This window comes from Falco cherrug, chromosome 10 (assembly GCF_023634085.1).
Source record: "Falco cherrug isolate bFalChe1 chromosome 10, bFalChe1.pri, whole genome shotgun sequence".
In the NCBI taxonomy this organism is placed as follows: Eukaryota; Metazoa; Chordata; class Aves; order Falconiformes; family Falconidae; genus Falco; species Falco cherrug.
The window spans coordinates 13,645,704-13,710,663 of NC_073706.1; the positions used below are offsets into that span (position 1 = coordinate 13,645,704).

The 64,960-nt window shown below is 48.1% G+C and overlaps 1 protein-coding gene across 2 annotated transcripts; it reads left to right on the forward strand.

Annotated features, from left to right (window-relative positions):
• The first annotated feature begins 8,999 nt into the window (after window positions 1-8,999).
• SLCO4A1 (solute carrier organic anion transporter family member 4A1) lies at window positions 9,000-37,614 on the forward strand. 2 transcript variants are annotated; one of them, XM_055722881.1, is made up of 12 exons: window positions 9,000-9,054; window positions 22,276-23,253; window positions 24,331-24,421; window positions 25,247-25,368; window positions 25,675-25,786; window positions 30,785-30,939; window positions 31,622-31,817; window positions 32,399-32,564; window positions 33,171-33,343; window positions 33,704-33,768; window positions 34,297-34,445; window positions 35,245-37,614. In XM_055722881.1, exons 2-12 carry the CDS (start codon window positions 22,428-22,430, stop codon window positions 35,392-35,394), a joined length of 2,205 nt encoding a protein of 734 aa, XP_055578856.1. In that variant the 5' UTR covers window positions 9,000-9,054; window positions 22,276-22,427; the 3' UTR covers window positions 35,395-37,614. The 2 variants fall into 2 exon arrangements, with proteins under 2 accessions (XP_055578856.1, XP_005445080.1); XM_005445023.3 differs by lacking the exon at window positions 9,000-9,054 and adding an exon at window positions 21,914-21,964.
• The last annotated feature ends 27,346 nt before the right edge of the window (window positions 37,615-64,960 follow it).

Below are 64,960 nucleotides of genomic sequence, written 5' to 3' on the forward strand. Positions count from 1 at the left end.
CTTCCCATCTCCCGAGACAATGCCCAAGGTTTTGCTGGGACTGGGTAGCTTCCTCAACCAAATCAGATCTGCCAGTTTGACTATTTTTATTATTATAAGTTTTGGGGCTTATAAAAATTAACATCTCTTCTTCCTGCCTGAGATTTCACAGGTTCTAGAAGATATCTCATAGTAGCCAAATTCTCCAACTGCCTGTGTGACTATGGCAGAATATGTATTCCCCAAAACTAGGAAATTAGCTTTTTGGGGGTTTTTTGCTGCCTGCCCAACCTTCCTAATTTGCAAGCTTTTTGGAGAAGTGACTCAAGTTATTTGTTTAATGCCTGGCACAGTTGGGCAATGAGATGAAATAATCCTAACAAATGCCTTAGCTGCAACAAATGCCCTTGTTGCCTCTGTTGGGGTCTCCTGGCTTTGCCTCCACCTGTAAGAAATATGTAACAGCTTCTTTGGAAGAGCTCGTGCACCTCACCAGGGAAGACCCAAAATCCCCTCCAAAGAAGAGACATCTTTCTTCAGTTGGTTATTACAGAAGAAAAAATGTTGCCTGGAAGCAATAAAAAAATAGACATTCCAGACTTGGCAGGTCCAGGGCATGTTTGTTTGTGCAAATGCAGCTTCCAGCTGCTGGGGACAGCCTGGGGTGACAGCAGCAAAGAGGACGGTTGTGGTGGGAGCATCTCCTGCTGCAGCAGGGGCCAGGGCTGGGGTTCACCCCACTCCATCCGTGGGCAGATCTGGGACATGTGGGGATGGAGGACAAAGCAGCCATAGGGTGCCTCTAATAGATGGTCCATGCCATGTCTGCTTCTGGCCATGGACACCTGTGGGACAAATTGCTGTCCTCAGCCAACAGCCTGCTGCTCCCTGTCCTCCTCAGATGTCAAACATTAGGTAAGCAAGTGGGAAAAAAATCCCAAATACTCAAGACCACTGCAGTAACTCTGATCTGCTTTGCTATGCTCCCTGTCTTTATATCCCTGTCTTATCTACTCTGCACCATCTTAGAAAAGCATTAAACACGAGAGAAAGCACTAACAGGGAGAGGAGCTACAAAGTGACCTGTGGCACAGTGCACCCTTGCAATGACACAGGACCAGAGGGATGAGGACATGACTTCTGGCCTCTTCTGACGGCAGGAGATGCTGCAGCTTGTCGCAGTCTTCAGCTTTCAGCACCCCAAATGCAAAGTCAGGCCTGCTTCAGCAAGGAGAAGCCGAGCTGATTGAGTTTTTCCTTATTAATAAACAAGGGGATGGCACATAAAAGTGTCACTTCAGATGAGAAACATGTGACAGTCACCAAGTTAAAGCTGTATCCTGCAAACATTTCCAGTATATGAGGCTGAGCCTTGAATTCCCGCTGCTGCAGGGCAGGGGGAAGGAGAGGCAAAAGGATCTGAGCGTGGCCCTAGCTGTGGTCCATGGGCTTGTTTAAGGAGAGCTCAGCCACCCATGAAATGTGAGTCCTGAGGAAAGGTTGGGGCAGAGTCTGGTGCAACGCGTGTGGACGCACAGCATTCGCTGCACTAGTGGGCAGCTCTGGCAGTGAGGTAGAGTGTGAAGTTTAAACTTAGGAAGCATCGATGCAGAGACCAGGACGGAGCAGCAGACTAGCAAAATGCAGCCTTGCTGGGAAACGTCTCGCTGCAGGTTGCAGCCAGAGCCCTTTGGTAGCTGGCTCACAGCATTGTTGCATCCATGCAGACCCTCGTGATGGTGATTAAAAGTAGCTCCATGAGTCTGGAAAGGGGGCAGAGGAGTCTGCCTCCTCCTCCTCCTCCTCAGGGGCATGTTGAGCTCTCAGCTGAGTGCGGAGGGGTGCATGTACTCATGAAGTACGTGGGATGTGCTCCACGGGGCTGTGACCTCTTCGGAGGGGCAAGAGGCAGTTGTGTGAGGGTAAGCACAGTGCACAAATTCAAACTATTAAAAGAGTGAACATCAGGCCTGACACACCGGGGCATCCTCGGATGGAAGGCTCTGTGCCACGGGGGATGGCTGATGCTTGCTCTGGTCCTGAACTCCACAGGCAGCTTCCAGCCAGGATGCAATCCAGCCTCACAGATGCAGAGTCCAATCTCTCCTGTAGAGTCTGACCTGCAAGAGGAACTATAGAGATGGATTTTCAAAATCAGCCAGAACAAGTGGGATTCAGGCCTTATCTGAGACAGCAACAGAGTTAGCCACATGATATTTTCTCCATGTTTACAGGGGCAATATTTTTCCAAAGTTCAAAGCCTTTCTCTGCAGGAAGCATGTGACGTGCTTCGCAGTCACACCATCATTTTGGTGCTATGAACAATTAAAAAAATCAATTTCTGGAGCAATATTTTCTATGTTTGTAATCTCTGAACTAATTACAGGACTGGAAAATCAATAGCTATCTGGAAATCTTTCCAATACCGCTAAGTATGCTACATATCATGCTGGAATATATTCTTCACAAACACGTGCTGCTTATGACCATCTCCCACATCATATGGGCAGATAATATCACTGCAAATAAGCACCTGTGCTTCATTACACTGCAATGGCAACATTCACCAAAAGCTTCAGGTGGGATTGGGCAGAGCAAGTAGCACAGTACCTGAGATCTGGAGCAACATTTGTGCCATCATCTTACGCCAACAATGAAAAGCATTGGAAGGCTCAGTTAGTTCAACAGGAATTTTCGAAAAGATTATGCAATAAAGTCATCAAAAGTTCACGCCTCAGTTGTAATGGTTTTTCATCAGGTTTTGTTAAGAAAAAAAAGTAATACCTTTGGTGAATGAAAATAACCTCTCTCTAGTCTCCTGGCCAGAGAGAAGGGGTGTTAAATGGGTGATTCAGTGGCATTTACACTTCAAAAACACACGTAAAGAGGAAGGGTGTTGCTCTGATGAATATGATCTCCTCTTGCTGTACAAACACGCTGTGTTGACCATGGCAACCCTGTTCCAGCCAAAGCCCGAACCTTTGTGCTGGTGCTACGCATCACTTCCTGCACACCACAGGCTCCACTGGGATCTAATTTGAGATGCTGCTGCTTCACTTGTGCCCTGCGAGAGCTCAGCATGCTTTTCCTTGGTATGATGGAGTCTGTGCTGCTGCTAAATCAAGAGTAAATATGCCCATCAGACACAGTGCCAAAAGCACAGCAAGCGGCTAAGAAGGAAAGACCACAGCACAGGTGATTTTCCCCATGCTCCCGTTTGCACAACCGCTTGGTAGAACACAGCGATGAACTCTGAGCTATCATGACACCACAAAAGATTTGCTCTCATCGGATATGTTTCTCTCTCATTATTTTTCATAGCTTTTTGACACCCACCCCCCCTCCCCCCAGTGAATCAAGCAGAGGAGAAGTGGGATTGGGGTACATCCCTGCCCTCGCTCCCTCCCCAAGCTGGGGGACTTCCACAGCTGCACCCACACCCACAGCTCTCCGAGGTGGTGATCCTTATCCCAGAGCAGAGCTTTGGGTCTAGCAACCATGAAGGTAAGGTGCAGTGTGCCTTGTTCTAGCCCTCATCTCAGGAGACCGGCCACGATTTATAGTTCCTCCTAAATAAAAACTTAGCAGATGAGTTATGCTCCAAGAATTTAAACTTTGGAGCTGGGCATAACCCATATAGCAATCTGGATTGTAATTATTGTTATTCCTAATTACTGTTTGCATTTCTGTAGGACTCCAGCATCCAGCTCAGGAGCTCCTGTGCCCAATACAGCACATGGCACAGAGAAAGGAGCCCCTTGTGCTGCTGAGAGCCTGCCTGGAGCAGCAGAGCCAACCCCGAGCGTGGCCAGGGGTGTGTATGGTGACACCCCTGCCTCGCCTGTACCAGAACATGCAGTCCCATGGCGTGGCTTTCCTAATCTGGGCCGCTTTCTGCCAAAAAGCAACAGTTACAAAAATACTGTGCTTCCCATTATCGCAGTCAAAATTTCCCTTTTAACTCCTAAGGCTGAAATGACCTTGATGCTAACTCTGAGTTGCCGGGTGCCACGTACTGTTTGGACTCTATGGGAACATACCTACAGCTGCTACACTGAGCTTCAGTATGTTTTCTCTTTGGACAATGCCATCTATGGACTTTCCCATCATTCTTGCCAATGTAATGTCATATTTTGTTCAAAGAAAACTCAACTAGAGTGCAAAAAATCACTTCTATCTTAGGAAAGAAAGGCTGCAGTGTCTGTGCATCACATAAGGGAAAAGACCTGAGGAAAAAGAGCTCAGACTCTTCAGAAATCTTTCAAAGAGAAGCTACATCTTTCCCTTACCTCTTTTAAAATTAACACATCATACTTTATACATGCTCAGCAGCAAAGTTCTTCACATTGGTTCCCAATACCCCCGAAGTACAGTACTGCCGTGCTGCTGCTGGCTGCTCTACGAAGACAGTGAGAGCTGGACAAGCAGCGAGGTATCACTGCCCCTCACAACTCTGTCTGCCAGCGACCAGCACCTCAGGGACATCCCAAACCAGAGGTCTGCATGGAGATTATTGGGTTTAACAGCCGCCAGAGCATGTGTCACCTGTGAACGTGTCTAATCCTTCCATGAACACAGTTACACTTCTGGCTCTGCAATGCCCTCTGGCAGCGGTTGCCACTGTTTCATCAGGAGCTGGGCATGAGTTTGCTTTAAACCTCCTGCCTCATACTTTCATTTACAGGATCCTTTGCTCTCATAATAATAAATGCAGCTCACAGTGCTGAGCAGGATGGATTCTGATGCTCCAGTTAGCAAAACCAATAGGGTCTTACAGAGGTAGGATAACACAAAGTCTGCTAAATATCCCAGGGGAGGATTTTCAGAAGTGCATTTCCCACCATAAGCCAGCACTAGCCACTGCTCTTGAAAAATCCCATCTTTATGTGTTATTTATTATGTGTTTCCTGTGAATGAATTTCTGGCTCAAATTAGAGTTATAATAAAACTCTAAAAAAAGATCTTCTTTTAGAAAAAAATCCAGCTCTGCACTTCCTTCCCGGAGATTTGTTGCTTGTTCTGCAACAGGAGTTGTGAATCATGGAAGTATTTATAACAGTGGTATCAGGAAATGATCATTCAGGCATGAGAAATCTGTATTAGACATTATGTCTTTAAATAAAATGTTTATTATTATGTTAACCTAATCTTGTAAATACATGCATACTTAACTATATTAAAAATGTGAATGTTCCCAGAACCAGACTTTACATGATGAATATACAACAATTTCCCTTCTTTACCAGTCAGCTGTGTGGATCTTGGAAAAATGAGGGTAGTTTCATTTGATGGGCACTAATAAGGTTCATGTCTGCACAGATTTAGCCCGAAGACTGTCAGATCATCTCAGGTCCCATGTGGCTCACAGGACCGAACTTGAAGAAACATCTTTCAACAGCCGCTGGTGACGGAGTGATTCCAGCTCTGTGAGCGCCTCCAGCCAACTGACTTCCCTTCTGTGGCACTAAATTTGCATTCATTAAAACCAGAGTTTTAATGATTTATGGAGATTTATAAAAAATGGCAGCCCAGAGCTCCTGACACTCCCAAAGCTTCTGACAGAGGTACAACACATCATAAATCCATCCCGGTGTGAAATACTGAATGAAAATCACTGCAGGTGTATCTGCAAGCATTAACATGACCCATAAAATCAGGGTTTCAGTCAAATTAAAATGATCAGAGCCTCCCAAACCCAAGGAGACAGTAACCCATATAATAACAATAATATAATTGCCATAATGTTAGTAATAATACTACTAATACAATTACCAGTCTCCTTGTCATTGTTTATTACCATCACTGCCCTGGTAATTCTCAGCTGTAACGATGGACAGGGGCAGAGATGGCCCCATCCTTTCAGAAGCAGCTTTTGTGCCCATCACCAAGCCCCAGCCAAGCAAAAAACTTGTCCCCTTCAATTTGAAAACAAAAGCCACCACCAGCAGCTGCCACTAGTAGAGCTCCATATCCAGTCCGGCTGAGCTTGACAGGCAAGGGAGCGAAAGGAGATGGTCCTGAGACAAGAGACTAGTGGAGGTGAGGAAGATTTAGGCCAGATGCTGCCAAGGAAAGCTGATGTGCTTCCCCAGCAGTGCAGGGGACAGGGCTGTGCCTCCCCATCGCCCTTCCCACCTCCCTTGCTGGAGGCGTCTGTGGCTTGCAGCAGGATGAGGACTACCCTCTGGTGAGTACTTTTCTAATTATTTTGCAAACCACCTTACCCTTTGCTCCCGTTGCACCCTCTCCCTTTGCAGATTTGCAGAGCCAGGAGAGAGGCACGCCCGAGTTCATGCCAAGCCCCCAGCACCCTCGCACGTGGGTCCCTGCCACGCTGCCTGTGCTCCACTCTGTGCTCATCTAGGCTCTGCAAACCTTGCCCATCCTTTCCACGCCCTGCTTCCTCCAGTTTTCATTGCATCACACACATTTCATGCTTTTCTATAGCTTTGAAAAGTGAATTCCAGCTTCTCCTATCCCTTAAAGCAGCCTCAAAGATCCTTAGGATAAGCCCAATCCTGGGAAGACTCCGGGCTGTGGAGGGGCCTTCTGCCACTCACATAGCAGATTGTACATACATTAGCTCATGCTGAGCCCTGGGGGCGTTAAAACTGGAGTTTAAAACAAAGTTGCCCCTGAGTCAGACTCATTTTCATTCACAAGCAAATCAGCAGAGATGGCAAGACTGATTTGCCATGCCACTGCCCAGCATCTTTTAAAGATTTTTGCAAGAGACAGATTTTTTCCAGGTGACCTCTGTCCTTGCCACATCTTCTCCCTTGGACACGTTATCATAGTTACTATTAGCTCATGCAAATCCGTAGAACAAGCTCCCTCTCTTTACCTCTCCCTCACCCAAGAGGTAATGTATTTTGACATGCTGTGCAGAAAATCATCAAAAATTAAAAGAATTACTCTGCACCTCTGAGGACAAGCTCACCAAAGGCAGGATGGACCAAAAGGTACATGGAAAAGTGAGCAGAGCTGAGGAACAGGGATGCATCACCCTGAAGCTGGAGCCAGCAATGAATGCAGCTTGGCATGGTTGAACAGGAAATGTTGGGGGTTTCCCCAGCTCGGATGCCTTTGACGCATTGCTTCACCTTTGCACATCTGTTGTCCTTTCCACCCTATTTATTTAAAATACAAACTGATTGAAACAGGGCCTTACTCATCAGCGATTGGATAGGATCAGCCAAAACAATGTTGTAGCTTCAGTGTGCAGGAAACGATTCATATATAATAAAGCAACAGTGTGCGGCCACGGAGCTAATGCTTCCTGGTTTTCTTGACCACAGCATGTCACAAACAGCAGGCTCACCCACATTCAATTTTGCTTTAAAAGCTTGCTTGGCAGCTCCCAATTTAGCCTAGGAATTGAAAGGAATATCTGCAAGAAGCCCATCCACTTCTAACAGCAAGGATGGGACAAAAAGCAGCACCTTCCAGCTCCATCCCAGAGCTGCTGCTTCAGAGGAGGAGGAGGCAGCGATGGTTGCCACAGCCCAGGATAAGCCTTGGCGAGCTGCAGGGGCTGCTTCTGCCTCGGCTCCTGCCCCAGCTCTCCGTTACCTGTGGGCGCTGAGCTCCGGCAGCAGCCGCAGGAAGGATACAGCACCGCTGCCCCTGCACCCAGCAGAGGTGGGTACCGCAGGGCTCAGTGTTGGGGCTGCATGTTGCACCTCTGGCCGTGTCTTTGGCCTCCTCGCTGCCTTGCACAGCGTTAGCTGGGGTTTTCCATTACCCAGGTTATCCGGTGCACTCTGGATAATGGAGAACTGATTGCACTTTATGGAGCTAAACATACTGTGCCTGAATTATTTATCTTGGAACATGCAGAAACAGGCCAAATTCCCAAGTGATGTGAGACAGCTCTTATAAGAAATGCAAGGGGGGCTGCAGAAGCTGCACTGGCAGGCACGCAAGAGCCGCACGGTTAGACCCTCACACATGCACACATGTCACACGTGCTGAGATTCCTCCTGCCCAGGTGATTTATGTCCTGGAGGGTGTGGAGTGCTCAGGTGTGGGTGCTGGTCTGGAGCCTCATTTGTGTAACTGCACGAGGGCCCCTTCTGTGCCTATAAACCAAACCACTGTGACAGCACGTCCCCGAACGGCAGAGAAGGCAGCCCAAACTGACGGGTTAATGCAAATCAGGGGGTTCAGTGGGTTCCCACAGTTTTTCTCCTTCAGCTCTGGCCTCTGCAACCATCAACCCAGCTGTGCCCAGCCTGACAGCACCAGGCCTATATTGCACCAATAAAGCTGTGTCTATGCCCCAGATCAAATACACCCATGCATCTATCTGCTCTTGTACTTTTATTTTACGTGCAGCCACTTCGTTGCAATGGCTGGAGGTAAAGATTAAATTCCTGCCATTGCTTTCTTCCACCACAGCCACAGATGCAGCTCCTTCCAGCGCCGTTTCCCCCTCGGTCTGGTGCATGGATGTATCCCAGAATTTCTCCCTGAGCATTCCGGGGGTGCAGGGAGGCTGGGACACCCCGGGGATGATGGTGGTATTGGGGGGGGGGGGGGGGGGGGATAGCCCCAACCCTGACTGGGGGCCGCCAGGCCCCAGGTGCGCAGTGGGGGGGGAAATTGGGCGTTTTTCATAAGATGCACCTGCCGCTGCCCCTGCCCCTCCTTACCCCGTTGCTTCTCACTCCCCCATCCCTCTCCCCATCCCTCTCCCCATCCCTCTCCCCATCCCTCTCCCCATCCCTCTCCCCATCCTCCCCTTGCCGCCCCTCTCTCCGTTTTCTTACCACCCCCCCACCCCCCCCCAAAACGGGATGCGTTCCCTGCCCTTCCACTCCCACCTTCCCCCCCCCATCTCCCATCTCCCCCGTCCCTCGCCCCCCGCCCCCGGCCGTCCCTCGCCCCCCGCACCGCCTGCCTTACCCGCACTTTCGCTTTGCCCTCCGTTTCCCCGCCATTGGCCGGTTGCCCGCCGGCGTCCGCTGCCGATTGGAGGAAGCGCCCGTCCGTCAGGACAGGGTGCCCGCCCCGCGGCGCGGCGCGGGGAGCGCGGGGGCGGCGGCGAGCGGGCGGCGGCGGCGCGGGGCGCAGGTACCGCTACGGTGCGGGATGCGGGGGGCGCGGAGCGGGCACGCCGGGGGGAAGGGGGGGCTGCTCGGCCGAGCCCCCCCTCCCGCACACCCCCACGGCGGGACCTACCGGGCGGTGCCGCACGTGTCTGCGGGAGCGACGCGGGGAGCTCCGGGGAGGCGGGGATGGGCGCGGGGGGTGTTAAAGCCCCGGGATGGGGCTGGCGGCGAGGGTCGCGGCCGGGGTGAGCGGTGCGGGGCCCGGCGGCAGGCAGCGCTCCGGCCCCGGCGTGCGGGCTGTGGGGTGGGCTCGGGGGGCTGGTGGCAGGAGCGGGGGGTCCGTGCCGGGAAGAGCCCGTCTGGTGCCAAGTGGGGGAGGCGGGGAGAGGCACCAAAACAGTCACACTCCTTCAGATTTTCCATTTGCAAGACATCGCTGGTGATGCTTCACGACCGGTATTACTGTCTTGTAACTGAAATTGGTTAGGGCTGAATCACCGTGGTTTGGTTTTTTTTCCGTTTTTTTTTTTTTTTTTCCTTTTATCAAGACCTTGCCTTTCTATGGGGAATTAAAAAGATGCAGGGAAAAGGTGGGAAATAAGAAAAGCTAGTAAAGTGGCAGGGCAAAGTGATCCTTACAACAATTAGAAAGGATGCTGATGGTAAAATGGTCCCTGACTTGAGAGGGTGGGTAGGAACTGAAGTTGGAGAAGGAAGAGCTGGGATCACAGCACTTTCAGCACCTGACCTATATTCCTTTTACTAACCTATTTGTTCAGATGATACAAATCAAAACCAACGTTCTAATAAAAACGTGGTTTTTTGATTCTGAGAGCTCAAAAGGCACAAGCGGGCATTAATGACATGAGTTTCTTGTGTGAACATTTTATAGGCTGGTCGGTTTTACCAGGCAACACACTGCAAACATGAAGTTATCCCATTCTGGCACCTTTTTTTTTTTTTTTTTTTTTTGACTTCTGGGCTCCCACTTTCTGTCGTGCCACTTAGCTGTAAAAACACATATTAAATTAATATTTGAGGGGGGATGAACACAGAGGAGATCTTTAGAGAGGTATGCCGTGAGCGGTTGTAAACGTGAGAAAAAGAATGAAGAAATGATGAGACGGGGGGAGAGGGTTAGTCAAATAATGACAGGAAAAAAAATATTGTAGCTATTTATATGCAAAGAGGTCTAGTTTGCAGGCTACCGAAAATGATCGGAAGTGAAGCAGCAGCCCTGTGTAGCGGGCGAGTTGGGGGGACAGACCACAGCCACCTGCCCTGCTGTGACGTGCCAGAGCCACAATGGGCCACACCAGCCGGCCACAAGCCTGTCCAGGCGTGACAGTGTCCCCTGAAGCTCTGTGAAATAGCCACACCACTAATTCACCTTAACTTGCTCTACACGTGGGGAAAACCCACCAAGTGACAGTGGCGAAAAAGTTAAGCCTGACCCTGGGATGGTAAATGAGGTGGGAAGCAGCGATTCCTGCGAGGGCTAAATATCTTGGCCAGCAAAACCGGGAACTACCTGAGCAAGTGCTTACTAGGAATCCTTACGGAGATTAGAGATTTGCAGGCAAGTGGGAAGATGGGATCAGCCACTAACAAAAGAAATATCCACCGGCTTAGGGAGATCAGCATCCAGCTGCTCAGTGCCTCATGATTTCCAACCGTGAACTCCTCGAGGCAGCTTGAAGCTGGTTTTGAGTCTGTCTTTTGCAGCACGGACTGTGCTGGGGAGGATCCTGCTCTCCAGTTCGGGGCTTTATACCCCGCAGTAGCACAAAAAGGGAATCATGGCTCCGCTTTACTCTGCTTGTTTTGCTCAGTCCACCCCAAAAAGCATCACTGAGCACTTGTTTTGCTTTCCTTTATTTTAACTGAGCGTATCAAGCCCCACAACCTGCCTTTGCCTACGGGCTTGCTCCCAACCCACAGGAGAAGGTGCTCACGTGCCAAATTGCCAAATGTTCTGCTTTGCCATTTGGGTAAACCTCCCCTGGCCCCTTGAGCTGCTGCCTGTAAGTTGGTGACTCGGAGCCTGGGATATTCGCGTCTTGCAGAATCCCATTAATGCAACAGTGGACGGTGGAAAAGCTTTGCAAGACCCTGCAACTTCTTAGCAGAGCTGACAGCCTGTTGCTGGTGGGTTAGTGAGATGCTGAGCGGGATTTCAAGGGAAAGGCTGCCCCTTTGGATTTTATGCTTAATAACCCAAGGTCACTGTGTTAAAGCAGCGTGCAGGAGTTGTTCAGCGTGCGCAGGCTGTCTCGGCTGTGGGCTGCCCTGAAATGGGTCAGCGTTCTGGTCTTGGTTTCAATGGCTACCCTGAACTGTGTTGTGCTTCCCTTGCACGTTTGAAAAACATGTTATCTTGGCTGAGTGAGGGGCTGATCCTTGTGCAGAGAAGCAGAATCTGGGGGCGGTGACAGCCCAGAGCACGCTGGCAGGATCCGGGGCTGTGCCCGAAGGGTCGGTGGCAGCACGGCTCTCCCTGCCCCCAGGTTTCGGCAGGTTCCCCAGCTACCCCAACCCTCTCGAGATGCAAGAGCTGCTCCTACCCTGGAGCCACTCTCCTTTCCCTTTTCAAAACTGATTTATTGCTAGACCTCCCTACAATATAATTAGTTTTGTTCCGTCTTGGCCTTGAGTGACCTCCTGGTGCACGAGTGGTGATGCTGAACTGGAGGATTTGAGAACAAAGAGTTTCTGCAAACACTTTCTGGGAAAAATTCTCTGGGAGAGGTCAAGGACTTCATCTGGTTTATGAATCCCAGACAAAAGCATCCACCCTACTTTGGTAGCTGTGATGAGTGATTGTAGACAAGTGGGCCACTAACTTGAATAGATTTTGCATCAGACCCCTCATTGGTGCAGCAGAAAGCATGAGATGAGGCAGTGGAGTGTTTAATATTAATAGAGTAATGTTATTCTAACCTTAAATCTCTCTTCAGGCAGAAGTGCCCCTAAATCTAGGGTACTACTTACTGTGTTGCTGCTGTCAAAAATAATGTCATTCCACTTCTTAGACTGTAAATGAGCTTGAGCAATGGGAATATGTTAGTGGTGGGAAATACGCTATTGTTCGCCTCGTTTGGCAAAGTGCTGAGCCTTTCCAGAAGTTTTAGAAATTCTTGGAGCAGTGAAGGCACTAGTCCCATTTCTTCTCTTGTGCTGTTGCACTGACACGTGTATAGTTCCACTAAAACTGAATTTGATTGCTGTTGTTAATGGATAAAGTGTATTGCTGTATGGCATCAAAAATCTCTAGTCATTTGAATTCTCACAGCTTGGCTTGGTTGCTTCAAGAAGAAAATGCAATGCTGACAAGCTTTGTTTAACTGTCGTCCAGGGGTTTGAAGGAGTTAGGGACTCATTTTCATATTGAGAAAGCAAGACCAACCACTTTTCTCCATCCCCCCCCTCCCCCACCCCCCAAAAATACCTTGACTTTGCAATGTTCCTGGCTGGAAAAAATCCAAGAAAAAGTACTTTTTGGCACTTTTATAGCTATGGTTTCATATTTGTGAATTCAAGTGCCTTGGGTATGCTATGAGATAGGAGTTTGTTTTTCTAGATGGCATTAAGATATTAAAAAACAAAAAAGATTCTAGAGTTCCTAATAAATGATACCAACCCACAACACAAATAAAAAGTCCCCAAAACATCTGAAGGACATGGACTCTTTCAGATTTTCTGTTCTTTCATATCCTCTCCTTGGAAAACTGCATCAATCTTTGTAGCTTGTCATATAAATCAGATTTGAAAATGTAATTCAAGATTTGTTTTGCTTTAAAAGCCCCGTAGAAAACAGAAGCTCAGCCCTTGTCCTGGCTGCAAGCTGGAGCAGCTGCAAGGCTGCTCTGCTTTGCCTTAGCTGGAAGGGCTTGCTAACGCCTTCCCCCATGACTGATCTGATCCTGCGCCACTTCAGCATAATCCAGGATGGGGAAGATGCCATGGAGCTTTATGTTAGCATAAGAATTCCCCCAGAAAAGGGATTTCCTCACAGTGCTTTCAAAGCAACTTTATGGTTGTCTTTGTATTGCTGGGTGGATTCAGTCTCGTGGAGGATTTAGATCCTTCGAGCCAGATGTGGGTCTTGTTTACAACTGAATTAGCCTTTTCTGGAGTCCGCCATAACCTTGCTTGACCTGTGATCCCTTTGGTGTTGCGTATTTTCCTCTTATTTGGCAGCAAACCTTTGAAAGAGTTTTTTAAGATGCTGAAGAAACTGGATTAGAAGTGAAAAGTGGGCATCCAGCCTGTGGTCTACACTGACTACGTCTCCCATCTTCTTGTTTTAAAATAATTTAAAATTTAAAATATTGCCTTTTTTCAATTAAAAAAAAAAAAAAAGATTTCTTCGCCTACCACCACAAGCCAGCTGATTTTTATTGCCTTGAATTACCTTTTACTTTCTGTGAGCAACCTCAAGAACCCCGCTTGAATGCCTTGTGTGAGCAAACCCTGCTCACGAGTAAGCTGCAGTGGGTGGGATCAGGCCCATCATTTCTTAGAGTACCTTGATCACAAATCCACCCTCAGTGACCACGTTCAAGCTGATAACCAAGAGGGAGGTTATCCTGCCGTGCCCGTTTCTCCTGGCACCTTGCTGGGGGCTGTGGGATGCAGGCAAGTCCTCACCAAGGACAATTAAAAAGTTTCTGAGGCAGAAATGGAAACCCCGCTGTGCTGGTGGGTGGAAGCAGGGATCCCTTGAAGGCAGTTTGCAGATTTTTCAGGTGAATCTATCCTCTAGTGGCAGCTGTCTAAGGCCATGATTCCTTGCATGCGGGAAAAGGGGAGGTGGGGGTGGGTACAGAGTAGAAGCCATCACCCCATCGCACATGGACAGCGATCCCCTCTGAGTCGCAGCAGATGTTCTGCGTTGGCAACGGGCACGTTATCAGCCTGTTTATTCGTTTATCTCAGGAAGAAACACCATTTGGCAGCAATTTGCTGCCTGGCAGTAAGAACGAATGGCTGGTGAGAGGCGTGCGCGGCTTGCAAACCATGCGGTGCCTGTGCGTGCCCCTTCTCCATGCGTTAGCCTGTGCGTTGATGTGTGCGTATGGGGCTGCTGTTTCACACCGAGCTGGGTTTCTTACAGGGGCCTGTTAATGCAGAACGGTATTGCTCTAGCGTGCCAGCATCTCTCAAAGGAGTCGGTGAGGTCTCACCTCTTTCGGTCAGGGGGGATTTTTATTTACTTGGGTGCAGCCAGCCCTGGAAGGAGCGGGCAGCCGAGGACAGCACAGCCGAGGTATACCTGCCCATTGGCAGCCGGTTGTGCCTTGAGATTTTCAGTCCTTTCTAGACGAGCTGTTTGCTGTAACCGCTGGAGGAACCTGCAGCACAAGGGCTCGCTGCTGAAATATATCTGAGGTTTCTAAGGAAGGTGTTGTTTCAGCTTGGCTTCTCCTGCCCATCCTTGGTGGCAGTGGTCAGCAGCCCTGCATACTGCCAGCGTGCTGATCTCATCCCTTCTGGGTTTGGGTTCCTACCCTTGCTGTCACTGTAGCTTGTGGTTATGGTACTGGTTTGGGATTTTTGTGTTCAACAGTGAAGTCACCCCTTTGAAAGTGCCCATCGTTTCCCCTTGATTACACAATAGGGACATGCCTTCTTCAAAGAAATCCCAAAATATACGATGATGTTTCAAGATCTAGGGTGTTGCATGATCACATGCAAATTAACGGCAAGCTGATGTGTTTTTTCTAAGTGGATGAAATGCGATGAAGGATGGGGCTTTTGTTTAGCTCCTCTTTGCAGGGCAGGTGGGGGAGTACTTGGTGTTGGGAAACTTAGAGGCTGCAAGTACCATCAGACATCCTACAGCTGCATGAGCCGGGGCACTGATCTTGTCCGAACTCCCTTGTACCACGTCAGGTTTGTGCTGAAAGGGTTAATTTTTGCACCATCTGGCTTTGTGCTAGATCAAATAGTGTTTGTGTTGTGGTAGCCAATGTGAGGCCAGAATAAGCTCGGGGTAATATGCTTGGCTAATCCAACAGAAATATGATTATGTGCCTGTTCTTGCTACAGATCATATCTGCAGTAATGTGTGATTTAGTGACACACCAAATAGTGATTGTGGAGACATGGGAGAGGGCTTGAGGGCTGCAACACCTCCCCTGTGCAGACAGGCGGAGAGAGCTGGTGGGGCTCAGCCTGGAGAAGGCTCTGGGGAGACCTTACAGCACCTGCCAGTACCTAAAGGGGCTGACAAGAAGCTGGAGAGGGGCATCTACGAGGGCCTGTAGCGACAGGACAAGGGGGAACGGCATTAAACTGAAAGGGTAGGTTTGGATTAGATATAAGGAAGAAATTCTTCCCTGTGAGGGCGGCGAGGCACTGGCACAGGCTGCCCAGAGCAGCTGGGGGTGCCCCGTCCCTGGCAGGGTTCAGGGCCGGGCTGGACGGGGCTGGGGGCAACCTGGGCTGGTGGGAGGGGTCCCTGCTCAGGGCAGAGGGGTGGGACTGGATGGTCTTTACAATTCTTTCCGACCCAAACCATTCTAGGATTCTATGGCTTGAGGGCTGTAGATAACCTGAATGTGATGATCTCCTTGCAGCGGGCAACAGAGACACAATAGGAATGTCTAACTCAAATTAGGTACTTAACTTTAAACAAGTAATTAAGAGAGAGAAATCCCAGTCTTAATGCAGGATGACTTCCTAGGGAGTCACCTGTGACGTAGAAATCAGGGTCATTTAACTTTGCATTTTGCATGCTGTAGTGACTTCCTAGGTGCTAATCTGAGGTTAAGTGAAAATGAACAGCTGGAGTTGTACCGTATTTTGCAAAATGTCCTGTTTCAAGCAGCAAGTTCATTGAAGTGCTGTCTGGGAGGCTGCGCTGTTCCTGTGCTTGGCAGGAATCTCAAGACTAATACCTAAGAGGATTAGAGGGCATCGCTGAACGTTAAACAAGATCCAGGCTAAGCGGTCTGCACCATTGAGTTTGTGCTCCAGGGGCTGTGCAGGGAAGCTGTTACTTGCTGATCTGGAAAAAGAGTGGGCTTGTGTGGGAAACGCTCTTCCCTCAGCTGAATCCTTCCTGTAGTTTCTGTGTCCCTCAGGCCTGACGCAGTGTTTCCACCCTCTGCCCATCTCACGGGCTCATGTGCCCTTGTGCTCGCTGAGGATGCCAACTGTTGCAGGGGATGCTGATGATCAGCAAGTTTCTTCTTCTGTGATGCATTTAGCTCTTCTCATGTGCTCCCTTCAGCTCTGTGTTGTCTGGTTGGAGAGGGAAAGGGGTGGGCATCCAGCCCACCAACGTAGGGTTGAGCTGGAGAATTTGTCATAGAAACCTCAAGCTAAAGGCTGTTGTTGGCTGCTGGAGCAGTATGACCTTGTGGTACGTGATTTCCCCCTGAAAATCCACTTACTGTGCAGAAGAGGGGTTGGAAGGCAACCTTGTCTCAGGAAAAAGTGAAGTACTAGGTAATTTGGATGTTGATCTCCAACCCCCTTTGTGGAAAGGATACATGGAGGCTGTGCCCCCTGCAACATCCCTCCCTTTGCAGCATGGCAGCGTGCCCCAGGGTTTCGTATAGATTTCTTCCCATGCTATGGCAGGAATCAGGGTTTTAAGGTTTGTATTTCATCTCCAAATATTGATCTATTTGATTGATTTGAAAGGAAAAAGGCATTAAGACCCCCTGAGGGAATGGTGCCTCGCAGTCTGCACTAGCACAGGCATGGCAGGTGTTCTAAGGAAAAAGAATGAGTGTGGAAATGTGCGCGTTTCTTTAGGTGTGTGGAATGGTTGACAGTAGAAAGGAGGGTAGTGGTCCGAGTTAGGGTATAAATAGTCCTGACTCCAAGCACAATTGTGTTTCTGCTTTTGCTCTTATGATCAAGCCAAAAATGGATTCCTGATACCCTGCAAGAGGAGTGCAGCTTGGTGTACTGCATGAATCGGTCATTCAGTGGAAGTTAAAAAAAAAAAAAAAAAAAAAAAAGCCAGATGAAGGAGGTATCTCAATGAAAAGGCTGTTATCCAGCAGTGATGCAAGAGAAAAGCCTGTGAAAAGGCTTTGCTGCTCCAGCAATGACTGTTGCCCTCTGTTTAGGAGAAGGATGCAGAAATTTTATCAGCACACCACCTACAGTGGAAGGGCCTCATGTTATTTGTGCCAAATCCATCTTTTTGTGGTAAGGCTTCCACAGAGTTTCATGGTATCATTTCCTCTGGATTTCCCTTTTTTGTTTTTGCCTTCATAGTGATGAAACCAGGGGTATGAAAAAGACTAAGTTCTCTTTTGAGAAGAAATGATGAAGAGATAGAAAAAGTGAACCATGGTAGATGACAGCATTATTCTGTTATATTTACCCTGTAGTCAGCATCCTTGCATTGTGTAACACAGGATGTTGCATTTTTTGGCATTTTTATTGCTTCTATCTTTAGAAGCAGCAAAGAATTGTGTCTTGTATTCTTCATTTGGGTTTTGCTCACTTTGTTTTATATATCATAGAGGTTTTGCCTGAATCTGTATCTTCTGCATGGCAACAAAGAAGGGATAGCTATAGGAACTAACTGGTAATTGGGAAAAGCTGACTAATGGCTCATGCAGAAACGTTATCCTGAATATTGAATGCCCTTAAACAGGTTGTAAGAATCTAAATGATGGAAAATAACGCCATGCTGTGGGCAAGACTAGATGTTGGGAAAGTGCTGGTGGTGTGTCCGTGTTGGAAGAGGCACAGAGACACCAGCTCTGTGGGCAGTAACAGTGGCTGGAGAGCACGGTGCTGTGCCAGCGCGAAAGCCTTCTCACTGTTCATCAAACTTATGGGTAGGAAAAAGATGTTAAAGCAAGAGTGACATGAGGGAGAGGGAGCTGGGTATTATAGCATAAAAGAACCTTTTGTCTTGTTAATCTTTTGCTATGACAAAATATAGCAGTCCAGTTAAATCTGCTTTGTGCGTTGGAGCTGCAGGTTTTTAAAGATGGTCTAAGGCAGCTGCAGCCAATTGTATTTGCACAGATAAGCTGGAACAAATAAGTAAGCACAGAAAATCTGGGTAGATTTATCTTCAAAGCATTTTCAAACAGCTAATTGAAAATTATCCAAGCCACCTTCCTGATTTCTCGCATATTATTGCATTAATTTGCTGGCGAATGGGAAGTGCTTGGAAAACACAGAAAGGATTTGTGAGTGCTAAGCTTTACTACTTGGAATTTATTTAATTATAAATGTGTACTTGCTCATGTGATAATTTAAAGCCAATTTCTACTGCTGCCTTCCATGCTTCAGACTCCAGTGGGACTAAGCACACAAACCCACGTCTCCAACATGAGGGGTGGGCCAGGGCATTGCCGCTGCCCCCTGCACTTCAGCTGGCCCTGCAGCACTGCTGGCGAGCACAGGAGCACAGTGTTGGGTGCATGGCCAGCTGCCTGCTCCTTAGGTGTGTTTCTCATTCCTGAAACGTTTCCATGTGTGCAGGACAATGGCGTTCCTGTAGGAATTGCTTACAAAAGGCTCCAGGCTGGTCCCGAGGCTGCTCCTGGCAACAGCAGCATCCTCTGTATTGCTGAACCAAAGGGATGCTTTTTAAAAGCATGCTAAAAAATGCAAGGTTCACACTTTGTGTGAGATGGCTAAAGTTCCTCAGCTGCCAGGAAAACAACTCAATGTTGCACATGAACAACCTGATCACCCCATGCTTTATCTCCCTTTAACTGAACCAGCACCCTGAGGACAAGCCCTGTTCACAGGACTGGGACGTGGGTTTATCTCACTTCTGGGAGACTTCCTCACTCCTAAACCAGCAAGTGGATTACACTTGATCCATAGGGTGTTTATCAGCCATGACAGAAGTAATACTGATAATCCACTGATGCCAAACTACCCAAGAAAAATTTAGAATGAGAAATTAAATGTACAAACCTAGATGAATTTGTCCCTTTCTGGAGTAACATGATCTTGCTACTGGGATGTGGACTTTCCCAAATTCAACATTATTTGTTTGGCGAGGTTGGGCTGACTCACGTGTCAAGGAGAATAACTGAGGCTGCCCCGCGCAGCCACCAAGCATTGCCGGGGGCTGCTCCTCCCTGGTTTGCAGTACACTTTCTCATCATTTTTAATCCCTCATTCCTTTTCCTTAGCAAATATCTCCATGTGTGCCATAGAATTGAAAAAATGATTAAGTCTGCTCATAAACCGTAAACCGTGCTCAGCTATGGAAAGCAGAAGTTATGAATAGATGTTATTTGCCACAATAATGCCCTATAAAAGTCAAGAACCATAGAATAAAAGGGAAGATTAACTATTATTGGGCATGCTTCAGCAAATAGGATTATTTTGCATGTCAGTTATGAGTTAATTTGTAACATTAATCTAATCACAGTCCTTGGCGGAGACACTGTGACTGGTCCTGTGACTTTTTAAATGATCACCTGATGAAAAGCTTGTAAGTTTTACTATTGATTTAATGCTAAGTATTGGGGAGGGGGGTAGTCTACAGATTTCATCACGAAATACAAATCATACACTTCCATTGCCTTGCTACTTTTGTTGTGTTGACGTGGTGATGTTGGCAGTCTGGAAGCAGCTGCACAGTGAGAAAAAAAAAAGAGTTAAAATCTTGCAGCAAAATGAGTAAATCTATAGCTGTGAGATAATAGCATTGGGACTGATTCAATGTAAGCAAGAAATCACCAGCTGAGTCATTAAAAAGAGAGATGAATGGGAAGCAATAAATGGATGGCTTAGATGAATAAGAATGATTAGGAAATGCGTGAAGTTGGTTGGGTTTTTTTCCCTAAAGATTGTATTTTGTCCTCTGAAGTGCCATATGGCTCCTCTGAAAGTGAACATTCCCAGTGGATGTGTCACTGCCAGTTTATAAATACTTTGGGGTGAGAAGAGCCTGGTGGACAGCAGCGAGCAGGGGTAGGCTTCCAGCCCACAGCACATGGGCACAAGTCGTTAGCCCAGGGCCATCGGGGAGGTGGCCAGGACGTGGGCTCTGGGGGCAGAGAAGGCTTCTGTGTGTGGGGAAACATCTGCTGCTTGGGGGAGAGGCTGGCTGATTTCTTGGAAATGTTTCACCCTGTGTTTGCTGTTAAGTAGAGCTTGGAGGTGACCAAAGCTGAAGGGGAGGATGGTGTGACCACCTGGTTTTCAAGGAGTTTTCTTCTGCTTCAAGGAGAAAAAAACTTTAATGAAAAGATGTAGTCTCTTTCCTGACCCATGAAATAGCAAAATATCAATATATGTTCATGAAGTGTCAAGGGAGATATCCCAGTGCTGGTAAAGAGGCAGTAGGATTGTTTCCTCCAGGGTCAAGGTGTGCCACTTTGGGAGCCTTTGGCTCCTGCTCTCAGCAGCTAACTCACAGAGGTGGGCTTTTTCGGTCTGCAGAAATCCGTGATAGCAAACTCAGTCCCCAGCCAAGCAACCTTCTTTACAGGCTCAGTCAAATGTAATGTCAGGCTTATGTTTGATAAGGAAAGCGTGCAGCTGAAGTCACCCAGCTGCTGTGCAGGAGGCACGGTTGATTTACACGAACGTGAACATTTCCACCCCTTAGAGCCTGATCCAGTACTTGATAATCACTTCTGACCTTAATAAAGTTGGAGTGCTAAACCAGTCTTATTTATTGTTTCCAATATTGCATCCAAAGACAAGGAAACAGATTTAAAGCTCTAAGAGTCATAAGAACATTGGAGGGACAAAAAAGTGGAAAAAATACAGCCTTGCTTCCAAGGCATTAACTTTTTTGTGCCAACACATTGCAACAGTCTGTCTCTGCAGCAAAATTTCAATCCCTGCAGTTAGTGTTTTGCATTTACACATCAAAGTTACCCTGTGCTGCATTCGGCCAGCTAAAGTAGAAGTTACCTGAAGGAGTCTAGGGTGGACCTGGCAAGCAGTGCCCCTCTGGCTGCCAGCTCCCCCTGCCCCTGCGCTGTCATCAAATTCCTACTAAAATCTGGACCCTGGAATATTCTGCACACTCCGTTCCCCAGACAGGGTAATTGAGATGGAATTATTTGCCAACAAAAGGTGGGTCCTATTTGTTTAACTTGCCTTAAGGACCAGACCTGGCTGTTTAAAATTTGCTTACGTGTGTGGTCAGCCCTCTGCCCTTCTGGGGTGGGAGCAGGACCTTAGTGCTGCTCTGAGCATCACGTTCTGCCAAGTCCTCCTGCCCTGGCACCAGCAAGAGCTGCCAGTACAGGGCAGCGCGCTGGTGCTCGTGCACGTGATTACCTACCAGCCAAATGTCAGTAAGTTTTTCCAGAAACACACAGGTGAGTATTCACTTCTTCACCAAAGGCTGCAATATTCCCCGGTTACAACCATCTGAACACAGTTCACTTTATTGGGGAAACAAATGCCCTTTTGTCCTGTTCCCTGCTGATGAGGCTGATCGATCTCTCAAAAGTTTTTATAGGAACGTCTTGAACTGATAGTGGCAAAAAAATACTGGGAAATACAGGATGCTTTGAGGCTGCTCTCTAAGAAAACAGTGCTTGCCGCGCATTTGTTGTGAATTGAAGACCTCTGTTCAAGGGAGAACCTTACTGTTTTCATCATTTGTATTTCAGCCAAGGCATTTGAGAAAACATACCCTCGGTTGCTGGCACGATCAGGTGCTGCAGTACACCGGAGCCGGTTGGGAGAAGGCAGTCTGCATCAGTAATCAGGTTAGAGTCAGCTGCCTCTGCCCTCCAGCTCGCTCTGAAATGGCACGTAGTCTAATTAGTTGTAGAAAGGATTTTACTGAATAGCTGTAAACAGATCCGAGGGCTTGGAATAAAATCAATCTGACTGTGGAAACTTTTCAGGATAATTATAAACTATTATTGGCAGAGTGTGAAAGAGAGACCAAAGGACTTTTAGCAGTGGGAAACTTGTAGCTGTGCACGGTGTTCTCTGCGGGGGGAAGGAGAGGGACGGAGGTGAGGGTCTTGCTGTCGAACCAGGGGCTTCTTGAGAGGAGGGCTAAGGGGCTTCAGATGGCAGGGAGACTGCCTTTAGAGGTGGTTGTTTGGGGTTTTTTTTAGTGCTCTGGAATGTTTTGTTCTTTTCTATAATGTTCATGTTGCCCCGATAACCGAGGTACCAAGGTACCCCATGGTGGAGGGTATGCAGCCAGCTGAACTGCACAGCGGCGTGCTAATACTTCATGAAAAAAGCAAACAGAAAAAGAAAGGAGCAGGTTTTGAGCATGGTTCTATAAAAGGCACATGTGAAAATTCTCTCTTTACAGATCAGAGCGGTCCTGGCTCAGACCTTCACCATCTCCCTACGGATGTGAGCGCCGAAAATTGCATCTCCCGGATCAGCAGGTCCTCACCGCCCCACAAAGCCATCCTGGCCACCAGCCCCACCTCGACCTGCCAAGGCTCCGTGTTCCCCTTCATGGCAATGCCACAGAATTCAACTGCAGAGAATGGCTTTTGTTTTGCTCAGACACTCGACTTCTCCTGCCCATCCCCTCCTCCCTGCAAGCCCGGCCGGACCTTCGATGCCTCAAGCGGGCGGGAGCCCCGCGGCACTGCACTGAGCAACGGCACCGCATCCTCCGGCGCACGCAGCCCTGCCGACTCGTGCGCCGAGCCCCTCTGCTCCGCCACCCCAGGGGACGAGGAGACCCAGTTCAACGAAGGGATTAAATATGTGTCGGCCGAAGGGGAGGAACTGGCGTGTGGCTGGGGGGGGTTCACCCCCAGATGCTTGCAGCTCTGTAACACCTCTAAGGGCGTCTTGTTCTTCCTCTGTGTGGCCTCCTTCCTGCAAGGCATGACAGTGAACGGCTTCATCAACACGGTCATCACTTCCATCGAGCGACGCTTCGACCTCCGTAGCTACCAGAGCGGGCTGATCGCCAGCTCCTACGACATCGCGGCATGCGTCTGCTTGACCTTCGTCAGCTATTTTGGAGGAAACGGCCACAAACCGCGATGGCTGGGCTGGGGCGTGCTGGTCATGGGCTTGGGCTCCCTACTCTTCGCCTTGCCCCACTTCACCACGGGACAGTACGAGGCACATTCGGCGGCGGAGGTGGGCGTCTGTGGGGGAAACCAGAGCCTGCCCTGTGCCCAGGCTGCCTCCAGCCTCTCCAGCTACAGGTTCGTCTTCATGCTGGGGCAGTTCCTGCACGGGATGGGAGCCACGCCACTCTACACACTCGGCGTCACCTATTTAGATGAAAACGTCAAGACTAACTACTCCCCTGTGTACATTGGTGAGTTGAGCTGGAGGGGCAGCTGGAGCCCGTGAGCCGGGCGATGGGCAGGAGAGCTGCTCCGTCTGCCTCGGCACCGGACAGGGCACACTGAGCAGCTGTAGGAGAGGTGCTCCCAGTCTTTTGTTCCTGATAATGGACAAGGTGGTAATCAGAGGGAAGAGGCAGCTGTTGGGGAGGTTTTGATTATTTACAGGCAGGAGCTGTTAAGTGCAGCTGGGTGTTTTCCCCCCCCACAAGCCATGCCTCGCAGATCAGGGGGTGCCTCCGGCTCCCAGCACGGGGCCAGCTGGAGAGAGCCCCACAGCCTGCCCCAGTGCATGGCATTAGCATCTCTGGCAAACAGCCATGAGGCCATACTCAGTCCATGCAAGGGGGCATCACCCCTTAGTGCCACAGCACAGCAGGGACAGTCGCTGGGCTGCTCAGGTGCTGCTGGTGCAAAGCACAGCTAAGAGGCTGGGCTCGCTCCTCTGCTCTCTGTCGCTGATCGCTTAGCAATTGCCAAATGCTTGCAGTCCTATTTGGTGAAAATACTAAAAGGGACAACCTTTTAGCAATTCCAAAATTTAGCAGTCTGCCCATGCTGTTGGATCAGAAGGCTGGGCAAGGAGAGGAGGAGATCAGCAAGCGGATGATCTCTCCACAGCAGCAAACCAGAATAAGTGCCAGTGGTGCCATGATTAGCACAGACCCCTCTGCTGTCTATAATCCATTGCATATTGTCAGCGGGTCATGCCGGCGGTCAGGATGTGGCAGCGGGGCCAGCTACAACCCCGCTAAATATGGTTTTCCACTGAATCAATTTTGCCTGCCCTATGCTATAAAAGTTCCCAGGATGGATGCAGAAGTTTCCCTGGGACATAAATGGGAGATGAAACTTGTTAAAACTGTCTGGCTTTGTTTCTCAGTGGCTTAGGGAGAGGGGGACGGGGCGACAGGAGGCTGAGCATCCTGGATCCGGGAGGGAACTGGGCTGCTGCGGTGGGGCGGAGGATGCTGGGCACCAGCAGCTCTCCACAGCATCCCTGGCTGAAGCGCTGCTATTTGTCTCACACTGCTTGTTTTCCCTTTCAGCTGTTTTCTACACTGCTGCAATCCTTGGGCCTGCAGCGGGTTATCTGGTAGGAGGAATGTTTCTAAATATTTATACTGAAATTGGCAGAGAGTAAGTTGCTAAAAAATAATCTTGTTCCTTTTCCTTTATGCTATATGTTTCCTTTGGGCTAAAAAAAAAACAATCTGGAGAAATGACCCGGTGGCTGGGTGGAAACGTGCCCATGGCATTGAGCGGTGTTTCTGCGGGGGGGCTGAGGCTGGAAGGGTGGCTTGCATTAGCGCTGTTTCTAGAAGAAAATTGCTGACGAACCTGTCAGCTTAAATCCTTCCTCACGCTGCACTGCCTGTGCTAATGAGGCTATGAGCAGCAGGTGAATTGTTTGAATGAGTTCCCTGATGAGGCAACGCTACCAGCAGTGCTGCTCATCCTCCCGGTCATCCAGCCAGGATGCTTAGTCCCTCCTTCCCTTTTAGTTTTTGTAATTTATCCTGAACTCCTTACAGGCTCTTTGGCAGATGGATGGGTTGAAAAGGGGGAGTGGGTTTCCAGGGGAAGGAGTGGGTTATGTCCACCAGTTTTCTGGCAAAGGGTGGCTCTGGGGTGAAACAAGGATTGTAGCAACCCCCAAAGCACAAATGAAATGGGGAGAAGCAAATATGCAAGATGGAGATTAAAGGGGAATTAAAGGATGTAATTTCCCAGGCTCGTTGAGTGCGGTGCTCTCTGGTAAGGCAGGCAGTGCTGCGGTGTGGCGGGGGTGGTGGTGGATGTGGCATCCCCAGCAGATCACCATGGGAGAGGCCAGAGCTCAGTTTCCTTCGCTGACGTCCCCCCCCATGTCCCCCGCCAGCTCAGTGAGAGGCATGCCGAGCTGTCCCGCTCCGTTCCAAACCGCCACCTCTCTCCCTTGTGTCCTTTGGCTGTTTCTTACAGGATCGACATCACCCCGGAGAACACGCTGTGGGTGGGAGCATGGTGGATCGGCTTCCTCGGGGCCGGAGCAGCCTCCCTCCTCATCTCCATCCCCATCCTGGGGTACCCCCACCGCCTCCCAGGTACACGCTGCGGGAATCGGGGCTGGGACTGCACGGTGCTGACACACACCTTGGGGCTGGCATCCTTGCGCGTGTGTGTGGCTGGGGACGCAGGGTAGAGAAAGAGCTTCCAGGGCTTATATTTTAATTCCTACATGGATTTCACCCCTGCAGCTTTCCAGCTGCCTCCTTCCCTGCTCCTGCCTTGCAGCCATTGGCAGAGGGAGGATGTTGCGTTGCATTTTCACGCTGCAAATCCACCACTTGGGTGGCATCCGTATCTCATGTCTCACATGCTCCTCGTTCCCATTTGCCTCTCATTTTCAGGATCCCAGCGGTATATCGTTATGAGGGTGTCAGAGGCTCATCAGCTAAAGGATGGGAGCCACAAAAAAGCATCGGATCCAGACTTTGGGAAAACAGTTAAAGATCTGCCTCGGTGAGAAAACTGCCCCATGCCTGAGGTTCAGGGAGCCCTCCCCAGGGGCGGGAGCAGTGGGCCCAAACTGAGCTTGCTTTCTGTGATGCTAGCTAAAAGATTTTGCCCATCTTCAAAGATAGCAATGATGCTTCCTTGCAGGGGAAGTTGCAAAGTGCCTGGTCCTGTCAGTGGCTGGGAGCTCTCAGCAAATGGGCTGAACAAGAAATTGTGCTGGGGACCGTGTGGGAGAGCAGGGGACAAGTGGCTGGTCCTGTCCGTGTTTTTCAGAAGCTCACGTCCACGTGTGAAGATCCACCTGCAGTCATATGCAGCGTGTGGAGTTTCACAGAGTGGCTTGGTGCCAGCCTTCCAGTGGCAGGAGATGCACAGGCAATGCCCCCCATGCCCTCTCCCCAGCAGCATTAGTTCCTCCAGTCTGCTTGTGTCTGGCTTCACCTGGCCCAGTCAGGTGTTGTCCAGGGTCCTCTCCTCTCCTCCTCCATCTCCATCCCCATCCCTTCAGGGCTTTGCTTCCTTTATTTTTCCTTTTGTTAGATCCCTGTTTTCTCCTTTTAATGAGAAGAGAGGAAACAAAACTCACAGCTCTTACAGCTCCATTCCAAATCCAGGGAACAAGATATCCTGCACTGTAGCTTTCAGTTCCCTTTGTCTTTTATTCTTAGTTTCCTTTTTTTTTTTAATGTTGCCTTTGCATCTTCCAGCCACCTTTTATGCGTAACTATTTCTTATCTCTCCTGCAAAGCAGTGACAGAGCAGTGTGCTTCATCTCAGGGCTGCTGCTTGGCTGGGCTGTGGGCGAGCGTGCTGGCACCAGGGGCGGGTTGGTAGGAAATGGTTTAAAGGGATCCTGGGTAGGAACATGCGAGTGGCCAAAATAAAATGCGGTCTTTTAACCTGGAAATATTTGCTGTGGATCTTTGAAATCTTTTGTGGTTTGGGTTTTGGGGTTTTTTTTGTGTGTGTGTGTTGAGTTTATATTTAAATGGAGGGCAGGGGGTGAGGTGCCACTTTATTTGCAGCTTGTGTTTAGCTGGTGTGCAAGCTTTGGATGTTGCAGAGATACCTGGGTACCAATCCCTTTTGGAGCTCATAGTCAATAAGGGGATTTTTCTTTTTTGTATTTCTCCCAGGATCTTTTTGAGGAAGGAGTTTGCATCCATGTGTGATGGCTGCCCCATGCAAAGGCAAACATTCGGTGTTGCCAAACCCCGTGCTGCTGCCAGCAGTTACGTCTGAACTTGGGTTGGGGTATTTGCCTTTGTGCTGGCAGAGGGGGATTGAAGCAGGTGCTCGTTACGGGGCTTTTCAGCAGCAGTCAGCCTGTGTTGGGTCAATGCAACTACTCACACTGGTTTGAAATTCTTGGAGACTTTGTAGGAAGTTTACCAGGGGTTAAGGCAGCTTTACGAAGAATATTACGTTGAACAGATTTCAGTACTGTTATTAAATGGCATTCTTGACTGGGTGCCATCTTCCGAGGTCATGGCTTATTCTCCACACGGAAATTAAATTCAAAACCTGCATTTAAATAATGATAAGGTTATGACTAAAACCAACACAAACAGGGTAGCAGAGAGGGATGAAATCCAGTGGTTGATGCTGTTCTTGCCTATCTGGAGCAAAGCTCCCACTGTTTCTCAGTGAGGACTGGCTGACTGCAGGTACGGAGGCAGTCCTCCTCCGGGAGCATCTTCTTTCACCCCTCATTCCTGAAGAACAAATACCTAAAGGTGGGCAACTCACATCAAACAGTTCAGATCAGTCCAGTCCTTAGTGTGCTTTTCGTTTGAAAGCAAAAACCTAACAGACTTTTGTGTTCCCTGGTTTTGATTATTAAAAGGGAAGTGCCTTAAAGGCTTGCTATTCTGGAAGCCTGCATTAAAAAGGAGATCACATCTGCGCGTGCAGCTCTTGGGGACACGTGGACCAGGCTGGGGAGCAAGGCCAGAGGACACTGTTGCTTTTGTTTTGGTAACAGCTGAGATGCTACACGTTTTCTCACAGTATGGACAGTAAGAATCTCCCAAAGATAAGCAGAAATACTGATGAAATAAAATACTGTTCTATGCCATCAGGTCCTTCCTAAGTGAGCTTGGTGAATAGCTGTATTCACAGTGCTGTCTAAGAGCAGGAGCTTACAGGAATGCAGCCTGCACAGCCTAATCCTCTGCCCTGAAGAGACTTCTGTCTTAATTCTTAGGTTGAAAAGGCCTGATAAAATAGCATTTGCCTTTCTCTGCTTCCATATGATAGTTCTCGTGAAATAGCCCCTCCTGGCAGTACAGAGGGATTCAAACAGAAGGCACACAGAGCTGTGCCAGGAGAGGAGGCTCGGTCCTAGCGAGCTACAAGATGGAGTTGGTGAACATCACTCACTGGTGTGTCAAGCCCTGATCCTCCTCATGAGAGGCTACGGTCAGGAATTCACTCATCCCCCTCGGGTTAGGTGGCAGGCTGGGGCTTTGGTTTATCTCATGCCTTTACTACAGCTTTCGTGCATTGTAAAGGGAGGTTGGTTTACATTCCTGTGGGACGTAGGTGCTGCCCTCTGTTCCCTTGGTGGTGGTGACAGTAGGTGTCATTTTGTGCTGGAAAAATCCCCATTCACATGCTCGAAGATTGCATTAAGTATCTGTCTGTCATTAATGACTCATTAGTTTGTGACTGTGCCCTTACAGCCTGGGGTGTCCTGGGCATGCATTTCTCAGAGGAGCTGCCTTGGGTTGTACAGGTGGTCCCAACCTACCCAGCAGGACCATTACTGAGGAAGGAGTACCTATATCTATACCTATATGCGCCCTTATCATTAAGGGCTTGCAGGATCAGGCTTTTACAAGTGGTGGGGTTCTTCTCTTGGTAGTGCTGAGCCTCCTGAAATGCCTTTAGCTGCAAGAACTGACAGTCAAGAGTACTCAAGAGTTAGGTGGTTTCTGGGTGTGTTTAGAGTCCTGCCAACAGCAGTGAAAAGGTCTGTGTTGACTTTGGTAAGGTTTCAGACGCTGTAACTCCTCACACCTATGTCTTCTGTCTACAAACGGATTAAATTATGTGAGTAAATCCTTACTCAGCACTGAAAGGAGTTCCTCTGAATTTTGCTACCTGCAGGTCTAACCTGTAAGCTTTAAGCAACAGGCACAAAGTCACGCTGGTACCAGGGGACAAATCCTCTCTTTTCTCGAACTGTAAAAAAGTGAAAACCTTGCGCTTTTTCTACATCAGCCACAGGGTCCACAAGTATTTTCTTGCTAAGAGGCTTTGTGCTTCGAAATAAAGCACAAGTGAAAAAATCATTCCTGGAAAATAGTTTAGTAAACTAATCCCAGTAGCTGGACAATAGTTAGTGTAAATCCCCTGTAATCAAGGTGTACGGATGTGTGATATTTCCGCCGTTCAGCTTCTTTTTTTTTTTTTTTATAATGAAATTCTCCACTTTATGTGGATAAAGCTGTATAAATCTGATAGTGAGCCTTGGCACGTCTCTTGGTTGTACTACAGTCGGTTTTATCTGATTTCACGTTTCCTGCAAAGCAGTAGGTGGTGACTGTGCCTTTCAGTTCAGTGAGCATCCCACAGCATCCCTGTTGTGCCATCACTGCGGGATGGTGGGGTTGTGCCCGTCTCAGAAATGGGATGGTCTGTGGGACTGGTCCGGGCCAGGCTTGGGGAAGGTCATGCAGCAGCATTTCAAGCCTGTTACAAAACACCCCCTGCAAAAGCAGTGTCGGCCCTCTTAGTCCAATATCCGAGAGAGTGAGAGATAATTGAGACCATCCCATGTGCCTGGGGGCCTTTCTGCGTCTCGGAGTTGGAATCATTGCTGGATCATCTTTCCGCATATAAATGACACTTGGCAATTTTTCAGGCATATCTATGGCGCTCTGCTAAATCCTGATGGGTCGAAGATAAAATGTATTTGCTCGACTTATACATTAAGCTTAAAGTAAACTGTGGTTAGATTGTGGGAGAAAGATTGCTTTCTGTTTTCCAGTGGGATATAAGGTGTCTTGGAGGTGTTTCCTCCATATAGAAAGGCCTGCTTGGTATTTCCCCTGAGCTGCAAAACGTCCATGGTTATCAGAGATTGTTATTCTCGTGGGGACATGGGTTCACATGAATAACACGTGTATATATGAGGATGTTACACAACCTTGTTCCCTGCTCTTAGTCAGGAGTCCCAAGATAACTGCCAGCAGGGACTAATAAAACCTTGAAAGGACTGAGATTTGTTGAGGAGTTGTATCCTTTCAGTATTGCCCCATTTAGGAATGGAAAATACTCAGGCTGACCCTAAATGTTGGAAAATTACTGCTGAAATCATCTGTCTAGAAGTCGTGGGCCTCCTGAGTGTGAATGATATCCCACACGTGCTACTGGTGTTCAGTCCCTGTTAGGAACATGCACATGAGATAAATAGACCCATCTGGTGCCCTTGTGTGATCCACAGAGAAGAGTCGAAGAGCCCCAGATTATTCCCTCGTGTTTTAGGTGTTTGGTTGACGTTCCTCAGATTCCCGTGGCACTTGGCTGTAGCCAGTGGAGCTATAAAAGACAGCCAGGGTATGTGCCTCTGGTAGGTGCCTGAAGGTAGTCAGGACAACTCCCAGTAGGAACGAGAGCCAGAGCAGGTTGGCCCATGAGAGGCGTTATATATAAAGGCAGAGTTTGAGGGCAAAGTTGCTGATGGCCACCTGCAATGGAGACATCTCCACAAGCACCAACACCTGCTCTGCCAGTACAGCGGGAGAGGTGAGGGCATCTGCAGCATCCTTCCTTGGCTGGCAGGACTCAGTAAACCTAAGTGGAGGAGCTTACTGCTCTGTCAAACTCCAGTTAGCATCCTTTTGGGTTTGGTTGGGTTTGGTTTTTTCAAAGAGATGCAGCATGATGGGATGCTGCCTTGTCTTACATGTGGTCCTTCTGACTTAAAGGTAGGGGACAGACCTCAAATCAAAATGTGACACAGTGATTCAATTCCAGTATATTTGTCCTTCCTAGATCAGTACTGCTGCTTCTGAAGAATCCCACCTTCATCTTCCTCTGCTTAGCGGGAGCGACTGAAGCCACCCTCATTGCTGGGATGTCCACATTTGGACCCAAGTTCCTGGAGTCTCAGTTTAGTTTAAGTGCCTCTGAAGCTGCTACTTTTTTTGGTAAGGAAACCAGGTTTTTGCAATGTTTTCCCATTTTGCCTACAAATACGAGAGCACTGTCGCCCATTTAGAATGGAGACAAACATGCTTTGCAGTTCAGTTACAGAGCGGTTATTGTCTTCAGCTATTAGATAGGATTGTTTTCCATCAGCACTTCTGTAGCAAGTGCATTTTCAGAGCTGTATCTATTGAGATCAGGAGAAATGTGTCACTTCTGCAGCCATCTGTTACCCTCTAGAGGAAGGCAGAATAATTGTACACTGTTCCTTCTAGTGCATTGCCAGAAAACATTGACTAAATATTTCTTCTAATGGGGGATGTCTGAACTAGGGGGCATATTTTTGTCGGCATCCTGAAACTGGGAAGATCCTCACTTAGCTGCCTTACCGCAGACCAAGGATGTGGTGTCCAACACGTGTTGATACTCATCATGAGCTCCTCAAAGGGTGTGAAGATCTCTGGGTAGAAAAAGCTGCCTTACCAGGCTTGTGCCACGTTACCTGAGCTGTTACAGAGGTCCACCGACTGTAGAGAAGTCCACTGAACTCCCATCAAGAAGCCACGCAGCATCCAAGGGGTTATTCTCGTGCAGACACACTGCAGTTCATGTATTCAGGCTTGAAAACTCCTTGCTGACGTTTCTAAACTTGCTTGTGTTTTTATCCCTTTTTTTTTTTTTCAGGTTATTTGGTTGTACCAGCTGGAGGGGGAGGCACGTTCCTGGGAGGATTCCTTGTGAATAAATTTAAACTCCGCTGTTCAGGAATCATCAAATTATGTTTACTTTGCACAGTGTCAAGTCTGCTGGCTATATTCATTTTTTTTATTCACTGCCCTAACATGCCGATGGCAGGAGTAACCCAGACGTACAAGGGAAGGTAATAACAATCATCCCATCTGTCTTATGCTGTGTGGCCCTAGTCAGAATGGAAGGATAACTCCAAATACACAGTGCTGGTGGTGGTCGTGTGTGAATGTGTTGGTGGTGGAAGATGATGTCCAGTCATTCTCACAGGCAGATACTGAGGATGAGACCCAGAATACAGGTGTCCTAATTTTTGCATCTAGTTTATGGAAGAGGCTCCCTCTTTAGCGAGGGAGATCAGCAGCACCAGTGTGACGTACTCCACTCTTCAGTTGCCTTCATGTGGTCCCCCGTTTCTATCCACTGGGGTAAACTGGACTAGGAGTGGGAATCTCCCCTCCAAGTGGAGGTGTCTCCCTGTGAGCTGGTAGCTTAAACTCCCTCGGTAGTTGTGGGAAGGAGACAGCTCCAGGGCACAATTCCTATTCATGGTTAAAATGGGGTGAGGTGAAGCCCTTCCCAAGCCTGGCTTTATGCTGCCTGGGGATCCACCGCATCTCCTACTGTCCCCCATTCTCCTTCTCTTGCTCTACCCATTTCCTCCTGGAAAATGCTGTTCAGTGTCTCCCCACTTACCGCTCCTGTTTCCCTTAGTGTTTTGCCTGGTGGCCACCTCAACCTGACAGCAGCCTGCAACACCAACTGTGGCTGTCTACAGGAGACCTACAGCCCTGTCTGTGGGAGCGATGACATTATGTATTACTCTCCCTGCCATGCCGGGTGCAAAAAACTGTCTGAAAACCTCAGGAACGGCAAGAAGGTATGTCTTGAAGGCACGGTGTGTTAATAAGGTGGTGGCACGTCTTCTCTGGAGTGATTTGGCTGGCTCTGCAAAAGTGTCTACAGGTTTGAGCTTTGCTGCAAATCAGTGTAAAAGCCTGGTGTAGGATGGATGCTCTCAGGTACCACCTGGGATGAAGGCAGAAGGTACCCTGAGGTCACCCTGCTTTGCTTCTCTCGGTGTGTCCAACCTGTTTTGCCTCACTCTGCATCAAACTGCACTGAAATCTGTGGTAAATCCCTCAGGCAGGCAGGGAGCCTGGTAGGCACCAAATTCCTGTCCTGATGCTTATTTTGAGTCTTCAATGAACACGATGCACCTCATCATCCTCCCAGCATGTTGCTCATAGTCAGGCAAAGGCTTACGAAGGGCAATGACGTTCAGTGTTCAAGGGGTGCCTGGCAAAGTTAGTTTCTCTTATTTAATAATCTGTTTTGAAACAGAGGTGTGTCAAGAATGCAGCTTGATTTCTGCTTCACTCTGGGAGCGAAACCACTGGTTTCTGCCCTCCCTGAATTGCTTTGTAAAGCTTTGGCTATCAGCGTGCTCCCCTTGGCAACGTGCCCACCAGCCTTCCTTTCCCAGGTCTACCTGCATTGTAGCTGCATTGACAAAACCCTCCTGCCCGGCCCCGGCGACGCAGAGGCAGGGAAATGCACCTCCTCTTGTGCGAAAAAGCCCCTACTCCTGTTCTTCATGTTCATGGTGATCCTCTTCACCTTCCTGAGCAGTATTCCTGCCCTGACTGCCACTCTGCGGTAAGCACGGCATCATCTCATCCTCCACCAGCGCTGCCAGAAGTCCCAGTATCCACCTCTCCAGTCTATCCTGCTGGCTCAGGTTGTGGGGAGAGTGTGATGGGAACCACCTTGTTACTGGCCGCATGGAGACATCAGGGCTAATTCCCTTCCCTGTCTAGCTGGGAAAGCAAATTTAAGCATTGGCAGCTCTATCCTCTGACATGGGACACACGTGTGTCCCAGTTTACAGCCGGGGGGGGGGGAGGCGTGCATTGCACTGGGATGAACCTCGATGTCCGGAGGGGATGGAGGTCCTTGGGCGCGGGGAGGTCCGTGCAGCCTGGCAGCATGTTTAAACAATCCTCTTTTGTTCCCTAGGTGTGTCTCTGACAGGCAAAGGTCATTTGCACTTGGGATCCAGTGGATTGTAGTACGAACGCTAGGTATGGAACAGTGAATTTGTGCGTTGGTGTAGTCCGTTGGCTTTGTGGAGTGTGTGCCAAGCTGTTACCTAAGAACAAGGCACACTGGGTTGGAAAAGGAGGGGGTAGGATACGAGCTGTTGAAAGGAGGATGCTTTCCATTGTTTGGTGTCATTGAGAAAAACCCAATTCCCTTTGCACATGATTCGCAAACTGAATGAAGGGTTCCATAACGTGTTGCGGGGCGGGTAGAGGAGCAATGTCCTGGCGACGTGTCATCAAGTAAAGAGGAGCAAAGGCATTGAAGCTCCTGCATACGTCTTTTGGGTCCTGTGCAACATGTAGGTCAGGATGGTCAAAAGATCCATTGGACTCTCAGGTCTTGAAATTCAGCGTATTTTAGATACCTAATGGCCCCAGATGTTGCGGGATGAGTTTGCTTAATCGCAGTAGCAGCAGAGCCTGATACTTTTCTGTAAGCACCTTGTGCCTTGCGAGACTGGTGCGTAGGTGCTGCCCAAACTAAAGGTCCGCTCTCTCTTCCCACAGGAGGCATCCCTGGCCCCATCGCCTTTGGGTCCATGATCGATAAATCCTGCCTGCTCTGGCAGGACCAGTGTGGTGAGCAAGGTTCTTGTTACGTTTACCAGAACTCAGCCATGAGCCGGTACACCCTCATCGCTGGACTGGTCTACAAGGTGAAGCTGCCGGTTAACTTCACTCTCTGATAAAGCAAGCAGGTCTTTAGGAGGCAGCAGTTTACTCTGGGAGAGAATTTTACACAATTGGGTTGTCCTGATCTGCCCCCCCAGCCCAAATTAGACCTTCACACAAGAAATATTCTCGAGGAAGGCAAAAGCTCCAGTTGCTTCTTGCCAGGTAATGGTGCTCCAGGCACCATCATTCTCTTAAATTCCCATTACTTTCTAGGCTTACAGCTTCTGTTGCACCGTAAGAAATATCTCCTCTTCTCCCAACAGTTACAGAAGTGATTTTTTGCTAGAAATGGAGTAAAGTATTTAACTGCTGAGAGTTAGTGAGAGTGAAGGATGGCATCATAGGCAGGCTGTAAATAACCGTCCCCTGATCACTGTGAGAAAATAGCTCTGTGTTCCTTATTTATTAGCTGAAAACCATCATTTTAACTGCTCCCAAACAAGCACTTGCCCTAGATAGCAGCGTTCAGCGGTTGCTGCGATAAAGAGGTTTTCGAAAGCCTTCCAGCAAATGGCTCAGATGGTGTTGGTCCACGCAGCACCACACTCCAGGTGTCTGTGTGGGGCTGAACAGCTTTCCAAATTCTCACTGTGCCATTGCTGTGGGCCTGGCTAAAATCAGATTTTTACCCCCTGCAGTTCTGTGCACAGGTCTGCTGCCCAGGCTGGCCTTCAGCATCATCTCCTCCCCAAAGCTTGGTCAGCAAATCTCCTTCCAAATGGGGGCTAAGTGCCTGGGTTTGGGGGAGCAGAGGGTAACGGGGTGTCTCCGTGGCTGCAGGTGCTTGGGACAACCTTCTTTATAGTCGCCTGTTTACTCTACAAACCTCCACCGCCAGAGTCGGCTCCAGGCAGCTCGGATGCCTCTGACAGTGGCAACGGTGACCTCCAGGAACACAAACCTTCGCTGCCGGCTGGGGAGGATATGTAGCACTCTACGCGTGCGAGTGACTTTCTCAGTCTCAAAGATACGACGAGAAGACGTTATGCAGTCCCTAGGGGGTTTTAAATTAATAGTAATATCACTTTTTTTAGTTCAAGATAATTAAATTAACCACTGGTGTGCTTCCTATTTTCTTAACAGCAGAAGCACATTTAAAATCGTGCGCTGATGCCATATGCAGTTATTTAATTTTCTTTAAAGGGCTACCGTAGCTTTATTCATGTCTGTGACAAGCAAGGACCGCGTTCTCCACTCGTGGAAATGAGCACCAGTAACTCCAATGGAGCATGTGAGGTTTAAACCACCAGAAGATCTGGGCCCTAATGTCTCAATCGAAAAGCCAACTGTAGCAAAACTTCTGTCGAGACTTCCTAAGGCTGAAAAGAGCCCTGCTGTCCTGCAGCCTGTGCGGCAAAGGGGACAGCTGGCCCTAAAACTACTGTATGCAAAGCAGACGGCCCTGACAGTGTCCTCCTCCTTCCTGTGACACAGCATCGCTCCTTTTGTTCAGGAGCAGATTATCTAATTATGCAAACTGATATTACTGTGCAATGGGAAGTAGATTTGAGGGGAGATTTGTCTAGCAAATCCATCAGTACACTACAGGCAGCCACCCCTGAGAGCTGCCGAGCACTGTATGTTCACTGCCTCGTTTCATTGCAGGGTTTACACCGTGGTGACACTTCATTTTTTAATTTTTTTTTCTTGCATTGTCTTAAGGTGATGCCTTTTGTAATGTACTGTGCAAAACTTGAATTTCTTGCTGTTTGTTGGGTGTGGGAAGACATGATACAGATCTATGCAATGCTTCTCTTCAGTTGCTCTGTAAAGGCATTGGGTTGGGGTAGATGAGAAAAGTCAGAATGAATTTCGTTTGTCTCTAGACCTCTAGCTTAAGGGATAGCTTGTCCTCACAACAGACTGCCTCGTGGGAAGGGGATGCTGACTTGGAACTGGCCTGCTTGCAAGTAGAGAGGGCAGCATTCCCAAAATGACCTTTGAATGTGCACTTGCAATATTGACCAGGACCTTTCTGAGGGGGAAAAGTGGAATTTGGGCAGGCATATGTCTGGCTTCCCTCTCAACCCAGATCAGATTAGCGCTTAGTCTGCCTGTATTTGCACAGCCACATGATCCAGGTACAGCTCCGGGGAGGGCTGTGGCCAGGCCCTGGAGCCCAATACTGTATTAACTGCATTCACGGGGACGGGACCTACGTTACTGAGCTGCAAAACTGGCACTTCTTCTGTGCCAGCTGCTACTTAGAATTACTTTGTAGGTGTTTTTGTATATTTTGTGTATTTATGCTTTCATAAACGGAGACGGGATAGGCATTTGATTACTTTGTTAGCAAAGGACCACCTCAGAGCAGACAGGGATGACGGCACTGAGAGTGTGGTCCATCTTCAGGTCGATGGTGGTCAAGAAAGCAACTTCTTCCATTCACAGATCCCCTTCCACCAAAGCTAGGTAGTGACCTTGCCACTTCCAAAGCTCTTGCTTCCCAGCCTCTGTCGAGAACTGGGAGAGACTTGAGCATCTCCGGTAACTGCTGGAAAAACTGCAAGTGCTCAGGGTGAGATGGGGGGGGTTGGCTTTTGGCTGCTTGCACACGGGCCGCTGGTGCAGTGCAGCACAGCTTGGATGGCACACAGCCTGCAGGAGAGCCCTGTTTTTCCAGGGAGGCAGGATTAGACCCGCTGATGCAGGAGTTAACCCAAACAGCAAAGGCTTCTTCCCAACCTCCAGCTGGGTTTGGAGCTACCTGCAAACGTGAGCCTCTCTCCAGCCGTTGCCCAGTGATTGCCCTTCCCAGCTTACAGACGCGTTGGGTACGAGCAGGGATCTTCAATGGGGAAAATGCATGAATGTATTTTGGGAACATATTTTATGTATGACATATTTATGAAAGGTAGAAGTTTTTCTTAATATATTATGGATATTGCAATGCAATTCTAGTGTTTCTAAAATAAGCTTTATCTGAGTGTGGTGTTTTCAGAGTAAAAGAAAAGCTTGTGGGATTCTGGCATTTATTGTGTTGCTGTGGGACTGGTAAGTCATGGGCTTAAGTAAGCAGCAACAAGGCGTTCCTGTTCCATAAACAGGTTGTGTAGGTGTACAGGTAACGTAAAATATTTGAAAGTATGTTTCCCAGTCTCATATGAAGTATTATATTGCTATAAAAGCATAAGAAATATAATCAGTATTTCACAGGTACTTGTGTGCATGTTTTTCATCAGTTGTCAGTCACCCTTTTCCAGCTGCTGTTCTCAGCAGGGGTGGGCTGGGAGAGGGAAGCCTGTGTGACAGAACCTGCTGCTAATGGGGTCAGGGCCACCCCAGGGGAGTCCAGGCTTCGCTGCAGGTCATCACCATGCCTCCCAAGGAGGAGAGTTTGGATTCAGATTTGTGCTTAAATCATAGTGTTAATAAAGGAGCCAGGAGCTGCAGGCAGCTGCATCGTCTGACCGGTGGGACAGCAGGTGACACTGAGACCCTGTGGGTTGGTGTCTCCTGCTAACTTACCCTCTCCTCCTGAGGCAGAGCATAATTGGTTTTGAAGGCAAAATGAGGTTTGTGGTTGCTGAAGAAGAAGAAGGAAGAGGGAAGGTAATACCTTCGCTGTCCTCCTCCAGCTGCAGACCCACCCTGTTAAAGCTATGGAGTTTCTCCCAGCCCCACGGTACATGAATGAGGCCAAAGTCCTGTCACCTATGGTTTGCTGAAGGGGTGATTCATGCTGCTGACAAATACAACCAAACGGTGGTTGGTATTGAGGACACGCCACGGGGAAGTCAAACAAAGGAGCATCCAGAAGGGAGTCTGAGCAGGAGGAGCTGCGCGTTACTGACTGTAGGCAAAACCCCAGGTAGTCAATGAGCCGTTTTTCTCTAGTGCAGGGTTTGTTTGGAGGCTTCCTGGAGGCTTTCAAATGACAGCAAATGAAAGCTTTGAGTGTGATACACCGATGGTTTTGCAAAGCATCCTGCCCTTTTCCTGCTGCTACGGCCTCTTCTATGCCCGGGTGTGCAGAAAAGCCTGGATGCCTTCCCCATCTCGGGAGCTGCATCCCCTGGGATTCTGTGCGCCATGCCCTGCAGCCCAGCCGTCCTTCTGGCCATGGACAGGACCAGGAGCAAAGAGTGGTAATTCACTTTTTATATTTAGATTAATATAATTCAGGAAGGGGGGAGGGAAAAAGAAACCAAACCAAACCAAACCAACAAACTAAAAAAGAGGAAAAAACCCAACGCAAACCAACCAAAAAAAACAAAACCAAAAACAAAACACAAACAAACAAACAACCCAAAAAAACTACCCCAAAGCCCCCAAAAACTGATTGGCATGTTCTGAGTGCATGGAAAAAAAAAAAAACCAAACAAAACAAACAAAAACAACTTTTGCGCGACTCCCAGCGCCGGCGCTGGCGGCAGCCGGTGGCCGTGGGCCAGGCGGGTGATGCCGCTAGATGGCGCTGGAGCCGCGGCGGGGGCGGCGGGGAGGGGGCGGCTGGTCCCGGCAGCGGCGGGCGGGGGGCAACGCGCCCCGGTAACCGGCGGGGGGCCCATGGGCAGGGGGCAGCCCGTCCCGTTAACCAGCGGGCAAGGGGCAACCCGCCCCGGTAACCGGCGGAGTTGCGCTGCGTTCCAGGTTGGCCCCAGCAAAACCTCAGGTATATTCCGTAAGATCCAAATGAGGTCCAAGGTAAACGTTTAGCATCTAGGACAGGTCTTTCCAGGGAAAACGGGAATCATTTGGAATCAGAAAGTTACACAGCGGGGAGGGTGCGAGCAGAGCAGCTGTATTGTTTTTACAAAAGTTGGTAAATCCTTACTCGAAGCTTTCCCTTCGCGAGCAGGGATGGAGAGCTCTGAGCTCACTCAAAAGCCAGTTTTTCTCTTTACACTTCCCCTGCTTCATTTTCCTTCCCCAAACGCCACCGTTGCGATGGCTGTTGGCCTGAGCCTTTGGATAAAGATAAAACCCCCAACTGCCCATCCCGAAACAGCACCGTCCGGCTGCAGTGCCACCCAGACTTACCAGGGATTTAATCTCCCCAGACTCACCTCGGGGTTACCTGCTGTTTAAACCCATGCTCATCCCCCTTCACCTTCCCACGCCGCTCTTGCTGTGTCCTTGCTAAGCGGGGAACGAAGAGCAAGCATGGGGTTTGGGGTGAAGGGCCGGCTGTGGGGGTGCCAGCCCCCGCCGGGTGGGAGGCTGGAGCTGTGCAGCTCCTTCCCTTTGCTGGTACAGCTTGGGGTGGTGGGCTGCCGGCTCCTTGGAGAACCTGGCTTGCAAAGAGCTAGTAAGTGCCCACCAAGGGGGGTAAGGCTGATGGGGGGGCTCGCTCTGCCTCCCCACAAGCTGGCAGAGGGGTATGTGCAACACCAGAGCAATGGGGGGGATGCAAAGAGTGGTCCACGGTGAGTCCCTAGCTGCATCACCACACACAGATCTCCTCCTTGGCTAGCCAGGACCACACGGGGCTGTTCTGCCCATGCAGCGTTAGACTGCTCAGTCTGACTCTCCTCTTGCTTAGGACAGAAATTAAATTGACTGAAGTCAGCTAAGCAACAGAGTGAGAAACAGAAGTGAAACAATAATTAAACTGCAGGAAAATGCAATCTTTACATCCCTACAGGAGTTCCTTGTGCAGGAAACGAAAGACGCTTGTTTTGGAGCACAGCGATAACCCCAGGGGGTCTCCCTGGTCCAGCTGAACTCAGAGGAAAAACTTATTGAGCCCAGTGGGCTCTGGGTGAGGCTCATAATTAATAACTTCCCTGGTTTGCTTTAAAATCAAACAGCAATAAAGAAGAGTGGCAGATTAAAGGAAATGTGTGGTTTAACTAGCCAGCCCAGCAAAGGTGTTGGCCAGGGGGGATTTGGGGTGGCTGTGGCTCTGCTGCTGGAGTGGCACTGGATTTCTAGCAAACAGTTTGAGGGGATTCAAGGGAGCAGGGTGTGCTGGCATTTTCTGTAGCCAAAATAATTTCCTCTGGAACAGAATAAATGCTAAGATTTTCTTGTCTTCCCTCAAGTTTTCATATTGACCTGCAAGCAGCAATTTTAGAAGATGGAAATGAGACCATTCTGCTCCTTCTAAAGAGACAATGTATTCCTTCTCCATTGAGGGATCCACCGTTCAATTTTCTAGAGACACATAGAAGACTAAATCTCACATTAAATTAAAATTTTCAGTTGTGTTACATCTTGCCTGCTTTGTTACCAAGTAAAGCTCTGTCAGCTAACAGAAGGATCAGAGAAACCTCCTAAAAGTATATAAAATGGGATGAGTCCACCAAAAACTCTCATTACAAACCTACCCTTCTAGCAAGGGGGAAGCAGAGCTACTATAAAATTAATATTGCAGTAGTTCAGTGAAACACTAATGCACTAGTAACTATAGAAACTGTAGCTCTAGATGTGAATGTTCAACATACTAATGTGCCCTGGTTCAAACTAATATGAAATATGTGATCTCTTACTATTCCAGCTATCTGGTTTAAAAATACAAAATCTTTTCCAAAGGGGAGAAATGCTTTGAAAGTTGATGAAACCGCAGATAAAGCCTTCCACCTCAGCAGAGGTAAAAATTAAAAAGCACACACTCTCTGAGTGTTTACAGTACTAGAGATAAAATCTGCTCAATAGTTGTCACCTGAGCAGTAGCTATGAAAAATGCTCTTAATAGGAAAAGTTAAGTACCCGTCATTTTTGCATGCCTTCATTGCTAAGGATGGATTGGCAGGGGATTTGCCTTGGGTGATGCAGACACTAAGCAAGACTAAGTAAGGATGATGCAGGCACTAGACTCGGAGCAAAAGATTGCTGGGCACCATCAAGTTCGTGCTTTTTTACATCAGTCAGGATCTGTTAGGGGCTGTCCATCTATCTTGCTTTTTAAAGGCTTGCCCTGTGCAGGGAGGCAGCTTGTCCTGAGAAACAGCCCAAGCTGCTAAAGAACCCCCTGGGGCTATCTGATGTGTGGCTAATCTTTCTTTAACAATATTTCAGAACTTAATTGTCCTCATTTTTTACATAATAATCCACAATTCCCCACCAGCAAGATGGGAAGACTGGTTTTGTGCAATCTTTTTTCAATACTTCATTGAATCTAGGAATCTAGGAATATTCCCTCATTAAAACATTGCTGTGTGTTTCTTTCACATTGTCCCTGCGGGGTGGGGAGCTGGGCACTGAGCAGTGTGTTACCTGCACCTGGGTAAATCAGATAACCAGGAAGAAAACTGATGAAGAATCAAGAGAGTTTATCAATGTTTTTCAGGTTTCTCACAGTTCATAGGTCGGTATTATTCCAGACTTGTGAGCATTTCTGGCATCTTATCTGCCTCTTGTCGTGCTCTGAATCAAATGATGCTCTTCTCTTAGAGATAAGCCTTGTCTCACTTTTCCATAGCTCTGTCATTCCCCTTATCATGGAGATCTTGGTAGCTCTGTGTGGGGTGGCTCACGGCACTGCCCACCTGGGGTTTACTTTCCTTGTGAATCCTGCACGCTGGAGAAGCAGGAGAACATCTGGTCCTCTCCAAGATCCACCTGAAAACATGCTCCAGCTCTGTGGGTGCTGGGGCTTGCAGGGGGGTCCCTGCTGTGGCCCAGGACAGGTTGCTGAGCTGCTAAACCTCTGCCTTCAGCCTCAAAACTTAAAAAGCTGTAGGAAGAACTAGAAATCTTCCCACATCACTCCAGCAGTGCTCTCCTGCCTGTCCCCAGGGTGGGCACAGGGGGCTGTGGTACAGGCGTGACCCAGCTGCTCTCTTCCCCAGGGGTGCCTGGGGAATACCTCCCTCTGGAGCATCCCGCATCCCAGAGCCAGATGGGTGGTGCTCCTTGGGAGGCACAAGCTGGAGAGCTGGAAGGGGGGGGAAAAAAAAAAAGTGGCAGTGCTCATGTTTTGCTAATCTAATTAGGCAAAAGAACATCATTAATGCTCTGTGTGTCTAATTGATTAACATTCCCACTAAACACAAGGTTGCTCTCATTAGCAGAGCTTCGTAGCTGCAAATGCCTCTTTGCCTGAAGTTGCGAACATGTTGTGTACCTAGGAGGCGCATCTCGTTTCTGTCTTTGCAAAATACTCAACATTTTTGTATGGCTATTAGTGATGAAGGGAAAGGGAGAACACAGGAGAAAATTATGATCTTGAAGGCCTTTTCCAACCTAAAGGGTTCCATAATTCTAAATGATTCTGTGAAAAGCCCTAAGTACAGAATCAGCAGAGAGTCTTTGAAAGTGAGGGTGGGTTATTCTTTTGTGCCTCATTGAGGTGAAAGGGAGCAAGATTATTTTTTTTTTCCCTAACCCATAACAATAGTAAAGATTTTCCATTCTACATGGGGAAAAAATATTAATCTTTGGGGCTTCAGTGAGCTGAAAACCTGGAACTGCACAACTCATTTTCATCAAAATGAATCAAATTTTTAAATTTACATTTTGCATTTTTTTCCAATTTCATAAAAATCTAAATGAAAACATATTTTGTGCCTAGACCAGGAATTTGCATTTCATAGAAGGATGAATGTGAGATTTCTTTCTTTTGCAGAAGCCTAAGACACAGTGCCTGCAGCACCAGCCTGCCCCGCTGCGCGCTGGCAGAGCAGTGGGTATTCCTGGGCCGTGACTCATCTCAGGCAAAGGCTGGCATCAAAATTAATTTCTGCCACAGAATGAGATGACTGACATCCTAGGAATGCCCTTTTTTTTCACTGACTATGGAGGTAACTCATTTACATGTAGATTTCTACATCGCAGAGACCTAATTTCGATGTGAAATAATCCCAGCCATTTCACAGTCTCATCAGGTGTCTTTTCTACCTTGGAACAGAGAGCACCGGTGCTATCCCGTCCCATCCCATGGTTTATTCAGAGTCTGTGCCAGCAGGCAGCAGAAGCAGCAGCCGCAGCCATCCCTGTTTTGCACATCTTGTCCCCGACCACAGCTGAGCCCCTCTAGCTGGGCAGGCTGCTATCAGACAGCAGGTCAGTCAGGCTGAAACCATTGCTACCTGATCATAAACCCAGTTTTTCTTCCTTGATGTCTTTCCCACCATCGTTTTCATGGATGCCAAATGCACAGGCGGTAGGGCAAGCTGCAGCAGGTTTCCCCCACGCTCCTCACGACCACCACCAAGCTGTGCCCGACCACAGCTGAGCCCCTCTAGCTGGGCAGGCTGCTATCAGACAGCAGGTCAGTCAGGCTGAAACCATTGCTACCTGATCATAAACCCAGTTTTTCTTCCTTGATGTCTTTCCCACCATCGTTTTCATGGATGCCAAATGCACAGGCGGTAGGGCAAGCTGCAGCAGGTTTCCCCCACGCTCCTCACGACCACCACCAAGCTGTGCCCTGCCTGTCCCGGGGCTGTGTCACCCCCCGAAGCCTTTGCCACAGCCCCGCTGCCCCTGGCAGAGCCTGGCACACACCAGCCAGCGCCATTTCCCAGGCTACAGCAGCTGCTCTTGGTGTAGGAATAGAAATAAATTTAGGTCATCCAATTATTCCTTTTGCCAACAACAAAACACAAATTCCGGTCTCATTTTCCCTTTTTCTTGTCCTACCAGAGGGATGACAGAGGTGGTCAAAATATTAAGAGCTTCATATTTTCTTAGGGAGTTTACCTATACATAAACCTAATATGAGATGGGTCTAAACTTGCAGGTGGGCAGTGAGAGGCTGTTTTTGCTGGCCACCTTGCCCTGTTCCCCAGGGGACTGTAGCCGTATCTACCTGGCCCAGCGTTCTCCAGCAGCAGAAAACACTCTACAAGTCACACATGGCTCACCTGAACCCAGTCAGGGCAAATAAAAGCCCAGAGCAAGGCCAGCGATACAAAAACCTCCGTAATCGTGGACCGGGCATCGCCTTCCCTGGTCGTGCTCCGTCTCATCCCCGGGAGCGGTGACAAATCCCGTGTGAATCTGGGTCACGGCAGGACAGTGACAAATGAGTGGCACAGGCTGTGTGCGCCTCAGCTTTTGCTGGCAGCCAGCCCCTCTTCAGGGCTGTGAAAAATGGTTTTATTCTTCAGGAATGTACATTAAAAAAATTGCAAAGCGGAGTAATGCACCCAATTCAGTTTTATGCTCACTTCCTACATAATCACTGTTGAATTTTGTTTCTGTCTCTTTGAGGGGGAAAAAAAGTTGCTTCCAAGAAACATTTGCAAATAATTGTATTTACAGAATTATTTTGCATTCATGGGCTCTCAGGGGAAGCAGTGGGAAAGGCACCAGAACTGGGTACATTGTGATCTGACTCACAGATAAACTGCTCAATGGATCCACTTCCCAGGCTGCTGCTATTTTAATTTGGCATTTGTTTATAGTTTTCCTTTCATTTTGCACATTTCCTTTTCAACACCGCCTTCCTGGCAACACTCACGCTTTTCATCTTAGTGGGACAGAGGAACCAAAAGCTCAATAAGTTAAAGAAAGATCCCATTGCAAATGTTGCCCCATGTTATTAAAGTTTATTCTTTTTCTTCTCTGGCTCCTCATTCCCAAAGAGATGGAGCTCACTGCAGTGAAACCCAGAGCTGGGAACACAGTTTTTCTACCTGGATAAGGAGTGTAGTTAGCTTATTAGGAGATGGGGACAGACTAACTTCAAGCAGCAGCTTTGGGAGGTGATTTATTAACCCTCCTCTTCTGAACAGCTGCCCTGGGGGTCCTTCCCACCGCCTTCCCCTCCTGCCACCTTTCCATAGCTGCGAGGCTCAGCCTTCGATGGAGCAATCCCCAGTGCTGTAATAAAATGGGTAAATGCCCTTTATGTCTCTGCAACTCAGGAAAAAGCACCCATACGTGGAGTCCCAGTTCTTTTAAAACATTTTTTGTTTGTTTGTTTTCAGCCTAAAACAGAGCTTCTGTGGATTTGGGGATTCTTGCCTGCATCTGTGCCAGCTTTGGTTTTTAAAGAAATACCATTTTAGCTTATTCCGCCCAGGATCACAGCAAATCCTCTACCTCTTGAGAGCTTTAGTTACCAGCTTTCATGGCATTCTTATACAAATCCTGTCGGTAGATTAAAACTGGGTCTGAGCAGCTTATACCCACCAGGGCTGTGAGGCCAGTGCCCCTGGTCCCTGGGTATAGAGCATCCCCCTTGTACCCTGAGGCGGGAGAGGACCCTCCCCAGGCACCTGCCCCCTCACACCACAGAGGAGGCTGCTAGTCTTCACCTTTACCTTCCTGAAATCCATGAAAGAAATAAGACTGACAGGAGGTTTTCATCATCCCCTGGATCTCCTCAACATCAGGAATAATTGCCATGACAACGTGATTTCCTATGTGCTCTACTAAGCCAACCTTGGAGGCCACGGTCCCCGCGAGGACTTGGGTGTCCCAAAGGTTTTCTGTCACGTCTTCCAGCCCTTCTGGGGATGTCTCAGATACTGTGGGGTTTCCAAAGCAGCACACATTATATGTTCAGGCACCTGAATCCTTCCTCAAATGTCAGCCTGTTTTGGAAATTTCACACTGCACAAATCCACCTTGCTTTCCCTCTGGTGTTGGGTTTAAGCTTTATATCGTGTATTGCAAGAACCCCGAGCAGGAATATACATAGGCATGTACAGAGGAAGAAAGAAACACTTGAAATGAAAGATCAAGTTATGAATTAAAGATAAAGGAAATGTAATTACTGTAAAAACCAACTGAGAGCATGCAAATGCTGAAATGGATTAAGGAGGAAGCGCTCACCAAGCACGGCCACATTTGCTGTCGTAATATCCTGTTTATAAATCTAAAACCACAGTATGTTGTTTTAAAACATACATAACATACAATATGTATATAACATACAATATAACAATGTATGTTTTATAACATACAATATGTATGTTAGATAAATCTAAACACAATATGTCATTTTAAAAGCGCAACATTTAACCTCCCCCATGCTAAGTGTTTTGATTTAGGCTACACTTAATGTGCCAGATGTAATTAAAACTCCTAAACAGCTGTTAGAAGTGATGAAAATTTATCCTTTCCTACCTGCAGCGGATCGAAGGGTATAATTGAAAGCAGGCAATTAACAGGACACCAGAGAGAGATCATTCACGTTAACCTTTTCTCTGTGCACTGCTCTGACAACAGGAATGTGACAGGCTCTCCTTGCCTTCCTCTGCTCCGCAGCATTCCCCATTCCACTGCCTGGAGCTTTTTTCCATTACAGACGGAGGCACCAAGTTCAGGCGTGCACTCACGGGTGTGCACTCACGGGTGTGCACTCACGGTACCTCTGCGGGCAAATGCATTTGGCACAGCCCGACCTCAGCAGAACCGCTGACAAGATGAAAAGCCTAAAACTGCATCCTCCTGCTGGCCCACTGGCTAACGAGGTGTTAAAAACCTGGGTAACAACATTAACTGGACCCAGACTGGAAGTTACCTTGGAAAAGATCAAAGGGAGATCAGAGCTAAATTTTGACGCCATATAACATGAAGACGGGGTAGATTAAGTTAAAACTCTCTTCCAGTCCCAAATGCTGCCAAACTTTGACAGGCTCAGTTTTGAATTCAGATCGGATAAGGCAAATGTTTCTGCATTTGTTTAATTTTAGGAGCATTAGGTCTGAATTAAAACATGTGGAGGGGTAGACCTGCCATCTCACCGCTCAGCGCCTGAGCCATCTGGCTGGGTTCAATCCTGCCTGCTCTGCGGGGTCTGGGCTCAGTGCTGGGGTCCCTGACCCCCTCCTCAGCACCTGCGCAAACCTCCTGGGAACTGAAAGGTTTTACTTGTCTTTCTAACAGTTAACATGAGAGAGACAGGGTTGGCACAAGTCATTCCTCCAGGCCAGTAACACGTATTTGGAAAATGGGCTTCATTTCACTAACTTGGGGTTTTTAAGCACTATCCCTCTTGAAGAAGATGTCAGATACCACAAAACACATGGTGAAACCAGTAGCTGGGAGAGAAATGCTCTTGTCCCATTCTTACTCATTCATACCCTTCAGTTCCTATTGATCCATTTGTTCATCAGCTGCTTTTCTCCTAATTAATCCGCTTTGGTGGGTAAATCTGCCTCCCGCTGTCTTCCCTATGCATGGGCTCTTCAGCGGTGCTCCAAATTCTAAGCTGTGGTAAGATTGTGGTCTGCAAAGAATAAATAAAAAAAAGGATAGCATATTTTGGGGATCTCGTAACTGCAGGGAACAGAGGAGATTCCCCAAATCCCGTGTGTTTTGTCCTCCTGGCTGACAGCACCTTACCAGTTCCCGGTGGCACTCGTCTCGCTGCCATCACACCTGATCCTGCAAAGGGTTTTCCTGCGTTTCCCTGTGGTGTCATGAGCTGTGTCCTCAGCTGCTGATTCAGGTAGTATCATCGCTGTAATTAGAAGGGGGGAAAACATACAGGAAGAAAAGAAGTCCTGGGGTGTGCAGAGAAAATTATACAGCTTGTTTGTGATTTCTTATTGCTTCCTTGATCTGATCAGTGCTTGCAGTAAATGAACACATACGTACATAAATTCGTATAGTCTAGCTCTTTCCAAAGCATACTCTCCCCAGACTGCATATAAAACCCATCATCATTTGATACTATAAGTGGCATAAAACTACTTGACATTTTTCATTGTGAATATCAAGATTGTTTTCTTGCCACTGCAAATCCCTGAGGATACATCATGCCTGGTTATCTCCGTTCAACACATTTCACAGGGGGACATGTTATAAGAGAAGCAAGATTGACAAAAATAAAAATTCACTTGAATGTAGAAGGCAAGTCTATTTCTTGTTTGGCAGGCTCTGGCAACAGATCCTCAAACAGCTCTTCATGCATATCAGATACATGCACGACACTTCAGCTGAGAAAATAGCTGCCTTCCACTCTGGGGGAGAAACAGGCACTTTGCATTACCCACCTGATCATGGATCATCGGAGCTGAAGTTGCACAAAAGCTCCTTTAAGTACATTTCAGGCTGGGGAATTCAGACCTGCCTTTGTGAACTGGCTATGCAGTTTGTTTCAAAGGGAACTGGTTCAAACACCAGCCCTATGCGGGGTGCAAGGGGGGCGAGCAGCGGCGGAGCTCCTGCTCACCCAGCCAGGCAAAGCCAAGGTACATTTTTTGCACCATTTCTGGGCAGAGTTGCCGTCTTCCTCCACTGGGCACGGGGCCTGGGAGAGCTAAAACCAGCTGCAGCACTCAAAATGCTTCCAATTATCTTGCCCAGCACTTCATTCTGGCGGGGATTTGCCTTAAGCTGAAAAGGAAAACCTAGTAAGAGCTGGCTGAGAAGAAATAGCTGGTGGGACAGGTGGGATGCTTCCAGGTGGGCTGGTGGGCTTCCATTTTTATATTCTCCCTGGGCATGTCACCAGTCACCTCATCTCCTGGGCTGACCACGATGCCCAGTGCTGTGGGAGCAGGGGTGATGCTCAGGGTCCCCTCACTCACAGCCGCAGGTAGCTTGAAGCCAGCTGTGAATGGCACTGGGGTGGCAGCTACAGATGCTCACCAACTGGTATCTGAATTTATGGAAAATGGGCAGTGGACCTGGCTGACTCCCCTGGGTCTGGTGGGCAGTAACCCCAACGCTTTGCACCGAGTGAATCACAGGAACAGAGCGTGCTTCATTAGAAGACCTCCTCATAAGTTATTAATTATTATTTAGGCTCAATACCAGACAGAAAAATTTAATCAGCCAGCATCGTGAAATAGCAGTGAGGGAAAACTCTAGCGAGCAGCTACAAATTACCAGCGGCATTATGAAATTGTCCCTGTGGCTTTAACTGCTCATTTTGCCGTATTCGTTAGCAGTGCTACTCTGCCTGGTTTATCTCTGCTAGGGAGAGGCTGTAAGCATCGCTCCTCTCCATCATCCCCCTGCTGCAGCGGGAAGGGCTCCTTGCTGTCCGGCTGCGCCTCCAGCCAGGACTTCATGGATGAGACCTCGTGGCTGGTAGCACACGGTGGGAAGAGTAACCAAGAGGTTTTGATGAAGGGTGTATGGACTACGTTGTGTTCGCCCACAAAGCCAGCTCATCTGGTCCTTGAACGTTTGAAGAGGGAGTGACTTTCCAAGTGACCTGCCCAAAACCACTGTTACATGGATTGTAACACAAAAATATTCTCAGTCCTTCCCCCTTTTGATCATGCCAGTTCAAACAGGCAGCAGAACCTCACTGCTCTGAAGAAGTAGCTTTCCCTTCTTTCCATTTTTTTTTCTGTTTGTGTTTCAAGTCTGTTAACTTGTCCTCAAGCCTTCATTGACTTGACAATAACACTGTTGTATTAAGATGGTCATTCACAGTTCCTCTGTTATTTTCTTTTCCTCACTGCTGCCGTCCTGGGTGAACGAGCAAGTCCTATAAAGTGAAATGGTGATTAATCATGGTTTGGCAGATGTTGATGAATTTCTGAGAGATGCTGAATTTCCCAGTTGTGCCTTCGTGGCTAATTTGTGTCATGAGAACAGTAGTAAGGACCAACCAGGCTCCTCTCACTTGCGTTTGGAAGGTGACCTTTCAATTAAAGTTAAAGGCACCAGAAGAGGATGACGTCACCTGAGATGCCACCTCTGAAGGGTGCGTGCAGCAGGTGATCAGGCAGGGGGATAAACAGAAGATCTCTGCGATGCTGGCAGCAGAGACCACCGAGGGGTCTGCAGGAGGGAGATACCCAACCTGTGTGGCCAGGGAAAGCTGTGCAGCCAGGCATTGCTTGCTGCAATCCCTACTTGAGCAAAACTAGGAGAAATCATGGCATAACCTCAGCTTCTGGATCTCCCATGGAGCTCATGGGGGCTGCAATTGCCTAGGAAAAGCTTGTCCTTTCTAACGTGTTCAGCAAAAGTGAAGCCCTGAGTGAGAACTGCGCTGCAACGCCCTGTGCCGTTAATGCAAATGGAAGTCACCACTGGTACTGCAAGGACTCGTCTGAATCCCCACCAAGTAGGAAAGGAAAATGTTCTAGTAATTGCTTTTGCTGGCTTGTGGCTATTCACAGCACCCTGTGAGGCAGCGCGCGGTGTCTGAGAGCTTTGTGATCGTTTATCTGAGTTCGCTTGTTGGTTCAAATTGGAGATATTCCTTTCACAGTTGGCTGATCTCCTGGGTAGACAGCAAAGTCATATACATTTTAATACCTCTTGGTAATCTTGATGACAGGAGTTCCAAGCCCCACCCCCCACCCCCCCTTCCCCCAGAAGTCTGTTATTTTTCTTTATCTTTTTAAAATGGAAGGACACATTAATTACTCCTAGGACTCAGGAGAAGCTTCTTGCGTACAGTCTTAGGGTTGGTTCTCAATATCCATGTTAAACCACATTGCATCTCTGTGATATGAGGAAAAGGAGGGTAGTAAATCCCCCTGAGCCTGAAAGGCTAACGCATTAGCTTATTGCCTCTCCTACCCTCGCTAATGCCATAATCTGATCGAATTAGGAGAGATGGTCCAAAAACCAGGAGACTGGAATTTTTTCCTCCAAAGCCATGGGTATCTGTGAACTGCTGCTGCACATCTCCACCTTTGCTGAGGATCTTGTGTGAGAACTGATGCTGCCATGTCTGAGCAGATGTATAGGAGCAGAGCCATATGTTTTAATGGGTTATGGTTCCCGGGGGGGTTACTGCAATCGCTGCCCTATGGGCAGCAGCCCTTGTTAGGAAAGATAATATTAAGGCTGAAGCAAAGCATGTGTCTTGACAGAAGATGGTTTCATGGTCTTGAGAAAGGAGTGTGCAAGGTCTCTGTGACTGCCTGGAAGAAATGCCAGGATTTCTCACCGGCTTGGCCCCTCTTCCCTTCTCCTATCAGCACTTGGAGGGGCTCCATCCCACAGCTTCATCTGCTTGGCTTCCTCCAGCAAGAGCTCTGCTGTGCTAGCTCTCATTCACAGACAGCCTTCTGCTCTGCTTGCTGCTAATTAAGTAATACAGCTTCTTTGCCAGCCACCTGGTGCCTTTGTTAAAAGAGGAGTAAACCTCAAACTGTTCTCAATTCTAAGGATAAAAATCGGCAACTTTTCTTATGTGTAGAGTCATGAATATATAGGGAATTCAGAAACCCCATCAGATGCCTGATCCTAACTTAAACCTGACCCTCAAAGAAAGACATGTCTGCTCGGAAATCACTTGACCTGAACCTTGACTGTTGTGTGGTCCCTGCCCTCTCCCATCATCTTTACCATGTACTTCAGTTCTCACTAAACTAATGGAATCATGTCTGTTAATGCGAGCTGGGTAGGGCACCCTGCACCAAATGGAGGCAACGTTCTGTGAATATTTCCACACATCCTGGCTGAGGTCAAGTGAAGGAATAATGAAAAGTCACAAAGCAGGTGTTTCAAGCCCTGTTTCAATCAGGAGGTGATGGAAAGCAGGTATCAGAGGCTGTGCTGGTGGCTGGACTTGTGTTGCAGCACGGGAGTGCTGCAGCTCTGGGTACCATGATGGGCCATCTGCGATGCAACGGTCCTGGGGGGAAAGAATTGTGGAGAGCAGAGCTGAATCACCACCAGCTCTGCATCATCAGGATGTTTATATGTACCACGAGTCTCATGCATGCTCAGGTTTGTATCCCACACGTCTTGTATTATTCATGGCTTGAAGCTATAACTATTTGGCTGAGGAGAGGGCTGTGGATGGATCCTGATTTGGTTCACGCCCCACAGAGAGTGGTGTCGCTCTGCTGTCTTCACCTGAGTAAAAGAGATCTGAATGTGGTCGATGTGTTTTGCATGCTGGAATGACAACGTCCATATGCTTATGCAGACTGTCAAAGGACACATATTGAGGGAACTGGGAAATTATAAAGGTGCTGGAGAAACATTAGGTGCTATCATGTCCACAGGGTCATGGGGCTCTTAAAGCACTACCCCAAGCCATGACAGTACTGATTGTGTTTTGTGATTGATCGGCTTTGGGGGAAAATGTTATGCTTAAAAACCCACAGAACCTCCTGAACAATAAGAACTTTAATTAAAACATGAAGGGGTTACAGCATTATTCTTATGTATATTCCTTCTTCTCCATTTCAGGAGCTTCTTCAGAGTCTAAGGTGATATTTGTAGGTCTAGTTGAAATTTGCAAACTGATGAATAAAGAAGAAACCAAAAGGAAATTAGTTATTAACCACATACATACATACACACAGGCTAGCCCTTTCAGCAAGCCATGGGTTGGTGCAGCTTAATTAGACTTGATCTTCTGCTTGCCTAAGAAATAGAAATTTGCCATGCCAGAAATTTGCCACTCTTTCTTCTTTTCTCTCCATTTTTATTTTCATTTGCCTTTAACAGAGTTTTAAATACAGATTCCAATGTAATATGCTTCCTAAGTAGCATTAGTGCGGAGTCTAAATCAAACATTATCTGATTAAATCTTGACCCAAATGAGTTTGTCTACTTTCTGTGCTTCTAAATACATATTTACCATATGTTGCCTCATATGCTACTTTTCTTTCTTACTGATACTTTAGTCTAAATGTTGTAGTAATCGTATGTTTCTTTTAGTCATGAGTCAAACAAAGTTTCAAGTTTGTAATCACTTTTACAAGTCTGAAAATGAAATGGCATCAACATCCTGGTCACATCTTCCCATCTCCAGAAAGAGGGGACAAAGCCTCGGTGGGCACATGCCTTTCCCTGTGCTGAGTCTGCCCGAGCACACAGCACTGCACAGTCACCCCAGCACTCCTTTTATGTCATGTATGGGTTAATTAATTCTCAAATGAGAAGCAATCCATGGCTCCAAGCAGTCCTTGCTGCCCGGCACTGGGTCTAGCTGATGCGCTCATCCTTTGCACAGCACAAGCGTTCAGGTGGACCCGGTCCCTGGGCTAGGGGACGGTGCTGCCACCACGGCTCAGGACAGCTGGCTGTGGTGAGCCAGAGTCAGTCAAACCAGAGCACAAATGCCCCTTAGCTTTCTTGGAGTTCTCTTGCTCATCTGCCCCAGGCTGGGGATGGTGGCCCTGCTATCTCCCCCTGAGGTTTCACCTCCTTCCAGACATGGGGAGGGTAGGGAAAAAGCCCAGCAGCTCCTGGGGGCTGCAGCCCACGGGTCAGGAGACCCCCATGGGCAGCTCTCAACATCCTCCAGCTCAGCAGTCACAACATCACAAGACTTTTAGCAGCTGCTGTCCCTCCAGCCCCGTGTCGCACATGAATTCTCAAACGACTCAACACAGAAACGTGTCAGGTTGAGCAAGAGCTTCCTCTCCTCCAGCCTTCTGCAAGGAAAATGTGTCTCGTCTGCTGGGAAAGGCTGTGTTCTCCCATTGCTGCTCCATCCCAGGTGATACTCCCTGCACATCCCCATACAGCTTCTCATCACCACACAGCAAAATCAGCCTCTGCCTCTGTTGTTGTCCTCCTGCCTGTCTCCTTGTGATGCCCAGCAGCAAGAGGCTGCTGAGTTGGTGGCAGTGCAGAGCAGGGAAAGCCCAGCCAGATCCTGGAACAGAGCTGGAGAGGTCACAAACACGAAGCTGCAGTAGCTGCATGTCCACCAGTGCTAACTCCACTGGTCCCAGCCCCCTGGGCTGCCATGCAGATGGGCTAAAGCATCCCAGATGCTCCATCTGCCATCTTCCGTGGGCAGAAATGGGGAAGGAAAGTAAAGGCTACTCTTCCTCTCGTGGACTCGAATTCACACATGCTGGCCAAACCACAGTATGTATAGTATTTACATATATTATGCATACCACCCATAATTATATGCCTTATTGCACTGCTGGTGCTGAGCCTGATGAGGCAGCTGTGAGCAGCAATAGCAGGTTACCTCCAGGTTTGTTGCCAGCCTAGCCGCTAGCTTTCTCTCCTTGCTTTATTCCAAAGCAAAAGCATTGCTTTGCATATCATCACACAAAATTTATTTCACTCATCTGTGCCAAGGTAGAAATTGCACTCCAGAATGGACATTGCTATTGGACCCATGGGAAAAACCATCATAAAATCACTTAACACCATCTAAGCCGTACAGGACCAGCCATCACTGCCATGGTGTCAGCAGACCCAAGGGCTGCAGGAGCTGCGCCATTCCAGGGGAGGTTGTGTTTGAGGTGATTGCTCAAAGCCAAAACCAAGCATGAGTATTCACTGCTATTTTCTAGGTTGGCAAAAAACACATAAACACAAGCTGTAATAATTAGCTCACGATAGCAAGACACATGTACACTGAGTTAGGGGAAGGAGATGGGGTTTGGCCCTGCTGTTTCTCCACTCATTTTGGTTTAGGTGGTGGCATGGGAAGGTTGAAACACATTGGTGGTGTTAACTGAACCCAGACTGTTAGTTAGCTCCCAGTCAGCTGGAACGTGGTGAAAATCACAAATTTCTCATTTCTGGGGCAGGTCTGGGCAGCCCCTGCAGCATGGGGCTCACCTGTGGAGCCTCACCACTGATCTCGGATACACCGGAGACGAAGCGCTCAGTGAGGCTGTGTCTCCATCTCCTCTCCACGAATGGGCAACATTCAAACCTAATTTGCCTTGTAACGAGTCTCATATAATGTCTTTCGGAAACAGAAAAACTTGTGATTTCACAAAGAGAAAATCAAAGATGCTTACAGGGGGTTCCTGTTATCATCAGCACATTTTGGGCTCTGCCTGTGTGATCAAATACGATATGGGAGCGATGATGATTATTGTGGTCATTAGAAATCCCTCTCCAGCGCAATATAATGATGATCAATACCAGCGTTTCTGGACAACCGTCCTCCTGGTGAGGCCAGGCCAGCCCACCCACTGGGACAGGAGGACAAGGTGTGGCAGCAGGTCTGAGCTGCTCCTCCTTCCTCCTGCGGATGAGACATCACGCGGGTGAAACACTGCGCATGGCTGTGCTTTGATTTTGTTATAGAGTGGAGGACAGGAGTGCTGTATTCACTAGACACTGGAGGAAAGTCCTCATTTGGGGGCAATGCCCTCCTGCTGCAGCTGGAGCTGGCTAAGACAAGGGGGGACACTCCTGCTCATGGGGAAAACTTCACAACCCTGAACCACCAGTTCAGATCCCCCTGCATGTCCAGGACAGTGGATCTCCAGGAACTGAGGGGCACATTTCTTTGTTTCCAGCTTTTCAGCTCCTTGGAGCCAGCAGGACTGTTCCTCATGGCTCTCGGGTGTGGAAGCAGTTGAAACCCCATCCATGAAGATACCCTGACTACACCGGGGTCTGGGAGGGACATGTCATCTGTAGCTGCTGTTTGCCACAGATCTGAGCAGAGCAGCTCCCTACCAGGTAGGAGAGGAAGAAAAGGCTTGTCTTTGTGAAATAAGTGGTCCCTGGAGGAGTTCTAATGGTAGGCTATCACATGGTGAGGCTGGTGGGAAGGTGGGCAGAGGCTTGTCAGTGAAGAGTGATTCACTGGATAACTGTTTCACAGGAGAACTCGCAGCACTAATCACAACTTCTCAGTTGCTAATGGCTTAGGAGAGTTAAATGAAGAGCAAAAATAGCTTGCCTTCAGAGTCCTCTATGAGCATCACCTTGCAAAGAAGTCGGCAATTAGGCAAATTAAGAATCTATACAAAATCTTCCTTCAGCCTCTCTAGCTGACTAGAAGAAGAAACTCAACCCATCAGGAACTGAACATGAGACTACTGCACCTCTCCTGGATTAGGAGCATCCTTCCTCCCCAAACCCCTGTGATTAAATTCAGAAACCAGAACAGGATTAGGATCACCCATCAAACGAAAGCACCCACTTGGACTCCCTGTCTTCAGCTGTCTTCTTCTACCAGTCTCAGAGCTTTGACAAAGGCAAGATAAAGCTGCGAACTGCCACTGCAGAAGCTAAAGCAGAGCTATGTGCTAAACGTCCTGGGTCAGTTCTCCTCGCGGGCAGCAGGAGGGAAGGGTCCTGCTGGGACAGAACCCTGCAGCTGGGTTGGGTGGTGGGCTGGCTGCTGGGTGAGGGTGGGATATGCACACCTGCTGTCTCTATCTGCTCTATGTCCAAAATCTGCTCTAAACCAGTTTGCTTAAACAGGTAAAGTTGCCTTTTCACATAATCCCTTTTAAATCTTGAAGTAAAAGTGCAGTTGATCAAAATGTTTCTTTTTATGCCGCTTGGGGCTCAGCCTGAGACATGTCATGCAGCTAACTCAATGCCTACAAATGCCCTTTTATTCCAATAAAAGATGAACAGATAAAGTGGTCTCCTCATATGGCAACAGGATGTGTATTTTATTTCTCGTAAGTCTGCCCTTTTTCAAGTATATTCTCAAATCTCTTTACATGGCAAATTATCAATGTCTTCTTCTATCTAGTATATTAGGCTGGTAATCAAATGTGTTTGCATTCTTATCAAGGAAAGCAGACAGTCTAACAGAGCAGGGACATATTTCTAAGGTCCTGGGTGGGGGGAGGCTTCTGGAAAGTGGAGATCTCCATTAAGGTATAGATACAAGCAAGTGGGAACTACAAGGCTTTCTAATGCATGCAGACGTAAGGCCTCGCAAGGATGCATTTAGGACTTGCTGCTGGCTCAGCTCATTTCCCTATCATTTCAGAGGCTCACCAGATGCTGTTAGCTTGTTATTCTCCCAGCTGTGATCCACCCCTGAAATATCTCTGGTGCCTCTGTTTCTCTAGCTAGACAGCCAAATGAGACAACCCTCAAGACAAGCTCTTTGGAGACAGCAGATGAAGAACTCCTAAAAATCTTTTCAAATACCTCCTGACATTTATGGTCAAAATCCCTACATTTTATTATATGCCACATATTATATGCCCCAAACACTGGACAAGCATTTCCAAGCCTTGGCCTTGTTTCACAAAAATGGTAGAGGTGAAAGAAAGCGTCGCATGTGCTCTTCTGCCCTCTGAAATTACAACTTGTGCAAATGAAATGGGGACAGATTCTGCCATGCTGACTTCAGCTTGGCTGTTGGATTTCAATTCTTGAATTCCATAGGTTCTGCTTCTCCTTGTTCCTCACCGGCAGAGGAACATTTGTCCTTGCACTGAGGTGAAGCCCCTCATCTTGCAGCACACCCCAAGAAAGGCAAAGGCTGAGTGTCCCTCCGCACCACCACCTCACACAGCACCCGTGCCAAGCTGACCGGTGCATGCAAAACGTGTTGAAGGATTGGTTGAAAGATCAGAGCAAATTCTGGCGAATCAAATCATTTAAAGAAATCTTTTTTTGTTAATTGAACTCTGTTCAGATGTCTGCCAGTTCATCTCACAGCTGTTTTTGTGGCAGTTACCGTCATCATTACTTCTGTGCTTACCATGTAGTGAAATATGACTTTCTTTGATGAAATTATCATTACTGAGGGAGAAGGACTCCATCTAAATTTTCTAACCTATTTCACATCTTTGTCACCAGTGTGGCTTTGCTGATGTTCAGCAATTTCTTGTATGAATGCATCCTTCTACCCAAATAATTTTCTAAACTTTTTCCTCCAGCACTCAGACCGGGATTCAAGGCTGGGTGGGCAGCTTTTCCTATTTTGCTGTAAAGTCACGTACTGCACTAAAAGAGAACTGATTTTGGTTTCAACATCCAGCCATGCATGAGCTTTGTGAGCAAAAGAGAAAAACTGTTACATGAGCTGGGAATATGCCTTGCATATACATCTACTGGGTGTCTCCAGCAATACTCAAGATTTCCTTGGTTATAACCCTACCCCTCCATAATACCCCCCTTTAAAATCCCTCCAGTATGTATGAGATCTCCATATTTCCATGTTTTTTAGAGGTACATAAACAGTAATTAATTACTGCTAGTGGAGTATGTTTTGGGATGAAATATGTTCATGCATTTCCCTTCCCTCCTGCCCCAAGTAAGCCTGCCCACCACATTAAGCCTGACCCATCCCTATGGCTTTTCAGCGATATTAGACTGCACCAGACTGCGGCTGGGTAAGGCTCCTCGTGAAGGCTCTAAATGCTACAAAGTCTGAGCTAGAAACAAGCTGTTGTTTTACATGGCCTTTGCATCAGTGAAGGACTCTTGATTTCAAGACAAGAGGTAGACTGTCTTCTTCAGAAGTCATTCCAGAAAAACCTAAGGAAAAGCTTGGACCATATTTTCTTTGCACCATCTGGAAGAGCGTTCCACAAGAGAAGCCTTCCCTCATCACACAGCTACAGCAGCATGCCCTGAGGAGCAAATAATCAATTCCAGCAGATACCATAGGATCACCCTTTTGCTTTGGCATTATGTTTTGAAAAGACATTTGCAGTTTAGACAGAACAAGAAGTGCAGCGGGAAACTCTCTAGAAGCAAAACGAACACGCTGCAAAAGCAGGCATTGTTTGCTTTACAATGCAAAGAATCGCTTCTTTTTTAACAATGAAACAGCTAGAAATATTTGTCCTTGTAGTCAGAAGGTTTGTTTGTGATTTATGAGAAAGTTTAGCAAGATAGCTATTGTCCAGAGACGACTTCTCAGTAAACATCTTTCCACTAAATCAACTGAAGATTTATTTCACACAAGCTGGGATTTTTTTTCCCAAGTTTCTTCAATACCTGCAGTTCCCCAGACAGCTCTGTTCAGATCTACAAAAAAAAAAAAAAAATATCCCAGGCACTAAATGCAACTACAGTCAAGCCCCAGTATCATGCTGAAAGGCACCGAATGAGCTCCCTCTAATGCAGTCTGAACTGAATTAGCCTCCCTGACTGTTTTCTGTAATTATTTTGTTGTTGTTGTTTTCATTTTTCTCCTACTTCCTCCTTTGGCTGTTTTCATACAATTTAATTTAGAGCAGTCCCAGGGCTGCTCTAGGTTACAGCCTGGGGCCGGGGCTGTTGCCGCAGCGTGGGAGCCCTTTCCCTCAGGATGGCTGCAACAACCACCAAGCCATAACAGGAGAAGGAAAAGAAAATCCTTCCCCAGGGGCTCCCTGCACACTCTAACGGAGTTCAAACTGGTTTTGTCTTCTCTGGGCCAAGATGCTCCAACTGAGAAATCCTCTGGGTCAGCCTGGCAAAGGGAAGGACGACAATCAGCAAGGCTGGAGGTGTGAGATTGCAGTTTGGGGGTGTCCGGCTGTGCCTCTGCAGATCCGCTGGGCTCTGCGGGACACCTCAGCAGAGGAAAGAAAGGTCCCCAGGTGAGCCCACGGAGGAGTGTTCCCGACTGTCCCCTGGCCACAGCAGTGAACAAACCCTTCTCCCAGGCTCACATTCACCATCGGGGCAGCAGGTCCTGCGGCCAGGTCACGGAGGGAGCAGCAGGACACAATGGGATTTCTCCGCGCTGGGGTCGGGCTGTGCCCAGGCGGCTGCACAGCACCCGTGTCCGCACTGGCAGTGATGGAGCTCAGGAGCCGCTGCAGCCACCGGTTCTTCCTCCTGGTGATGACCAGGACAGACCTTCTCATCACTCTCAGAGGCTGCAGACGAGTGTTAGCATCCTCTCCTCGCACAGTGCGAGGGGTGCCAGCATGGGCTCGGGAGCAGCCCAGGCTCAGGCAAACCCAGGGTGCCTGCGCTGCAAAAAATGGGAGGATATGGGCTCTTAAAGGGAAGAATAGCAGGAACCAGCCAGATTGCAGGACACATAATATGTATTTACAGCAGGTCACAATGTGCTTTGGAAGACATCAAAGTGCCAAATTTTCAAGTTTGCTGAAGCAGTGCGGAGTGACTCAAAGCCAGTGTAGGGTGTCCCAGGAAAATTTCCGCTGGGAACCTCCCTGGTGCTGACCCTGCTACACCCTGCAGCCCTGGTCTCCCCAGCGTAAGGAAAGGGCCTTTCTGGGTCTAAGGGACCAAGGCAGAGAGGGGTGTCTGAACTAATGTCATGTTGTTAGGTGACATAAGGGCAAGAAGAAAGCCCTACCAGCCCGTGGTATTTCCAGCATTTAATAAAAAGACTCACTAGGAAAGAGCACAAAGCATGTCCGGTGCTTTCTGTGTTTCCTGAAATCCAAGGCATTTAATAAGGACTTGGGAGCATTTCAAATGTATGGGAAGGTCACTGGGGAAAGGCAGTGAAGAGTGTTTGGCTGCCAGGGATTTTTACTGCACTGCTTTTTCGTTTGCATTTCAAAATTGCCAGGCATGCTGAAGTTTTGAAAAACAACAGAAATTACTGGGAGTTGGTGAGGGGAAGTGAGAAAATTAGGTTAATCTGTGCCTCCTGAGATTTCCTGAGAAGTGTCGGTGCTGTGTATGGGGAGAAGGGACGATGCTGAGCTGGAGCTGGCGTGCTCCCCAGCAGCGAGGGCTGCGCTCCGAGCCAGCACCGCTGCGCGGAGCTGTTGGAAGCATCCCTGGCAGAGCCACTGAGGCTCCGGAGAGCCAGGGCTGCAAAAGCAAATGAAATCCTTTAGAAGTAGAGTAACTGCCCGTCTACATGTGCACTGAGAGTCTCCCAGCTGCAGCAGGCACAAACTCTCCCTTTGAACTCCTCTGTCCCTTCTCTTTTTGTTTGTTGCTGGAATAAAACAAGATTTACTAAGGGAAACCCTGTGTGCAGTGTGTGAGCACAGCTGCCTATGCGTTAAACACTTTATATTGCAGTTATGAAGATAAAGTACATTTTATTGCCATGAGGAATCCGATTTGGGCTTGTTGCAGTAACAACTCGGGGGACCCAAAACCTACTTTATCTCTAAAGCAGCTGATACCTCCTGTGCATGCCCAGCTGAGGTACCAGTCTCCTCTGTTTGAGGCAAATATTTCGGTATATTTGTTAACTTTAAAGGAGTTTTGCCAAAGCAAAGGACTGAATTTAACCATGCAGCACACAGAAGATGGGACCTGTAAGAGGTGTCTGGACATCTCGTTTCCCAGCTGTCTCTTCCCAGAGATTGATCCTTCTTCAGGGTAATTTTCTTATGAATATCATCATACACATCCCAGTGTGTTCTGCTTTTTGGGTTGCCTTTTTTTAAAAAAACAAACTGCCCAGGGACACAAATGGTGGGGGGTGTGATCATTGCTCTGCTCTGGGTATGGTCTGTGTGCTTTGCCAGCCCACACACTGATGTGCTCACACTGCAGAGTCTCAGCAGGTTACTTTGCTATGAACATCAGAGGCAATAAATATCCCATGTATCAACTGTTTCAATTTAAAATACTCTCCTGAAATCAGTTCAGCCAAAGGTAGTAAATAGCATGCAGCTGTCGGGAATCTTTTATTGCTCATCCAATCTAGCAATACTTTATTTTGTGGTATATTGAGTGTAGAAAGGGATGCACTTCCATGCCTGTAAGTAATGATACAGTCAATACTATCATTAACAAAGCTGATACATGTTCCTTTTTCTGTCAGCCCTTTCTCCTTTACTTCCTTGTTTTACAAATGTAGCATCCTTAAAAAAGCCCTGTACACCCCAGGACTTTACCTTCCCAGCCCACCTTAGACACTCCTGACTTTTAGGGAGTCTGTCTATAGTGAGTCCACTGGGAACTGATTTTAAAGGCTTGAACCAGTGCAGAATTACCTGACTCGAGAACCTGCTCTAATAGGTATTTGGGACTGGTGCTCGGACCTCAGTGGGAAGAAGGTTGATGCTGTCCCTTAGCACCCGCCTCTTGCAGAGCTTTCTCTCTGCTGCTTTCCATGCCCTTTTGAAAAATCCCACCTGGCAAAAATCAGATGGGAATAGTATTAATACGAAAAATTCCTACTGGTTCCCAGTTGTACCTGGAAAAAGCAAAGATGAAAAACACTTGGGTCAACATAGAAGGGAGTGAGACAACCTGTGGACCTCACATCTTGGGCACTGTGGGATGCTCAGCTCAAAGTCCAGGCAGTTTTAATAGATGAGGTCTTGGGGTGACATTTTCCTGCAATATTTTAAGTAAATGCCTTGCTGTAACATTTGAGATCAGGCATCTCCTGGTCTCCATGATTCTTTTCCTTTTTAAGCCACAGGCACACACATACAAAATATATTAAAACGAACCCAGCTTAGCTAAAAGGTCGGCTAGTTCGGAAACAAACAGCGGGGATTTAGGCTGGAGGCTTTGATGCACGAGAAGTGAGTAGTGCCTCTCTGGCTCTGCTGTTGGTTGAAGGGGAATGCGGATTAAAACCTTGCAGGGAGCAGAAGTGAAGGCAAGAAGAGATTCTTTTATCATTCATTTCATTATGCCACACCAGGAAAGGGACTTCACACCTCCCCCAGGCCACACGCTAGCGGTGGGGTGAGTAAAGGGGTGCTGGATAGATGTGCAAGGCAGGGATGGGGTCAATGTCTTCCTTTGGCAGGCTAAACCTCTCCCAGCTCCAAGACCAGGGTCTGCAGGGCTCAGGCGTAGACTGCCACAGCACTCTCCAGACTATCAAGCTGCAACAAAGTCTTTTACCACCTCATACCAGCATACTCTTCATACCAGTCCTTCTGCTGCCTTCTCCTCATCTTGCGTCATCCAGGGCATATGTTCTCTCTCCTCTTGCTTCTTCCTTTCTCCACGTCTTCCTTGGCTCTTAACAGACCAGCCACAGCTGCACCTTATCTACATCGACCAACCCGCCGCCCCTGAAGTCAACCCACAGCTGTATATTATCAATGCTAATTAACCCAGCTTCATTCTTCTACAATTTCCCCCTTTTTTTTTTTTCCTTAACATTTCATACCTTATGTTTTTAACAATCATTACAACCTTTCTACAAACAAATTTTTCATACAGTCCTCTATAATTCCTCTACAGTGGACCAGGAGTAGGTGTCCAGCTCTGTAAAAGTGATGTGAGGGCAGAAGGCAGAACCTGCCTGGACAAAAAGCTTTCTAAAAAAGAGGGGAGAGGTTGACATTTCATTATGAAGAGAGACAAGACTTACTTTTATTTTCCCCTTTACAGGAACTGTCCTGCACTTCTGCACGGGGAACGGCAAGGCTGCATCCCAGAAGCTGAGCCCTCTGCTCAAACGCAGCTCTGGGAGAAACAGGACAGAGTGGAGCTGTCTGCATGTGACAGCAAGAATGCTTCACACATGGCTGAGACAGACCTGCCATGGAACTAACGGAATTTATTAAATTAATTAGCTCCTAGCAGTATGCTAGAAGGGAGCACCCGGCCCATTTGCTGGGTGGTCAGTACCCTTGTAGTGCACTTTCATGCAAGCAGCGATAGTACAAACTGCACCAGCCTGTTAAAGCGTTGATCATAATTTGACAGCAACACTGTTCCCAGGTACCTGACATTTCAGTGTGCCATCAGAACTATTTTTGAACTATATCTCTTAATATTCCCTGCCAGTACTTGGCATGGAGGGAAAGTGGAGGAGGTGGCACATGGAGCACTCGGGAACAGCTGCCGGGACAGAGCAGGGCAATGCAACACTGTCCTTGTTAGCAGCTGTGCTGGTGTGTCACCTGTGTGCAGAAACACAAGGCAACAGAATCCAAACCAGAGCATTTCTAGGGACAGCTATTGATATAAACGTGCACATTCAGTTTGGAAAATTAGACCAGCAGATGGGTATCTTGCTTGTTGGGATATCAATTGCTTTCCGCAAGGCCAAAATGAAGTTACAGGACCAGGAAAGGACAATAACTCTTAATTATCCACAAAGATCCCAAAGGAACTTGCTGCCTCTGTGGCAGAAGTGCTTTAGTCCAGGAGCACGGGGTTTGTGCTCAGACCACCAAGCCATAAGCTCCCCCCAGCTTGGGGGTTTAGGAATAGGGCCACTGGGCACCCGGGAGAAGGCTTGCACCCCAGCTGCAGCTCTCCTCCAGACATTGGTACAACCCACCTCTTACTCCACATTCTGCTTGCTTTCTTTGGGATAAATACTCTTGATCCATCCTCAGTACTCATCCCAGGACCAGGAACAACAGGTGAGACCAGTTGGGAACACCAGCCCTGGCAACTCCTCTCAGCTAGTACAAATTTCCTAACAGAAGCTTTTAAATGAAAGGAACATGGGTGTTAAGAGATTATTAGTCATTCGTCAAACTAGTGTGGGATGAGTGCTGGAAAACATTTTTCTCTGAATTTGTATGAATAATATGACTAAATAAATCTGATTTTTGGTTAGTCTTCCATGGCAAGCCTATTGGATGGCTCTAAGAGGAGGGAAGCTTGGGGGAATATTGACTCTTGGCAGATTGCTGTGGAAAGTTCACTCTTTGCATGCAGAGATGATTTGATTGACTGCAGCGTTAGACATGTTGCATTGAGTGGCTAAGTAGTCTGCAGGACCTTGGTGAACACAGAGCCTACGGGCTGTGGGGAACCAGGTACCCAACATCTGCTAATGAATGGGACAAATTATGGCTGTCGTGGGATAAACCAGTGATTCCCTGAACGGGATCTTCTTAGATCTCCTCTATGCATTTGTAAGGATTTTACCATGAAGACAACCAAGTGGACAAGAGCATACTGGAGTTTTACACGGTGGGCCTGAAAGAATAACCCCACCACTGACCCTTCGCCCTTGGGGGCCCTTTCCTATGGGGGATCCCCTTGCCACCTTCAGCATCCCCATGGCACCCCCTGCCCCTGCAACAGGGCAGATCAGGCAGGTCCCCACAGCCCGAAATGTGAGGATCTGGGGATTAGGGAGAAGTCAGTGAAGGGGACGGACGCCAAGCAGCTTGCTGCTGTGCCAGGGTGCTGAGGGCGCCCGGGCACGGCAGGGGTAGGTATTCTTAGATGT

Bases quoted from the DNA above. Each gene is read 5' to 3' on its own strand.
- SLCO4A1 (XM_055722881.1), top strand. From the start codon at position 22,428: ATGGCAATGCCACAGAATTCAACTGCAGAGAATGGCTTTTGTTTTGCT. The intron at 25,787-30,784 runs GTGAGAAAACTG...TGTCCTTCCTAG, and splicing joins ACAGTTAAAGATCTGCCTCG to ATCAGTACTGCTGCTTCTGA. The intron at 31,818-32,398 runs GTAATAACAATC...TGTTTCCCTTAG, and splicing joins ACCCAGACGTACAAGGGAAG to TGTTTTGCCTGGTGGCCACC.